Source organism: Micropterus salmoides, unplaced genomic scaffold (genome assembly GCF_014851395.1).
Source record: "Micropterus salmoides isolate LMB-PRFRI ecotype aquatic unplaced genomic scaffold, ASM1485139v1 Ms_hic_scaffold_9, whole genome shotgun sequence".
In the NCBI taxonomy this organism is placed as follows: domain Eukaryota; kingdom Metazoa; phylum Chordata; class Actinopteri; order Centrarchiformes; family Centrarchidae; genus Micropterus; species Micropterus salmoides.
The window spans coordinates 2,496,520-2,565,947 of NW_024044681.1; the positions used below are offsets into that span (position 1 = coordinate 2,496,520).

Here is a 69,428-nt window from a genome sequence, read left to right on the forward strand (position 1 = left end):
GAAAATATTCACATTTAATAAGCTGGAATCAGAATTTTGACGTTTTATCTTCAATGGAAAAAAAGACACAAAGCAACTAGCAAAATAACTGAAGATTAAAGTAACAGTTGGAACCTAGTGTGATTAATCAGTTGTTAGATCCAATAACTTGTAAAAAATGTCGTCTTAACCCAAAAGATATTCTGTTTACTGTCACAGAGGACAAAATAAACAAGAAAATTGTGAAAATTAGGGCTTCAACTAATGATTATTTTCATAATTGATTAATCTGTCCATTTTTTTCTCAATTAATGAATTAGTCGTTAGGTCCAGAAAATGGGATAAAGTGTTGATCTGTGTTCCTCCAACGTCTTGTTTTGTCCACGACCCAAATATATTCAGTTTGCTGTCACAGAGGAGGAAAGACACCAGAAAACATTCACATTTAAGAAGCTGCAATCAGAGAATTTGAATCTTTTTTGTCTTTTATAAAAGGACTGAAAACAATTAATTGATTATCAAAATAGTTGGTAATTAATTTTATAGTTGACAACTATCAGGTCTGTGACAACAAAAGGGGGCTGTGCAACAGACTTGATATTATTGTAGGGCCACGCTGCCCGACTCTACTTCCCACTGAGGTTTGTGAAGTGAACACTACGTGACTAAAGCCCTGGGTAAGGTGCAGAGATTCAACCTACACCAGTGCTGACTCACTCACATAGTTTCTGTTGGTCGCCTCACCTGGATACCACAGCTGACCTCACCACAGCTGCAACTAATGATTATTTTGATTAATCTGCAGATTACATTTCTCGCTTCGTTGTACTGAACCGCAGTTTGATTTGGGTACAAAATCCTCCATGTACTGCAGCCAGTTTTTGGTTATTTGTGTTATGAAATGTAGCATAGCAGGGGCAGTAGAGATGAGAGCTCTCAGGATATTTCGCCTCAGGGGTTTTTGCTTCTTTCTCACCAGATGAGAGAAATCTGCCTGACAGCAGCAGAGAGGAGTGAACCTGCCTGGAAGGAGGAAAGCTAACCCACGGATGGCCTGCCAGTCTGTCGCTGCAGTCATGGACGAGCAGGCCCTGCTGGGGCTCAACCCGAACGCCGATGCCCGCTACAGGCAGAGGGTAACACACTGTTTGCACACAAATGGGGACCAAATGAAGGGTTAATCCTGCCATGGATCGTGTAGAGTTTAGGCCTTTCTCACAGTTTAGACTACAGAGACAATCTGCAGTAAAATAAAGTACTCAATGTTTTTTTGCCTGCCGTGTCTCACCTTAATTATTCAAATTGTTGATGCAGAGATTTGTAAACTGGTAGTGATTCTCTGCACCGTCTTTAGCACCGCTGCGGGAGAGGTGATAGATTAACGAGCAGGACAGCTTTGTGGCAGTATTAGAAAGCTGTGTTGATGGTTTAATATTGGTGTCTGTGGTTCCTCAGGCCATGGTATACTTTGAGCAGCTGAAGGAGTCTCAGGATGCCTGGGAGGTTTGTGCAGAGGCCCTCGCTAAAGGAATTTACAAGTGAGTTTCACGTCCACAGCTCTGATGCAGGATGAGTTGCTCCTCTTACAGCTGCTGATGGATCGATTCAGACGCGTGTGAACATGATTCAATCTGTTTGTTATTCCAGTGACGACCATGTGAAGTTCTTCTGCTTCCAAGTTCTGGAACATCAGATTAAGTTCAGGTGAGGAGGAGGCGGCGGCGGCAGCGGCTCTGTTTGATGATCCTCTCTGTAGAAATGTGGGTTAGTTTCATCTGAACGACCTGAGATCTGTTGTTTGTGTTGCAGACACGCTGGTCTGAGTGCAGCTCAGCAGCAGCTCATCAGAGAGACTCTGATGAAGTGGCTCCAGTGTCAGGTACTGCACCGCATCATGTACTTCAGTTTACAAGTACTTAGCTGAGTATTTCTGTCTTGTGATATTTTATACTTCAACTCCAGAAAACACGTGGTCGGCTTATAATAAAGTCATGATGTCTATGAAGTTAAAATTAGCTCCACCTCAGCCAACTACATGTAAATGCACCAGAATGAACAATCCAATAAAATGTAATTCATTATTAATTTAATTTAGATTTAATAGATGTCATGGACTTTTATTTGTGTCAAGCATCTCAACACTGTTCAAAAGACAAAGAAAACCCAATGTGAAATAAAGGTAATAAGAACATAATAATGTGTAATATTGAGACAAGTAAAAGTATGTAAAGGGTACAAACGGGCTTAAAGTTGAAATAAAACTATCTGATTTGCTGTGTGGTTTTTAAACAATATGTGAGAGGACGAGTTAAAATATAAAATATATACAACTATGAGCCGATTGGTTAAACAAACTCACGGGACATTTTTCTGCATAATGAGTATTTTTACTTTTTAAACTTTTACGTACGTTTTGCTGATAGTAATTCAACTGAGGTAAAAGTTTGAATGCAGAATTTTTACTTGTAATGTGAGCTGAGAAAAACTGTATAATCTGATCAACACTGAAGCGCTAACGTCTCGCACGTTTATTTATTTAAATATTAAAAAGTAGCCGCTGTGTATTTTATCAAATAAATACAGTATACACATACACTTATACAATAAAAATACTTCTTCTAAAACTCTAAGCAAGATAACCGGATAATAATAAATCACACTTAGTAAGTCGGACAGAAGAGATAGAAAAATAAATAATTTACATTATCCCACATTAAATTTGTGATTTAAAAAAAATATACGTATTTCATAGAAAGTCACAAAAAGTATTAAAAAAACAGAATAAAAACTACATGTATGTTGCTGTGAGTGCTGACAGGTTTTTTGTCCCTGCTCCTTGCCTGCAGCTGATGAATGCCCACCCTGAGAAGCCATTCATCAGGAACAAGGCGGCTCAGGTGTTCGCCCTCACCTTCGTCATGGAGTATCTGACTCTGTGGCCCAAGTTCTTCTTCGACATCCTGTCGCTAGTGGGTTTGAACCCTCACGGCGTTGACATATACCTGAGGACGCTCATGGCCATCGACGCTGAGGTGGTGGACCGAGACATCCTCCACTCCCCTGAGGTAAGACTATGGGTAAGAAGCGCTCTTCCTCCTCACAGGCTTCCTGCTGATCCTGGAGTTTATTCGTGAAATTAAAGAGTGTGTTTGACGCAAGAAAATGAAAAAATGATTCACGATTGGACACTTTTGAATCCATACCTGTTGAATTGAGCTACTTTTTCTCCAAAAATATCCGGAACAAGGAGCTAAAAGGTCCTTCAGCCCACTGTTGTGTGTGTTTCCAACGCGGTCTAAAGACAAGTGAAGGTCAAGCAAACGAACCAGCTCACATAAGTTATTACTCAAGACATCATTATTTAGAAACGTCACTATCCACGAGCAAAATGTTTATATGAACATCAGATTTGGTTGGAATATAATGAAAATAATAGGCTGGACCACTAAAAATAACTTGTTTTGTGCGAGTATAATCAAGAAACACAAGAAGTCTATAACAAGTTTAATAACAAACTGGATAAAGTAGGGATGCACCGAAATTAAAATTCTTGTCCGAAACCGAAAATAATGAAAACACAGAACAAGTACATTCACATTGTTTCCATTTATTTAGGCTTTTTTTAACCACAAATTAAATAGTCAGAATGAGCTTTTTCGTCAGTGTTTCCCACAGGATGTGGAGAGACTATGGTGGGTAAAGTAGATTACATGTGTCTATTTACTGTTAATGGACACATTCAGTCAAATCGCTCTGGGACCTTTCAGTGGATTTACCATAAAGGCTTGAATACGTGCGCACTCCAAATTTAGGTGCGGTTAGCCACAGATGGAGTGGATGTGCTGGGAGACAGAACGGGGCTCCTCCAGCGCCGACGGACATTAAAACACTTCCAGACGACATTAGCAGCATCTCAGCTCGCCGCTCTCATGTCCTAAGTGTTTTTATTTACATGTTGTAATCAGCTGTTTGTTTAGGAGAAACCTCCTGACTGAAGAACGCAGCTTTGCATGCTGAAGTTCCCCGTTTCAGTCATGTTCAGCTGTCCTGCTGAAACCAGAAAAAGAGACGTTAAATGATAAAATCTTAACTGAACAATCAAAGAAAGTAAAAAGCTGCACTGGTGAGATGATAAGTGATGAGAGAGGAAGACAGGAAAAGGAAGTAAAACCCACAAAGTGATGACAGAGATGAATGTGCAGTGATGAAAATGGTTTTGCAGGAAGGAAAGTAAAGAATGATCGATGAAAACTTGTGTGGCCGTTTCTGTCCAAATCTGAGTGTTGTTGTTCATAAAAGTGGCGATCGATGATTTTTGTCCGTTGATTAATTGGCAGAAGTTAAAGACACTAATCTGAGAATCAGTATTTGATTACTTGTCAGTTTTCTGAGCTGAGGGTTAATGGTGTCGACTCTGTCCTTCAGGAGACCCGTAGAAACACCTTAATCAAAGACGGCATGCGGGAGCAGTGCATCCCCCACCTGGTGGAGTCCTGGTTCCAGATCCTGCAGACGTACCAGCACTCCCACCCGGAGCTCACCTGTCAGTGTCTGGAGGTGGTGGGAGCCTTCGTGTCCTGGATCGACCTCAACCTCATCGCCAACGACCGGTCAGTCACCTCACGCACAAGTTTCATTAAAGATTATCTTAAAAGATTTATGTTCATAGATGCACAAAAGCATTATTGACCAATTTAGAAACTCTAGTTTGTCTGTACTAACAAGTAGCGGCAAACTCTGGCTCTCACCACTGAAGCCAGTGCTGAAGTAACGTAAACCTGCATTCTCTCTAACAGCCAGCAGGGGGCGACTCCTGCTTCCTGGTCTCTGTTCCTCTAAATGGGACCATAATTTACTAAATGAACATCATGCTGTGCTGAAGAAGACTTGAAACTAGCGACTGAGACCAGAAACTCATCAGGAAAGTGTTTACTGAGGGAATAAATCAGCTGACAAGTAGAAACATTTTCTCAGAGACTTCTTTCTGCAGCCGCTGGAGTCGCCCCCTGCTGGCCGCTGGAGAGAACGCAGGTTTAATGCTCTTCCAACATGGCTTCATTTCTCAGAGCCAGACATTCCTGCTTGGGTGAAGCGGTGCACAAAAAATGCACAATATAAATAAATAACAGCTGACTGCAGGAAGTTACCGCAGCACTTTGATATTCTGACTTTTCTGTGGTTCTCTTGTGTTTCCAGCTTTGTGAACCTGCTGCTGAGCCAGATGTCGGTGGAGGAGCTCAGAGAGGAGGCCTGTGACTGCCTGTTTGAAATCGTCAACAAAGGAATGGACCCCGTGGATAAAACCAAGCTGGTGGAGTCGCTGTGCCAAGTTCTGCAGTCTGCTGGGTTCTTCAACGTGGAACAGGTTCGAGTCAAAGAACTTAAGGAATTCCTTAAGTTTGTTAAACTGTTGCACAAAAGATGAATAAATGATAATAATAATAATCTATTTTTTGGCCAGTTTTCACATTTATTTTGTTTCTCAGAATCTGATTTATTGCCAAGTTGTTTTTGCACAGACAAGGAACTTGCATGCAATTTTACATGTGTAATAAAAGAATCAGATCTGATAGGTTGTGCAAACATTAATGAGGGGGGGGGGGATCTCCTGGATGGACCTCTTCACTTCTTAAAATAATTTTCAAAGTAATTTCCTCCCACGTTTGTGGTTTCCTGGTTGCTGTTATTTGTACAGCAGTACAGTCTTTTCCTCCTCTGACTGACTGAATTAGTTTTTCTTTCTTCGTTTCTTTCCAACTTTGCGGGGTGAAAACAGTTTAAGTAGTTTCTCCGTCCTTACAGTAACATTTTAAAGCTGTAAAATCTCTTTCAATGTAGAAAACACCTTAACTAAGGAAACCTTTTAAGGAATTTTTTGAGATTGAGACTTTATGTCTTACTTCAGGAAAAACTTAGAAAGCTAAATTGTGTCACGCCACAAGAAAAGATCTGATTGTTGAAAAGCAGAATCTCAGATGAGGACGTGTCACCTGTTTATACCCAGAGGCCACGAGGTCGCATGCTTTTCCTGCTTCTCCTCACTTCCTGGATGGCTTTTTGTTTTTACTTCCCTCTTCCTGTCCCGCCAGGAGGAGGACGTGGACTTCCTGGCCAAGTTCTCGCGGCTGGTGAACGGGATGGGTCAGAGTCTGGTGCTGAGCTGGACCAAACTGGCCAAGACCGGCAATGTGAAGGACACGGCCGAGGCGCTGCAGGCCGTGGAGTCCAAGGTGCCGCTGCTGCTGCAGCTTCTGGTGCACGAGGACGACGACATCTCGGCCAACGTCGTCGGCTTCTGCTACGAATACCTGCACGTGCTCAAACAGGTGAGCTCCGCCTGGACCAATCAGAGTCCAGGAGGTTAGGAGGCATTTAAAGACTCCTCCTGGGCAAGGAAGTCCTGGAATATTATGGGATTTTAGAGACCTGGGGTGTCGATACATTGATTAAAAGAATAAAATAAATTCTGTTCTGATAATCGATGAATGATTAAAGATTTCTTCATTGTAGTTTCTCTTTCTTGTGATTGTAAATAAAACATCTTGGGTTGGCAAAACAAACTACAGGGTCCGTTGAGTAGCTGTTCTGGAGACACACAGCCTTCCTCAGCAGATGTGAGTTCGTATGGATGGAAATGTAGATGTTAATACGTTGTGGCTGTTATTTCTGTGTTGGTTGACAGTTGAGATTACAAAGTGTTCACCAGGTTTGTTTAGTAACTGGAGCTTTTGATTGTATCACATATAAATATCTTTAGGTCTGGGGGAGTTGTTTCATATACTTCATGATAACGTCTCAGCGATAAGTCGAATTGATGTATTTTCTTTTGCTTCTGCAGCTTCCCCAACTGACAGACCAGCAGAAGACGAACATAGAGGTGAGTCTCTGACCGTAAACGATGAAATCAAAGATCAAATACACAAGGATTGAAAAACGCTGACGCTCTGCCTGCCTTTCCACCACAGGCCATCATGCTCGCTGTCATGAAGAAGCTGACGTACGACGACGAGTACAACTTTGAAAACGAGGTGAGTTAGTTTTTTTTTTTTATTTGCCGCTGACTGTCGTCGTCGTCGTCTGTGACGCTCTTAAGGAACGTGAAACCGCAGCAGACGCTCTGGTTGTGTTTGTCAGGGCGAGGACGAGGCCATGTTTGTGGAGTACAGGAAGCAGCTGAAGATGCTGCTGGATCGTCTGGCGCAGGTGTCTCCTGAGCTGCTGCTGGAGGCCGTGCGACGGGTCTTCACCAACACCATGCAGTAAGAGCTCGCTCTCGCTCACTCACTCATTTCTTTAGAGAAATAATAAAACATCGGCGCCGTCTTTGTGTTTCAGGAGCTGGCAGACGGCGCCGTTCATGGAGGTGGAGGTGGCCATCAGGCTGCTGTACATGATGGGCGAGGCCCTGCCAGCATCTCACGGCGCTCATTTCACCGGAGACACGGCGAAGACGAGCGCCCTGCAGGACATGATGAGGACGGTGGGTCACATGACTCTAAATGATGAATGTTCCGTTCAGCTGTTTCCTGTGTTTTCGCCACTCTGAAACTGTTTTCTCTCTGAATCCTCAGCTGGTGTCCTGCGGCGTCAGCAGCTACCAGCACAGCTCCGTGTCTCTGGAGTTCTTCGAGACGGTCGTTCGATACGATAAATTCTTCATCGTGGAGCCTCAGCACATCCCAAACGTTCTGGTGAGTGACTTTGTTTTTAGCAGGTTATGAAAAGAAAAGTGCGGATGAGGTTTGTTTTGTGCTCCGTGTGACCCGTGTTGTGTTCGGTGCCAGATGGCGTTTCTGGACCAGAGAGGACTGAGACACAACAGCCCAAAGGTCCGCAGCAGGGTGGCCTACCTCTTCTCCAGATTCGTCAAAACATTACAGTGAGTCCAGCTGCAGTCATTTACCACCAGGTGGACAAAATAACAGAAACACCTCAACACTGATCACAGCAAAAACCAAGCAAGAAGAGCTTCACCAAGTTTTATTAAAGGTGGGGTACGTTACTGTAATAGCCGCCACTGCCAGAAATGATGCACTCGTCAGGAGAGAACGGCGTTAAGAAACGTTTGATGTTCTGTAGAACCTCTGATAAATGTGCAGAAACACGGGAGTTCAAAAGTTGAGAGACTTGATTTATTATTTATTTTAGCCAGTGGCGTAAAGAAACTTTATATGTTTGTTAAAAACATTATTATTAATATTATCATCCATCTTGGGTTAATGAAACTAGTTGCGGGGGGGCCAAGGTGTAGTGAGTAAACACTAAGAAAAAGAAATTAATAAAGAATTAAAATGATGAAATAATGAAATGTGTATCGTATTTGTATTGACAGCAGGTTACTTTAGGTAATTTCCCACCTTAGTTTAGTGTTTATTTACTGCTTGAATCTGCTCTTCTCCCCACACTCGCACACCTAGCCTGCACCTCTGGTCTCACATGCACCGCATGTGGATTGAAAACCGAAAGTAACGTTATTGAGTGACATCTGCAGTGATGCGTTCACTGTCGCTCCGTAATATATAATTTCCTGTTTGTCTGTTAACTTAATATCAGATGGCATCTCTCTCTGTGTTTCTATGCTAAAGTGGGTTGCCAGGTACGGTCACAGGTGCAAATATACCTGGCCAACCCGCCCAAGTAAAGTATTTGTCGATAACACTGTATTTAAAGCTTGTGCAAGCTTTAGGCCTGTATTTTGTAAATATTACACCTTCGACCAAATTTATTGTCTTCCAACTGTGTGGGGGGGGGGAAATGTGGGGAAAAACCGAGCCGTGTATTTGGTGTATGGACACAGCCCTATAACACAGAGATTATAATATATATATTATATATATAATAATGTTTCTGGCTGTTTCTAGTTATAGTCGCAGGTAAAAGTCTGTGAACCCTTTGGAATGAGATCTGATCTTCCTCTAAGTCACAACATACTTTTTCCATCCTGCGTTGTGATTCTTACTCAGAGTGTTCAATAAAGACATCAAAACATATTATTGTTTGTGTGGTTTTAGTTTAATTTCTGACTGTGTGTTGACTTCGCTGAACCTCTGTGTCAACAGTAAACACATGAATGCCTTTGTGGAGGACATCCTGACCCGGATCCAGGACCTGCTTGAACTGGCTCCTCCTGTAAGTATCAGCACGTCATCCCTCTCAGAGTTAACAGCGTGTCTCCGTCAGCCCTCAACACTGATGCGGTTTCCTTCTGTCCAGGAGAACGGCTTCCCGGCGCTGCTGACCAGCGACGACCAGCTGTTCATGTTCGAGACGGCGGGCATTCTGATCGTGAACGGAGACAGCCCCGTAGAGAGGAAGCAGGCGCTGATGAGGAGCCTGCTGCTGCCGCTGCTGGACGCCTTCCGCCTGCTGCTCGCCAAACTGCCGCAGGAGACGGAGGAGGAGCGGAAGGCCGTCCTCGCAGACTGCCTGAGCCACGCTGTCGGGTTCGCCAGGTGAGGATCCAACCTGCCGTCACGTTTTAATGAGTCGCTCAGAGACGGGTTTTTTTTATTTTTTTAGATTGTGGCTTTTTATTTTCTTTGTTTCAACATTTCAAGCTCGCCAGCGGGAGTCTTTACATGAATCAGGCAAAACAAAAGAAATTAGCTGAACGTCACGTCTTCTTTCTCTGTTTGCAGTCGGACCAGCAAGGCGTTCAGCAACAAGCAGACGGTGAAGCAGTGCGGCTGTACGGAGGTCTACCGAGACTGCCTGCAGACCTTCCTGCCTGCGCTGAGCTGCCCTGTCCAGCGGGGGGTGCTGCGCAGCTCGGTCCGCTCCTTCCTGCACCGAATGATCATCTGCTTGGAGGAGGAGGTGCTGCCCTTCATCCCCGCCGCCTCTGAACACATGCTGAAGGACTGCGAGGCCAAAGATCTGCAGGAGTTCATCCCGCTCATCAGCCAGATCACCGCCAAGTTCAAGGTACGCGGGGAAAAACTGCAGACTGGTTAGGTGTTTGGGACATGTCCGCTAAAATCACACGTTTAGAAACTGGCAGCTCTTCTTCGGGGTGATTAACGAGCTTTTTTCTGCCACGGCAGCGGCAGGTGTCTCCCTTCCTGCAGCAGGTCTTCATGCCGCTGGTGCTCGCCATCTTCGAGGTGCTGGCCAGGCCGGCGGAGGAGAACGACCAGGCGGCCGCTCTGGAGAAACAGATGCTGAGGAGGAGCTACTTCACCTTCATCCAGACCATCACAGGCAGCGGGATGAACGAGGTCATGGCCAACCAGGGTGAGTCGCTAACGGATAGCAGAACTTCTCGTTTCTGTTTAGAAAATATTTTTAATGTTAAGACGAAATTCAAGGCAGTAACCTGATGATGCTGTTGACAAACACATCAGCACGTGAATAAAGAGAATAACTCAGGAGTGACTCCTGTAAACCAGATAAAACAGTCAGTCTGGGAGCTTTTGAGATTTAGTTTAGGGCTGCAGCTAATGATTATTTTAGTAAGACATATTGTCAGCAACATTTCAACAAAAGCAGGGCGTGGTTTCAACAAACAATTAGAAATAAACAAAGATACTCGGCCCCTTGGGAAGAGTTATGCTTAATAAGTTCAGCTCTTTGCACAATCAAGGAGGGAGAAAACAAAACGTCCAGCAGGAGCTCACTCGGCAGCAAACGTTAATCAAAGTAATGCAGTTCAAACCAAAATCGTTCCACTCAGCCGCCTCTAAATTCTTACAGTAGTACCTGCGGTCAGTCAGTCGATGAACTCGCCTGTGAGTCAGGCACGTTACGTTTTCCTCCGTGGTGATCTCCACATCTTAGCCCCGCTTGCACCAACGCCTAACTTGACTTTACGCCTGTTTAAACTATGAATTACGCTGATCGCCGGACTTGCGACCAGACACGCCGATAAATTCTTTCGCATTCTTGTAGCTAAGACCACAGACGGAGATTGATTTGACTGATACCTGAAATGATGAAGAGTTGTAGGCAAACCTTCCTGCTGGAGCACAGCTGAAGTTATTTGTTCTTGTTTTCAGGAGCGGAGAACATCGAGCGAGTTGTGTTCACCATCATCCAGGGAGCCGTGGACTTCCCCGACCCCGTCGCTCAGAAAACCTGCTTCATCATCCTCTCCAAGCTGGTGGAGCTGTGGGGTGAGAAGAGAAGTCTTTATTACTTATTACATCGTTTTTCCTTCAGCGTTTCTCTCTCTTTAAGTTCTGTCTTCTGATCAAACCTGCAGGAGGGAAAGACGGCATGGTGGGTTTCCCCGACTTCATCTACAAACACATCGTTCCTGCGTGTTTCCTGGCTCCTCTCAAACCGACCTTTGACCTCTCGGACGCTCAGACGGTCCTGGTAGGTCTCTCCACCAGACTCCATTCTGCAAACAGGAGATTTTGACTCATTCATTAACAGAAGTTAAGCAGCGCTCCTCTTTGTTTTTCAGACGCTGTCAGAGTGCGCCGTCACGCTGAAAATGATTCATCTCAAAAGGGTAAAAAGAAATTTTACACAATGAAGCTTTTAAATAATCCTCAAATTCAATAAATGAAAGAATTTCTGTCCCTTGGTTCGTTGTAAGTAACGTTTTCTTTCAGGGGCCGGAGTTTATCCAGTTCTTGCAGCAGGAGTATTTGCCCTCACTTCAGGTGTCACCGGAAATCTCACAGGTAAGACGCCAGTAAACACCAGATCAGTGCTAATGTAGCTGGCTTCCCAAGCCGGCGTCACTACAGGCTGGTAGAGCAAACTGTTCTAAATGTCCACGGCCTTTTTAGTCATCGTTGCGTCCTCAAAATGCCTGATTTTGCAGCAGCTTTTCTAAAATATTGCGATGAACGTTTTTTGATGTTCTTGGGTGTTTTTTTTTTTTTTGTGATGAAATTGGGGGAATAAGTGAAAACTGCCACGGTAGATGTGATGTTTTTAGAATCGTAGTTGAATCATTAAACAGTCCCTCCAGGACTTGGCGAGCCTGACCCTGCATATTTAACCTCTTAACATTCCAACCAATTCAGGTCCTGGCGGCAGCTTTCGGTCTGTGCACACAGCTGCTATGTTAACTTCGTACTCATATGATCCACTGTTTGAAAGCTAAAATCCTCGTGATTCCACCAATCAGGTCACCACAGCGGGTCCAATCAGCGCCTCTCTCAGACCAACCAGTACAATCAAACTTTACGCGACTCACCTATGAAGCCTCACAGTAACTTCATCCACCGATCATTATGATTATTCCATCAGTAAATCCTCAGGGACTGCTGTTTCATATCCGCCGGCAGACGCGGCTCGTGTGTCATTATAACCGGAATAACTCTGATTTGAATGTAAACGACTACGATAGCTTGTATTCAAATTAGCCGCTTAACTCTGACCTTTCGACTGACAGCTAATCAGACCCAATAGGAGCTCACGTGTCCCTTTCACAGCCTACAGCAGCCAATGAGAGCCCGCGCTGTAAGGAAGGGCCGGCCCCTGTTATTTCCTGGGTGGGCCGAGCCAATTGCAAGCAACCAGTCGATGACTGGCGCTTCCTGTAGCCAATAATATTCTGAAAATAACGATATCCAGCTTTAAGTAGGAAGTTCATGATCTACCAGCAAAAAACCACGTCTGCGTGGAGCTGCCAGCTGATCCGGAGCGACGCAGCAGCCGCCTGCCGCCGAGGGGCGGGGCTTATTTAGAAAAAATACACTAAGACAGACACTCAGAAAAACCTGTGGAAAACAGTCATTTTTCATGGTATTGGTATGAAATTTAAACTTGGACTGGGTAAGGCTTAATGCCGTGGGCCCCACAGTGAATTCTAGCTAATAAGTCCCAGCTGTAGTCTGCATGCATTTGTTGGCAAGCATTTTCAAGTGGAAATGAAAAATATATTAGTTTTAGTGTGTTTTAAACTTATATTAATCTATTCCAGTAGCTCTTGCACTCATTCTGACTTTTGGGTCAGACTCTCCAGAGTGTTTCTTTCAGAGAAACCCAAAACCAGGCAGAGACTCCAGATGGTTCAAGAACCACATTCAGTTTACTTTGGATCTGCCTTGAAGAGGCGTTTTACAGGAATGAGGTTAAACCAGCTGACCTTGATTCTTTCCTGCAGCTGACCAGGATGCAGCAGCCTGCGTCTCGCCCGACGTCCTCCACGTGTTTCTAACATTTTCTCTGTATGTTTTGCGGCGGTAAAGTGTTGGACCACAACACTGCACGCTCTGCGGAACAGTCTCCCCGCTTTGGTGAAGAAGATCTGGATCCAGGTGTTCTCGGTCCTTCGCTGTTATTGTCGTAGGTAAATGTGAGACGTTGGTATCGCACACGTCTGCTGCGTCTTCTAAACAGGGAAGTGAGTTTGCTGACGTTGGACAACGTGCAGAATTCACAGGGATTTGTTGAATTTGTGTTCATAGTTGCGATCGTGACATCGCTGTAAAAAGCGTTGACCTGACTTGTTCTACGAGTGGGAGGCTACCTCAGTGTTTTCGGACTGTTGGTCAGGTACCTGAAGGCGTCTCTCTGGGGTCTGGGTGTGTTGGTGACAGTTTCTTATGTTCTGCGTTACAGGAGCTTTGCCAAGTGGTTCAGCAGCCAGACGTCAAAGTCCTGAAAAACTACATTAAGGTACGAGTGTATTTATTACAACGGGTTTCAAAAGTGGCTGTGGGGGCTGTATTGGCTCAATTAAGGAGTGCCGCGACCATCCAGGAATTGAGCAAACTAAACAAGTCCACTAACGGGGGGTGATGGCGGGGGGGGGAGTCCCCTGCATTAGAATCAATAAGGCGGTTTGGTTCTCAGCTTGTGTATCTGCTGTATTGACCACCTGGTAATACTCTTCCTTCCTTCCTTCACGTCTGTGCAGGCGTTCTTTCAGCGAGCCAAGCTGTAGGAAATGAAAACTGGAAGTTCACGGGGACTGAAAGGACACTTCACAGGAAGTGGTCGTGCACGCCACTTCACAACAAAACAAATGGAACTTAGCATAGGAGCTGCTTTTTGCACTTAAAAAGTGAATGCGTTACAAAGCCCAGTCTCTCCAAGTCGGGACAGAAGGTCGGTGGACGGACACAACAGCCGCCGCCGAGACGAGCTGTCCACGAGGACTCGACGTGGGACGTAAAGGAGCTCGACTGATGATCAGAAATGGAGTTAAGTGAAGAACTTTTGTGGAAAGTCGTGTGATGGGAAATGGCTTTTTGAAGTAAACACAGATCTGTGGGAGAGGACACGACCTGCCTGAGGAAACATTTGGTAATTATCCCTTAAACGATCTGAACATGTCTGTTAGGATTTGTGAAACGATAGCTTTATTCTAGTCAAACCTTCACATTAGAAACCACATTTCAAAACAAGCTAGATTTGAGTTTGTTTGTTTTTTTTGGGGGGGGGGTTGTTGCTGCCACAGAATTGACAAAAAGGGCTGAATTGTATTATTTTTATTCAAAATGTGGCACTGATTTATTTTTTTCCTTATGTGTGGAGGAATAGATGGTTGATTTTAAGTTTGAAGTGAAACGTTAAGTGCTTACAGCCCGGCTCGGCTTTATATTTTCCTGAATTCTCAATTTAAAAGCAGATATTATCTCAACCACTCTTTTATATTTGTTACCTGATGGGATGTAGATAATCCAGTTTTGGCCCTCTTATGATAAAATTAAAAGATAATAATCCATGGAATATTTTTGTTTCCTAAAAACATGACCAATATGTTGGGCTGTTTTTAATTTCAGATGGAAATGAACAGAAAATAGAGGAACAAAATGTAAATAAGAGAATAAGATGTTAAAAAATGTAAATAAGTTCCTAGGTTAAGTTTAAAAAGAATCTTCATTCCCATCTGGAAACTAAATATGGAAGCCCATCTCTGCCAGAAAATTGAAACAAAAGATTAAAAGTTAGATACGATTTAAAAATACTCCATAAAAAGTCAGAATTATGAGTTTCTAGGTTCAAAATTATGACTTGGTAGCTCACTAATTTGGACCTTTTTTAAATCTCATAATTGTGACTTCTAAAGTCAAAATTCTCTGTTAAAATCTCATTATTTTGACATTCCAGTATTTTTTATTTGATTTATAATATTTTTGACTGACACTCATAATTATGACTTAAAGTTTAACTTAAAATTCCAAGTCTCAAAATTGCAATTTAGCATTAAATCTTTTTTGATTTGATCTTGAAATCTAATTTTGAATAAAATCCTAATTTTAATGACTTGCTATGAGTATATTTATTTATCTTTTTTTCCTTCGTATTTTTCACTTAGCAAATCTCATAAGTTTGACTCTGTATCTCTTAAAATTAATTGATCTCAGAATGTTTTAGTAAACGGTCAAAATTTTCAGTTACTATCTCATAATTTGACCTTTGAAAAATAATTGTGACACAAAATTCAATATTTTACTGTCTCATACTGTTGACTTTCATTTATATTTTTAGGATCTCAAAATGTTGACTTGTCAGAATTGAGACGTAAGTCAAATATTATGATTTTTTTTAATGTACTAAATCTCTCATAAATTTGACTTAATTAGATTAATTTTAATTTCAGTGCGGAGAAGCACAACGGACTACCTAACATTTAATCTATTTGTTTTTTCCTTTCTTGGCAGTAATGAGCTTCCAGAGTAATACATAAACTCGTTTATAGGAATAATTCATGTACAGCTCATGTAAAAAAACAACAATGTGCTTGTGTACAGAAGCAGCTCAATGAATTTTACATTGACGCATTTGTGACAATTCAGGATGATCGACTTAATTGATTATGCAACGCTTTACTGTGAGCAATACTGTGAAGGAGCTGTCAAACAGTATCAAACCCAATCAGTGTAAGATGATGAGAAGTGTAAACATTGTGTCTGACTATTTTTGCTGATGTAAAAACACAAATTCACATTTAAACCAAGACTCTGTACAGATATTTCAGATGTTCTTTAACACTTTGGATCTTGTGTCGACCCACATTGTTCTGTTTGACTGTACATCTATCTCAGTTACTGTTTCCACTGTTGAAATCAATTTGTGATGTTCAGTGCATTCCTTTTAATTTGGTTTATCTGATTAACAGTTTTTCTTTGGGCTTTAAAGTTCTTATTTCCCAGAAACCTCCCAGAAAAAAGTGCCTGAAACTTGAGTGTTGGCGCTCAATTAAATGTGGTCATGCAGGCATTTAAATAAAGCTAGTTTAAAGTCTTAAAGGTGGTGGTCTATGTTTTTCTCATTGTCAACAAATCCCACAAATGTCAGTCAATCTCTAAGTAGTCCTTATGGCCTATTGGTTCCAAATATTTAATAAACTCACAAAAATATAGTTCATTTCATTTAAAAAGCCTCAAACAGGAGGAAATTGTGCTTTTTGGGGACTATTTTTACAAGTGGATGAGTACACATTTGGATTAGCACAGTATTTGTAAGCAGGATCAGTTCATTGTTGGTTTGTCTCTGTACATGGGATTTCTTGACAAGAAGGAATTAATGGAATATCACCAAAACGTATCCTTCCAACATATTTAATAATAATAGACCTCTTAAATGCAACACGTCAGGATGAAATTGGTTTGTGTGCGTCCTCTTTAATGGATTTCTATGTGCAAGATTATGGAGCATCAATTTTAAAAGGGAACCAAATTCGGACATTGACATGATATTTTTTTTTCCATGCATAATAATTAAGTTAACTTTAATATTGAGCTTGTAAACAGTAGTTTGACTAAATAACTTAAAGATCCACTTACTAGCTAAAACTCAATGTAACAAAATTGCTTCAAAACCTTATAATTTGAATATTTATGAAATGTGGTTGTTAGCGGTCTCCCGGGGTCAGAAGACTAGATCGATGTTAATTACATCTCTACATAGATCGGTTTAGCTTAGCACAAACACTGGAAGCAGTGGGAAAGTGCTAGCCAAGTTCCATCAAAGGATTAAAATTCACCTTCAAACAATTCCAAAGCTGTCGTGATTTAAATGTTATAATTTGGTTAGCGAAGAAGCTAAGTTTGCTTAGCGTTGCTGGTCAACAGATACTAAAGAGCTCCAATGCTAACTGCTAATGTTACCACAATGTCTTTTTACATTTCTGTTTCTTATCCTTTTCAACTAAATATGTACATATGTTGATGGAGCTAGGCTAGCAGTTTAACAAGCTTTCCGGTCTTTGTAGATGTCATATACCAGGGTTTGTTTAGCCTAGCTTAGCACAAACATCTAGCATAACATTAGGTTAATAGTTGAACGATTCAGGAAATGTGCGTAACAACATCTGGCTATAAACACCTAACACCATGTGTCTACCAATATTTTCTGCTAAGCTTGGCTAAAAAACTGCACTGTAATCTACAACAACTAGCTAACTAACAGCTTGCTTAATGTTGACTCACTGTTTGTAGCAACAAAACAACCAGATACTGTCTATCTGTTAGCTGTTTTGTGGATTCAGGGTTAGTAGTTTGTCCCTGCTGGACTTTTCTCTGTACTGTAGACCAGACATTTCTATTTAACCCCACAGCTATCGGCTCCTAAATCACACCGTCTTGTCTTTACATTTCTATTTATGTGAATCGGACAGCTTTAGAGGGTGGATTTGTTTTTGATGGAGCTAGGCTAACAGTTTCCCACTTCTTCCAGTCTTTGTGCTACAACAGCTAGCTACACACAAAAAGCTTAATGTTGGAGATTGCTGTACAGTAACTATCCATAAGTCATGATATTTCACTGTCTAGTGGTTTCACCCTGCTTTGTGCTAAGCTAGGCTAAACACGTCCACGATCCATCTCTGTATGAGATGAAACTGATTTCCATCTTGTCTCTGAACATAAAGGCAACGTGAAGAATTCTTCTCATGTTCTGAGTCAGGATGTGCTTAGCTTAGCTTAGCTTAGCATAATGACTGGAAGCAGGGAGAAACAGCTAGCCTAGCTCTGTCTAAAGTTCAAAATACACATATGAACACCTGTAAAGCTCACTGATTAACATGCAAAAAATGTAAAAACCACGATTTGTGGTTTTAGGTGGACTTCAGGCCCTCAATAAGTATATTTCCCCTCAAATATTTAAGTATAATTTTTAGGTTTTGCCTGCTAACACTAAAATCTGCACTTAATTCACCTGTAAATGTAATTTACACGAACCAAGTGAAATCACCTTGACTGGTAAATCAAGTTCCTCATCATACTGTTGTAATATTCACGCAGACACTAGAAGCCATTTTTCTTCAGTAAACCCACTAAAGTACAATGAGCTGTTTTAAAAGGAACTGACATAAAAATGAAGACAGAATATTTTTAAAACGCATGACCACTTGAAAATCAGTTTCATATGTTTATTGATGATTATTAAGGTTGTTGCAGCCTGCTTTTACTTTCTTCAGCAGAGAGGTTTGCTCATATAAAAACAAACTTGCCAAATGAATCAATTTGTTCTGACGGTGAAATGTGTTGATTTATTTTTTTGATATGGCGATAAACTTTCTGTTAGAACCAATAAAGTGTTTACTTATCATGAGAACTTCCTGCTGTGTTTATTGCTTCACAGCCAAACAGAAGTGTGTTTATGGCCATGTGGAATAAAGGCACATCAACAACAGCGAAGTGATGTCACATGGTTACCATCAAATCTCTGGAACGGTCCTCTGCTGAAAACCAGCTGTACAGTTTACAGATTTTAACAACCTATTTGGTTGCTTAGGTATGCGGACGTGTTGCTCAGAGGGAAACATTGTACTTCACTACAGTTTCCTGAAAGCTTTAGTTACTTTGCAGATTCAGATTTTACATCAGATATAATCCTTGTTTAAAGCTTTTCGTCTTCTGACCACAAAAACAGCGTCTAGCCGTGTCTCCTCGTCATGTTTCAGATGTCTCGAGTTGTTTTCAGTTCCTCCAAAGATAAAAGTCCAAAAACTGGAAAAAAAAAACTGATTCTTCTTCTTTCCTCTCATTAATCATCTCATGACCCCTCAGATTTATCTGGTGACCCTAAATCACATTAAATTCAGTTTTAAGTGATCACCTTTATTTGGATCACAGAACACAAACAATTTTCTTTCAGGTTTGAAATCTTATTTTCAATCAAATTTTTTCTCTCTGCTCAGATGCATTTTCTTTAACATAAATTCATTCCAAAACAAAATCAAAATAATAGGAAGAATATCTATCTGCTTTTCACGATTCCAGTACACGAGCTGGTTGTGTTTTTAACATAATGAGTTCTTTTGTTTGGTGCAAATTGTCTTTAGAAGTCGAGTCGTGCTGCTTCAGCCTTTAATCACAGCGATGGGTCTCAGTTTGATTGCCTTCTTACTGATTCCAGCGTCGTGACACGTGTTGACGACGTCTGTCACGTTTTTGTACGATTCAGGAGCCTGAAAACAAAACAAAAATAACTGAGATGACGCCAGTAATAATTCTTGATTGGCTATATACAGAAGATCTTTAGTGCAAAAAAGATTTAGATTGAAAATAAACAGAAACTCAGAATCTTTAAAACTCGCCTCCTCCATGACCAGTTTGGGTGAAGCCACCCGGATGGCGATGCCCTTGTCGGCCAGTTTGTCCAGGACGTCCTGGAAGTCCAGGTTCCTGCGGGACTTGGCTCGAGACAGAGCGCGACCCTGAAACAACAAACAGAAAATAAATGAATGTGCTGAAAAAAACAACCGGAGTTCAGATCAGCTGGCGAGTTCTTTGGTCAAATGTTTGCTAAAATAATTTATTTTCTTTGTGCAGCACTTTGTAAACCTGGTTTATAAAATAGATAAATTAAAGCATCAATGCTACGCTGATCAATTTATTAAATACAAAGTTGGGGATAATTTACTTTGTCAAGTAACAAAAAAACAACTGTATCAAACTCTCGTACGAAATGAGAGTACGAGAGTAGTAAATGTGATTCTAACTGTAACACGAAGCGAGCGTTCGGTGCAGCGCGTTGACATACAATGTCAATATAAACATGCGATTTCCTGTCAGGTGGACACGCCGTCCTCGACACGAAGGGATTCGAGCAAGTTGAAACTTTTTTTTAGAAAACAACCTCAATAAATGAAGCCACTGTTTAAGTTTTTTGATTTTCAGTTTCAGACACTAAAACATCAGCTACATTATGTAACTCTGGTTTATTCTGGACCCCAGAGACGTAACATCTGGGCATTAAAACAGCTGTTTTGTGAAGGTGTTGAACATCATGCAGGCTGATAAAGACTCGTACCGCTCCGTGACAGGTGGTGCCGAATGTTTCCGTCATGCCTTGTTCTGTCCCCGTCAGGACGTAGCTGCAGGTTCCCATCGTCCCTCCGATCAGCACCGGCTGACCCGTCAGCTGGAAAACAACAACAAACCACGAGTCAGCACTTAAATCCTCGTGAAATAATGAAACCGCCTGAGGAGGTCGTACCTGGTAGTCTACGGGGATGAGGGGGTGGTGAGGGGGGAAAGCTCGAGTGGATCCTTTGCGGTGGACCAGCAGAGTCCTCTGCTTCCCGTCCACCATGTGCTCCTCAACTTTGGCGATGTTGTGAGAAACGTCGTAGATGACGTGCATGTCCAGGTCGTCCGGCGTGGTGCCGAACACCTTAGAGAAGGCCTGAAGGAAAACGTTAAAGAGGTCAGTTAGATTTGAGACAAACTGCTGCTGCTGCCTAGGACGTTTTCCTGGGTCTGTGTAACAGTATTATTATAGTAGGTTAATAGTTTTATTCGTAGTATAATAGTCTTAGTAGTATATTAGTAATAAAATAGTATTATACTAGTATAATATAGTATAAATAGTAAAAAGTATTAGTAGTATAATAGTATTATAAACAGCATGATAGTATACTTAAACAGTATTATTATAGTAGTATAGTATTATAGTATAAATTATTATAGAATCATAGTATAATATTATCATAGTATTATTATTATTAGTATTATAGCAGTATAGTATTATAATTAGTAGTAGTAGTAGTAGTATAGTACTATTAGTAGTATAGTATTAGTATAGTATTATAATTTGTAGTAGTAGTATAGTACTATAGTAGTATAGTATTATAATTAGTAGTAGTAGTAGTATAGTACTATAGTAGTATTATTAGTAGTATAGTATTATAATTTGTAGTAGTAGTATAGTACTATAGTAGTATAGTATTATAATTAGTAGTAGTAGTATAGTACTATAGTAGTATTATTAGTAGTATAGTATTATAATTAGTAGTAGTAGTATAGTACTATTATTAGTAGTGTAGTATTATTATAGTATTCTATAGTAAAATCGCGCCACATCTTACAGGAATACAGAGTTCGCCTGCATGTAGAAACTGTGACCTTGTTCATCTTCATCGTCCTGCAGCTCACAGACTCTGCAGGTCACTGATTATTAAGAATTAAAGATTTGTTTCTTTTCTCCTCTAATTGGAGCAAATTACTTCGTGTTCCTTCATCATTTCTCTCTGGTGTTTAACGTCTCAGCATCACCCCTGAGGACGGAGCCTGAGGACGGAGCCGCAGCTGCGCCTACCTGTCTGGTGAGGAAGGTCATGGACGAGCGGTTGACCCAGGCGTAGTTCCCCGCGGCCGCCATCCCCTTCAGGTAGTCCTGTCCTTCCTGTGACATGATGCGAGCGCACGCCAGCTGCCGGTCGTTCACCGTGATCTTGTCTCTTTTCATCGCCTTCTCCATGGCAACCAGAGCGTCTGTCAACAACATTTGCGCCACTTTAACAGCGTGTGGATTCATTCATTCATGTCTGCAGACTTTTCTTTTGGAAGACACTTAAACCAGGACTGTTCTGATCTTTCTGCTTTAGTTCTGTCTTTTTTTACATTAACATTAAACTGAATTATCACTAAAGATTTGTAAATTCTTCCAGGCGCCTGTAACATCTTTCTTCTGTTTTGGGCTCCTGGCAGCTTCATACTTTGTTAAACTGACTAAACGAGAAGACGTCAGACGTAAAGCTGAGTCTGTGCAGGATAGAAAGACACCGGGCATGCTGGGTAAAGACAGACTGTCCTCCGGGTGTGCGTCGAGCTGAGCGTCCTACCTGTGGCGACCTGGTGTCCGAGGCCTCTGCTGCCGCTGTGGATCATCACGCACACCTGACCTTTGTGGTCGATGCCCATCTTCTTGGCGGCGTAGTCGTTGTAGATCTCATCCACCACCTGGATCTCGGCGTAGTGGTTTCCTGCTCCCAGAGTCCCCAGCTTCAACACACACACACACCATCGCATTAGAAAAGATTGACGGGATTCCCATAACGAGCGGAAACATGGCTGGTAGCAACCTGCCCACTTGAAACACATTCTTTTAAGACCTCACTTCATTTTTCCCAGTGGTTTTGTTTCCACTTCACAACCTCCACTCCAACGTCAGCTTCGAACGAAACCACGCTGATGGGAATCAGCTTTATTATTCATGAAATATAACGAGTGAGAACCAAACCAGGCTGTTGAGAATCAGGTTAGAATCTGTTAAACCTATTTTGAGGGTTTAAAAATCCACAAATCTCAGATAAAACTGTCCACATGCAGACAGAACGTGTCCTAAAGAAAGGAAGACTCTGCACCACAGTAAGCTGGAAATACCTTCTGTGTTTTTCTCTGTACAAATCAAGCTCGCAGGTGTGATCATGTGATCTCCTGGTAGGAGGAGCCTGATGAAGAAACGTTAAATAAAACCTTCGGTGAGCCTCTCCCTCCATTGTTGCAGGGTTTTGTCCTGAAGCTGAGGTCAGTGTGCAGAACAAACAGACTGAAGGCTGCGAGTCACTGAGTAAATAATCGCAGGAGCGGCAGCAACCACAGAACCAGTGCACGCCTGAATAGTTCATTACAGGAAATTATAAAGATTTATAGCTGGAAAATAAAATAATAATAACTATCACTGTATAATTTTCCTCAATAACAATAGGACAATGTCTCTGGCAGTGCCGTCATGAATTGCAGACTTAATTAGAAGACAAGATTAGCAGGTCCTTCAAGGTGTGAAAACAGGCGTGGGCTCCGGGGCTGCTGGGATACCTGCGGCAGGCCTCGCTTCTTGGCCTTGGAGGACACTTTGTTGGGGTCGGCCTGCAGCATCCTGCCGTACTCCTCGCAGTGCTCCTTGTCCTCGGCCCAGGCGTAGCCCTCCCTCAGGGACCAGTCCACCCCCATCTCCAGAGCCTCCTCCAGGTCCCTGAACACACACAGGTGACACAGGTAAACAGGTGGAGCAGGTCAGGGTCTAGACTCTAGTCCTGGAGGATCGCCTCCTTACTTGGCCCCCATGGGGATGACTCCCTTGGACCCGACCCCCACTGGGATGTGGTCGAACAGCGACTGGGCCAGCTGCTCCTTCACCGGCTGAACGTCTCCCTCGTCCAGGTTCGTCCTCAGCAGGCGGACGCCGCAGTTTATGTCGAAACCAACGCCGCCTGCAGGAACAGAGACTCAGCAGGTGAACATTCAGACGATAGGGATTTTACATTATCACAGATTATACATCACGATCAGACCTTTACTTTATTTATTCAGGACCTCTGAGTAAAGCTTCTGTTTTGCAGGAACGTCCTGATCAACGCCTGAGCGGTAGGGTCGGGTATCAAGAACAGGTACCAGATTTCCAAGACCAGTGGCCTCATTAAGACCCGTGCGTTTGGATTCTGCTTCTCGGTTTCTAACTTTCTGCAGCCCATCAAAGTGTCTCTGATCTGCCAGGAGCTGCTACGCCGACCTAACGTCACCTCATGTGTTACGTCAACAAAGCCTGAACAAGAGATTCCTTCTGGTTCCGCTCCAAAGTTTGGTTTAGCTTCACTAAGAAACTGCAGCAGCTGCAGTCAGGAGGTTTGGTGCGAGGGAGGAAGCGGCTCCGACATGACGAAGCGTTTCCTTCAACGCGGGATTGAACCGACGACCTCCTGGACACCGGCTCGTTTGTAGGAGAGAAATAAAATGATGCAGATAATAACGAGCAGCGCTGTTATGTTTCCTCTTTAAGTCAGAACCTCACCTGGAGACACCACGGCGTCAGGGTCGTTCATGTCAAAGGCCGCCATGTTTCCGATCGCAAATCCATATCCAGAGTGAACGTCCGGGAGACCGATGGACCTCTGTGGAACCATTTAACACAGCGTCAACAGGAAGCGTTCAGCACGTTTTCACTGTCAAACCTCTCAGAGAGGGTTTGTAAAAAGCGTCCGATGGCGTTACTCACGTGTACGATCCCAGGCAGCGCCGCCACGTTCCCGATTTGTTTCATAGCGGGAAGGAATCCGCCCACACCTGAGGAATAAAACCAATCACAGGAGAGGTCAGCATACAGGTGTGGAGATGATGATGTCATGGGTTAAAAGAGCTGAGGTGAACGGCGGCTGACCTCCTCCCCGGGAGGCGTTCCGAAGCTCCTCAAAAATCAGCTTCTCCAGAGAGTCGTTCACATAGAAGGTTCCTTCGACCTGAGAGCAGAAACAAACTGTTTAAACGTTCACGTAGACGCTGCTGACTGATGAACCGCCAATAAAATGCCGCGAGAAACGATCCCGACAACATCTCTTTTCAGAGGTTAATCCACGTCGAGCTGCATTTCCTGGGTCAAACGCAAGAAGAAGCAAAACCGCTTCCTTCACACGTCACTCAGGTTCTCACGTGAATGTTTGATCAGGGCCGGATTACCGAGTGGACAAAGACCCCCAGGTACGTATTCATTCATTCATTTAATTGCCGTCATTATTTTATTTTTGTTCTCACATATTGCAAATATGATTAATTAAATACAATAATTTGTCTAATTAAATTACTACCCCCCCCCCCCAGATTAAGGTGAGAACACTTTAAAAAAAAAGTAGTATTTCCTTCTTAAATATGTGCTGATTTGCATATAACACAAATCCATTTTCCATCACATTAAGAGTCAGATTATTTTTTTTGTTGTCGTCACAGAACGGTTTATCAAAATATTGTTTTTTCATGGATTTATTCAAAATATACAGAGCTGCATGACTTGGACAATTATTGTGGACTATAATGCGATTGGATTATTGTGCAGCCCTAAGAATCTACCACTTTGAAGTTCAAACTGAAAACCTACTTTACTCCAGCCTCTCCCAGAATTCATGTTGGCACCTTTTCAAATCTTCCTAATCTGAAGTTTTATCTTCTTCATTCATTCATTATTGCTGTTTTTACTCTTTTGTATTTGATCCTGTGTATTTTTTGGAAAGTGGATTGGATCCATCCTCCATTGTGATTTTGCACCGTAAATTAAATATGATTTGATTCGATTTCCACATATTTTAAAGATAAAATGCCAGATAAAATAAAAATGACAATATTTAAAAAAAATAAAAAACACATTATAAACATCTTAACCTCAGACAGAGACTGTGAAATTGTGTGTTCATCCTGTTTGCTGTTGCATGCTGGGGCAGCGGACTCTGACAGACTCCATTAAGCTGCTGAACAATGTGAAATAGAGCTGTGTGCAATAAATATGTGAGCACTTCAGCACTTTACTTGTGATCCCGGTGCAACAGGGCAACGTGCAATAAACATATGAACACCTTAGAATATGCACTTTACACAAACTGCGGTGCAACAACCACACTGGCACTGTGTTGTCAACAATGTCCTTTTTCTTCTGTGTTTATATTTTCTTCTTGTGAAGTACAACATGAACACATCTCTTATGGATATATAGCCAACATTGGGCTCTAGAAAACAAACTTTCAAACAACAAATGATTCAATGTGAACAGTTGAAAAGAAACGAAATGGTTAAACTCAAACTTGGAAAATGCTAATAAAAATACAATACATAAAATACACAAATAATAACGTTTGTTTATATATATATAAAAAAAAATCAAGACTGATAATAGTTGCAAAATAACTTGAAATCTGAAAATTGATAGATAAAAGCAAAATCATAATTATGGTCTGTGGCGTCTCGCCTTAATACAGACAGATGGAAATAATTCAAACACATTAAAGCACATTATCTAACTTGTGCAACAACCAGGCTTCATTTAAGAGCACTCCTGATACTCAGCGGTGGACAGTAACTACATTTACTCAAATACTGAATTAAGTACTTGAGTATTTTCTTTTTCTACTCCACCACATCTCAGAGGGAGAGACTGTCACACTGAAATTTAACTATTCTGATGATCGTTTTAATATTAAGTTTGTCATGTCATATTGAGCATTTAAATGAGTAAATTAAACTATATTTTCTATTATTTACTTACACTACAACATATCTCGTTCTCTATGCAGATATTATTTTCATAAATCTTGAATAACTAAAAGTTTGTTTATATTAAGTTATCAGGGTTTTAATATCTCAATCTCGGGTTTTAATTAGGGTGAAAAAAACAACACAGACTTTAGGATGTCTGGTTAACCATTCTGTAGAATATAACTTTATAACTTTATAAATGTTTACACATCAGTATAATTTACCCTTTAATTGGTCGGCTGACATTTTATTGCTAATAGTTGCATCACTGAGCTACGTCAGCAGGTTTTATCTTTGTTTTACGGCAGATATCAGATGAGGTGACTGAGTTTTATGACTACATGATGTTTTTAACTATCCTGTTTTCTTCAGGGAGTTCCTGCCTGGTTAAAGTCTAAATAGCCAACATGCGCTAACTGACTGCAATGCTAACTGAAAAGCTAACCAGTTAGCCACGCTAACAGCTGAAAGTGTGTCCAGTCTCACCTGCATGTTGGGAACAAAACCCTTTTTAATCCTCCAGCAGTTGCTGTTGAGCTTCTCCAGGTACTGAAGCTCGTCGTTGTAACTCCGACTCATCGTTGATTCTTGATTTCGCAGAGTTTAACGCGCAGACTGTGTTTAAAACGCTGCGTTTCACCGGCTGTCTAAACGCAGAGTGCTGCCGCAGACACAGCGCTACGGAATCCCGCACAGCGATTTGACAGCAAAACGCGATTGTTAATATGGCATGACTCATGAAAATTTTAAAGATAAAAAAACAAATATGTCGTCTGTGTGACTCGTTTCATACAACTGCAGAGCTCTAATTAACTAGTCCAATTAAAGAAGTAACTGCTGTTAAAAAGCTTATATTGTGTTCGTTAATCGGCGTGTTGGCAAGAAAACTAAACCTCCCTCTTGTCGTAGTTGTAGTCAAATAGTTAGTGAAGCCGGATGTTTGGCGACTGGCCTTCAAAACAAAAGCATACGTAAAAATACTTTTAATTGAACACGTACAGAACAATCGATGCTTGTCACACAGTAGAACATGATATGTTATGTATCTTATCTCAACAGACATTTGCTTAGTTGTTTTTTTCCAGATATATATATATATAGTTGTGTATTTTGTTTTGTTTTATTTTCATTTTATATGTTACCTTATTCTAACATACATAATATATGTATGATTGTATATTTTGTTTTTTTATTATATATGTAACCATTTTCTAATATGCATTTAATTATCTGGTAAATTCAGTGTGTGAAGGGACTAGTTCAGATTAAAAACCTATTTGCCTATTCGTTAGTTACTAGTAACTATTCCAAAAGGTACTGGTAACCTTTTCATTACTTGTCATTACTAGTAAGAATTACAATTTTACTAGTATCTTTTGGAACAGTTACTAGTGTTAAATGAATATGTACTAGTATCTAAATAATAGATACTAGTAAATGGAATTAGTTCCTAGTAACTGATGAAAAGGTGATATTTGAACTGCAGAGCCCCGTAGATTTCAATGGCAAAATGTGCAATTAGTTACTAGTAACTAAAAAATACTTACTAGTAACAAGAAATTAAATGCTATTGTTACAATCATTGTTATAACTGCTACCAGTAAAACAAAAGAATAGTCACCAGTAACTAATGGAATAATTACCAGTAACTAATAAAATAACTAGCAGGTTTTAAGTAATAAAGGAATAAAAACGGCTTAATAAATGTACAATTTGTTACTAGTAACTAAAAAAGTACTAGTATCTTGTGAATTGTTACTAGTAAAACGGGAATAGTTACTAATAGCTTTTAATCAATAACTACATATTGGACTGATATATTTTAAGACCTTTTATCCTACTTTATTTTTTTCTTTTAAAATCTTATTTATGTGTCTCTTCATATCATCTTTATATTTTTTCTTAATGCGGTGTTATGTAGTATGTAAAGAATATTGCCTTGGGTGAACATGTTTAGGTATTCATAAAGGTTCCAAACAGAAAAGAGCAATGAAATCTACTCTAATGAAGGTTTAGGGCCTTTCTGAAAGAGCTATTTTAAAAGTAGCATAAAAATGGGGCTCGGTATTTAGTTTACTTTGGTTTTTATTTTGAAAATCTTTTCATCTCTCAAACAGGAAGTTGCCGTGATTAGCTCTGCTAGCTTCACGCCTGCGCTGTCTAGTAGCAGCTGAACTGTTTACAGTGCGACATTTCTGCAAAGTGTCTTAAAACGACCTGGATATTTTTACTTTCAACACTTTAACTTATCATGTAAGTGTTGTTTTCTGTCTTTGAAGCTCTGACTGCTTTTAAATCTCCTAAACCAACCGAAGGTAACGTGAACCAGCAGGTTTTAACTGTAACGCAGCAACTTGTTAAAACGTCAGCTAACGTTCAGAAACGAAAACGAAACATTTCATTTCTGATGAAATAATAAGTCAGATTTTATGTTCTTAACTTGTGCTGTATTTCTCCAGTCTGCTTCTGTCTTGTTTTATATATTGGGCTGTAATATTTGGCTAATGTGTTGACGGTTTTGTTGGTTCTAACGTTAGTTAACAGTAATTATAAGTAAATTTAATGTGAATTTAGTGCGAAATTACACAAAATACAGTCTGGTGTCAGGCCAAAACAAAGCTGCAGTTCTCCCAACAAGTAAAAACATCGATAATGACTCGTCAAAAAACGTCGGTGTACCAGGGTCTGGTTCATGACAACATACTTTGTGAATTTGCAGCAGCAGTTTGGGGAAAATCTGCTCCTGTTTGACCACGACATTACTCTAAATCTATTATTTTAATCGTAGAAAATGTTTAGAGATGTTTTACTTGCATCAGGATCTGCATCACACAGCGTTGGGCAGGCAATAGTAGTAGATAAACATACAAAGATGCTCTGTCATCTCTCCACCAAACTCCACTAAGTTTCCATCACATTTTAGGGGCTCAGTTGTTGCACTAGCCTACTAAAAAATACGTTAGGAATGAAATGAGAGAAGAAGTATGTTGACTACAACAAACACAGTTACAAAACAACACAGTAACTCATAAACCTGTCTGGTACAATAACTAACTTATAGTATAATTTAAGCTGTAAACCAGTCTTTTGTTTAACTACATCATCGTATGTGTCAGTAAACGTGAGGACGGTTACGGCTGCTCTGTTTGATTGTTCTCGTTAAGTCTGTCCATGTTCATTCATTTGTCGTCCACAGCATGAAGCTGCGAGTTCGGATCAACCGGCAGACCAGCAGGGTGGAGTTACTGGGAGAAGAGCCCAGTTTGACAGAGCTCATTGATCACATCAAGGGGACCGTTTTGCCTTCTCACGGACTCGGGTCAGAACCAGCCCTGAGACGGGACCCACATACTTTATTATAAGCTGTTTCTTATCAAGAAGTTTTCAGACACACAGTGTAAAATAAAACAATGTTCGCACTGAACTATTTTCACTGGTTTGTTTCACTGATATAATTTATAACCCAGACGTCAGTTGCAGGTCAGATGTTTCCCTGACGTCAGGCGGTGTTTTCTGTTTCTCCCTCAGAGCAGACGCAGAGTTCAGATTGTCTCTGAACGGCTCGGAGTTTCTGTCGGACACCGGTCAGACTCTGTCGTCCTGCGGCATCGTGTCCGGAGATTTGATCTGCGTCGTCCTGCCCGAATCTGAAGCCGCCAGCTCCGCCAACACGACAGCCTGCAGAACAGAGAACCAGCAGAACCAGCAGAACCAGCAGAACCAGAGGCAACAGCAGAACCAACAGAACCAGCAGAACCAGAGGCAACAGCAGAACCAACAGACCCGACAGACCACTGCCACGACGTCCAGCCAGGTGAGTGGAACCAGTTCATCTGGTGAAAACATACAAAGGTAGAAGAAGTACTCAGATCTTTACCTTGCAAAAACAGTAATACTCCAGTGTAGAAATACACAAAAGTGGAAGTTTTATTATTGAAAAATATACATAAAGTACCAAAAGTAAAAGTAGTACTTATGCAAAATCATAGATATTATTGGATTATATTTATTGATGTATTCATGTGTTCATCCCTTTAATGCTGAAAAGAAAAACATTTTAAATGTAGTGGAGTAGAAGAATAAAGTGGCAGCAAATGGAAATACTAAATAGTACCTCAACATTTTACCTGAGTAAACATTGTTCCTTAGAAATCGGATCACTCGTCACCTTCAGCTGACTAATTTAATAATTGGAGATAAATTAGATCAACGTTAACAAGAAGCAGACTAAATGAAACATGACTCTGTGTTTTTATACAAAAAGTTGTGTTTGTCCTTCAGGGAGAATAGAAGTTTAAAGTATTCTGACACTGTAACATGGCCTCCAGTTTTATTTACTTTTCTAATGAACAAAGTGAAAGAGGTTTGTTGGTGAAGCGTTCAGGTGAATAATTTGATAGAAGAAAGAAATTCGGCCTGAATCTGTCGGGACTCGTCGCGTTTTATGAGAAGAAACCTGAAGTTCAAACAGCTGTCAGTGAAGCTCGGCGTGTTTAATGCCGAGTCAGTCCTCAGATTACAGCCGACTCGGCAGCAAACGTGTCTGAGTTTGCAGCGTCCCTGTGAAGATCAGCTCCTTCACAGCTTGTTCACCATGTTGCAGGCAGACCCAGGCTACTTGCTGAAGCAGTCATTGCTCAGTGTGGAGGATCCTGACAGTAGAGATGCAACGATTAATCGATCAGTTGGTTGAAAGAAAATTAATCTGCAACTGTTTTATTAATCGTTTCACTCATTTTTTTAAAGCAAAATGAGAAAATGTTTCTGGCTTCTTCTTCTTAAATGTGAAGATTCGTCGATAATGAAAATAGACTTTGGCTGCAGCCCTACCTAACAGTCTTTAACGGTCTCTGCGATGAACAGCCCAGCAGCAGCCCTGCAGCACCCGCGGAGGCTGAGACCGGTGAGATGTTGGACTCTGGACCTTCGGTGTCCAGCTGGGAGCCGATGCTGTGCGGCGAGGCAGAGGAGGGTCAGGCTCCCCTCTCTCTGGAGCTCCTCTACCACTCCGCCCAAACCGCCAGTCCCAGCGACGCCATCGTGGTGGCCGGGAACCTGCTGATGCTGGAGACCGGGTTTGTTCCTCAGGTGAGACCGCAGAGGTTACTACAGAACGGTGTGGGCTGAAGTCAGGCAGGTGACGGTGAAATACTCCGTGTGTGTGTTCAGGGCTGCGAGCTGAAGCCAGGTGAGATGCCTGCAGGGTGGAGGTCTGCAGGTGGAGTCTACAAACTGCAGTACACTCATCCTCTGTGTGAAAACAGCCTCGCCATGGTGGTAGGCGTGTGCATGGGCCCCGTGCTCGTCATCAACGGTGAGTTTGTTAACCTTATTTCACGATCCCGCTGTGTGATCGGACTTTTAAACCGAAAGGTTTCTTCTTCCTGCAGCGACTCTGAAGGTGAACGAAACGGTCGACACGGTCCGCAAACTGTGTCTGAATCCATCCAGCTACGTGACCGACGCCTGGCCAGGTAGAGAGCTCTGATTGGTCGAAATGACACCAGCCCAGCGTCGGAGCGTCTGTGAATAACTCTGGTGTAAATGTTTCTGTCGTTCAGGAGAAAGTGCAGCGGCTGCTTTCAAAGACCTGAACAAGCTGTCCAGGACCTTCAAAGACCAGCTGGCGTACCCGCTGATCGCTGCCGCCAGAGAAGGTACGGACTCAGGAGGAAGGAAGGAGGGAGGGAAGGAGGGCAGGAAGGAAGGAAGGAAGGAGGGCAGGGGCGGGAAGGAAGGAGGGCAGGGGGGCGGGAAGGAAGGAGGGCAGGAAGGAGGGAGGGAAGGAGGGCAGGAAGGAGGGCAGGAAGGAAGGAAGGAGGGCAGGAAGGAAGGAAGGAGGGCAGGGGGCGGGAAGGAAGGAGGGCAGGGAGGAAGGAAGGAGGGCAGGAAGGAAGGAAGGAGGGCAGGGGGCGGGAAGGAAGGAGTGCAGGAAGGAAGGAAAGAAGGAAAGAAGAAAGGAAGAGGGGGCAGGGGGAAAAGGAAGGAAGGAAGGAGGGCAGGAAAGAAGGAAGGAAGAAAGGAAGGAGGGCAGGAAGGAAGGAAGGAAGGAGGGAAGGAAGGAAGGAGGGCAGGAAGGAAGGAGGGAAGGAAGGAGGGCACGAGGGCAGGAAAGAAGGAGGGAAGGAAAGAAGAAAGGAAGAGGGGGCAGGGGGGAAAGAAAGGAAGGAAGGAAGGAAGGAGGGTAGGAAAGAAGGAGGGAAGGAAGGAAGGAAGGAGAGCAGGAAAGAAGGAGGGAAGGAAGGAAGGAAGGAAGGAAGGAAGGAAGGAGGGCAGGAAAGAAGGAGGGAAGGAAGGAAGGAAGGAGAGCAGGAAAGAAGGAGGGAAGGAAGGAAGGAAGGAGGGCAGGAAAGAAGGAGGGAAGGAAGGAAGGAAGGAGGGCAGGAAAGAAGGAGGGAAGGAAAGAAGAAATGAAGCTGTGGCAGGGGGAAAAGGAAGGAAGGAAGGAGGGCAGGAAAGAAGGAGGGAAGAAAAGAAGGAAGAAAGGAAGGAGGGCAGGAAGGAAGAAAGGAAGGAGGGCACGAGGGCAGGAAAGAAGGAGGGCAGGAAAGAAGAAAGGAAGAGGGGGCAGGGGGAAAGAAAGGAAGGAAGGAAGGAAGGAAGGAGGGTAGGAAAGAAGGAGGGAAGGAAGGAAGGAAGGAGAGCAGGAAAGAAGGAGGGAAGGAAGGAAGGAAGGAAGGAAGGAGGGCAGGAAAGAAGGAGGGAAGGAGAGCAGGAAAGAAGGAGGGAAGGAAGGAAGGAAGGAGGGCAGGAAAGAAGGAGGGAAGGAAGGAAGGAAGGAGGGCAGGAAAGAAGGAAGGAAGGAAGGAAGGAGGGAAGGAAAGAAGAAAGGAAGGAAGTAAGGAGGGAAGGAAAGAAGGATGGAAGGAAGGAGGGCAGTAAGGAAGGAAGGAAGGAAGGAAGGAGGGCAGGAAAGAAGGATGGAAGGAAGGAGGGCAGTAAGGAAGGAAGGAAGGAAGGAAGGAGGGCAGGAAAGAAGGATGGAAGGAAGGAGGGCAGTAAGGAAGGAAGGAAGGAAGGAAGGAGGGCAGGAAAGAAGGAGGGAAGGAAGGAAGGAAGGAGGGCAGGAAAGAAGGAAGGAAGGAAGGAAGGAGGGAAGGAAAGAAGAAAGGAAGGAAGTAAGGAGGGAAGGAAAGAAGGAGGGAAGTACAAGAACCTCAACATTGTAATGAAGTACATTACTTGTTTGCGACATTCCTTTATGAAGATAGTATGATAACCAGCTGATGACTCTGTGAGCGTGAAAGCTGTAATGACCTGGGGGGGGGGGGCTGGAGCACTGACCTCAGCGCTGACGTCTCTGCGGTGTTTGCAGCGATGGCTCTGCCGGTGGCGTTCGGTCTGGCTGCTCTTCCTCCGGAGCTCCTCCTCCGAGTCGTCCGCCTGCTGGACGTCGTCTCTGTGGTCCGACTGTCTTCGGTCTGCAGACGCTTCAACGTCGCCACCGACGACTCGACGCTGTGGAGACACCTGTACCGCCGAGACTTCAGAGGTGAGACCTCAGGGAGACGTGCGGGATGAAAACGCGTATCTCCCAGATAATCGATACCTTAACAAACCCGTCTGTGTTCAGATTCAGATCCCAGCAGAGCCAGAGACACGGACTGGAAGGAGGTGAGCATAATATATCACATAAATAACCTCAAATTCTGAACACCCATAATGTTATTTTGCATGTTTTAAAAACAATTGCCAGAAAATTCTAATGTTTTGAAAATGGAGTCGTTATTTTACCTGGTGCGAAATTTTAAAAAAATTTAATTTGCAATGTTTTGGCCACATCTTGTTTTTTTAAAACAATATAAAAACATGCAGAGCACAACCTCGCCTGAGCCTTTTATCATCATCAGCAGCAGCATCATCTTCCTCTAACTGCTCCGTGTCACTTGTATCTATAATCAGGAGATCTTCAATGCTGTACTTTTTTGCCATTTAAAAAATACAAACCAAACACAATTTACTGTGTATTTCTCCTCTGAAATGGTCAATTCTTATTTAAATTCAGTGACCAAAAAGACAATTATTATGAAGTGAGTCTCAATACAGCAGGAAAACACAATATAGGCTACAAACTTCCTCAATTTCTGCCTTTAATTAGTTTGCTTAAATAATTAAAAGAGTGAATGGGGCTTAATGGAATGTATAATGCAATAAAATTATGATTTACACATGTATAAATAAATGACCTTATTTATTTCCTGTATCTAATTTGATTCGCATATTCAACACAATTTTACTATAAAATAAGTTATTAAATATTGAGTAACTATACATTACTTCAATCCAGTAGATATTCATATTGAAGTATCCAAAACATTTTCAAAGTTTTTCTTTATGTTCTTCTCCTTCAAAATTGGTAAAAGTTTCCTTGCAGCTCACCGATTGAAAATTTCTGCCCCCTGGTGGATCATCCGTGCATTATCTGATTCTTTACATCAGGTTTTTGGGGGAAAGAATTATCACACTGATGACGCAGAAGTCTCTAAAACTCATGAATCATATATGATTCACTTTGCGTTACACAGTTAAGAGTTTTTATTACCTTTTAATCACAGAAACATAATTTTAAATAAACAATAAATCACAGTCCACTTATTTGTTGAAACTTCCTGAAACATTCACACATTTTACAGTGAGAAAGATTTTAATCAATAAACGGCCAAAACAATTAATCCACTGCAAAAAATGTCCTGCTCATTAACTGATCAGCTGACTAATCGTTCAGTTTTATAGAAATGTTTTCTCCTTTTACTGAATTTGGGCAGAGCTGCACAGCTCTGACTGTTACTCTTTATTTTATTTCACACCTTCTGACTTTCTTTCTGCCTCCAGCTTTACAGACGGTCCTTTAAGATCCGCTTGGAGATGCGACGCGAGTCTTGCCGCCACTTCCTCCCTCCTTTCCACCGAACCCCCCGGGACATCTTCAACCCCGTCCCCGTCCCCCTGCACCCCCCGCTGCCCGGGATCATCGGGGGGGAGTACGACCAAAGACCGAACCTCCCCCACGGCCTCCTCCCCCGCCCTCGCTTCGACCCCATCGGGCCACTGCATGATCCCGAGGGGCGACTTATGGGGAACTTCCGCAGAGTCGGACCGATGAGAGGTCGACCTGCAGACGTCCGACGAGGTTTCATCTGATCACGTGTTCTTTTACTGCAACAATAAAACACACGGATCCGAACGACACGAGTGTTTGTTTGTGGAAAAGTGTTGTTGAAAGCAGAGAGAGGAAGCCGGTGTGTTTTTATTACATGTGATGTGAACTCAAGAACGATGGAAACTGGAGAGAAAAATCTGATCTAGCTTTAGTTCTAACTTCAGTTTGCATCACGCAGGAACCTCCGGGTCTGAAAGGTGAAGCTCCTTAAAGCTGCGTCCTCTCCAGCAGCCAGCAGGGGGCGACTTAAACCTGCGTCCTCTCCAGCAGCCAGCAGGGGGCGACTTAAACCTGCGTCCTCTCTAGCAGCCAGCAGGGGGCGACTTAAACCTGCGTCCTCTCCAGCAGCCAGCAGGGGGCGACTTAAACCTGCGTCCTCTCCAACAGCCAGCAGGGGGCGACTTAAACCTGCGTCCTCTCCAACAGCCAGCAGGGGGCGACTCCAGCGGCTGCAGAAAGAAGTGTGATTGTATAGAAGTCTCTGAGAAAATGTTTCTACTTGTCAGCTGATTTATTCCCTCAGTAAACACTTTCCTGATGAGTTTCTGGTCTCAGTCGCTAGTTTCAAGTCTTCTTCAACACAGCATGATGTTCATTTAGTAAATTATGGTCCCATTTAGAGGAACAGAGACCAGGAAGCAGGGGATAATAGTAGGTAACTAATTTGTTTTTGCTTTTTGCAGCCCATTCAAACACACAGTATGTAAATTCTGCCGTCTCGGACATCAAAACAATTGAAAAGAGGTAGTTTGATGGCGTCGTGAAGTAGCGTGAGATCTTGGGAGCTGCTTCTCCCGGTTAGGTTTCCTTAAATGTCGCTCAGGAGGTTTTTACCAGGAGCAGAGTGATCCGCTGAGGTTTCCTCCTCCTCCTGTGATTAAAAACGATGAAAACACTGAATAAATGATCTGATGATAAAAAATCTGTGTTTCTCTGATGCTGCTACTTTTTTTTACTTAAAAGAAAATTTAGCCTTTGTATTTCATAATTTTGACTTGTTATCTTATAATTCATGATGAAAATAGGAAGAGATGCTCATGATGTGTCAAAAAGAATAATTATAAGTAATATGCGGTAATGAAACTCTGTTTTTCTTTTTAGCACCACAGCTTAAAATGACAGTTTTAACTAAAATGTGATGAAAAGTTAAAAATTGTGTTTCCTCATTAACTACAACTGCTTGAATTAAAATAATCTTCCAAACACACACATACATACATACATACATATATATATGTATGTATATTATTTATTTATACACACGATCATTCACCTTCTTTAACAGTAACTCTGTTGCTGAGAGATGAAAGTGAAAACTGTTTCACCAAGTCTGTCTGGGCCTGCAGTCAGAGAACAAAAGGATGAAACATGTGCTCAACTTGTAAGTTTGGTAAGAAGCAGCTCTGAGCTCATTCTTACTTCATCTCCCGACTGAATCAGGAAATGGTTTCAGTTTCTTTGCTGTGGGTGGATGGAAACTGATTGAGAATCTCCAATCAGAGAACAACAGGATGTGGTATGAAGCAGTCATAAGATCTTTAACTTGTCCCACCTCCCATCCAACACTTAAACTGGAATCTTATTGTTGTCACACTTCGACTTCCAGGCTGTTTATTGTCTCAGTCTGAATCAGGCGTGGTTTCCTCTGCATCTCTCTCTCAGCGGTGAGTACAAACTGACAAACATGAGAACAGACTGCTGCTCTTTTATTCATGTGTATCTGATCAGACAGCAACTCAAGTACTGAAGTATAAATCAGAGGTATTAGTATTTGAGTATTTTCATCCCACTTTGTAGTTCTACTCCACATCTCAGAGGTTCGTGAACACAGAAATGTCTTCAGTGCAAACTCTGATGACATGCCGTTGGCCTTACAAAGTCTTTTTACTACGCGAGTTTTAGAATATACGGTATATCTAGTAGCTATTCATACAACTTACAAGCTCGTCCTCCTCAGTTTGTCCTACTCCTCCTCTTGTGACCTTTGTCCTCTTCCTCTTAAAATACTGCAGGATGCTCGTCTCTGTGTGAACATTTTGACTACTTTTAAATTGTGGACACGTAGCAGAGACACAAACACCTCAGGACGCAAGTTTTTAAGGCCACTTTTAACTGGTTCAAGGAAGAGGGACCAAATCTCCCCAACACTGGCTGCTCTTCACTGCTTACCAGTCAAAGAGTCGTTTTTAAGGTGTTATGTGGACTGGCTCCATCTTATATTTCAAAACTCCTCATGTTTTATCACAGACCCCTCAGATCATCAAACTAATCCCTCTTAGCCATCTACCCTTGAGTATAAGATCGTCCCCCACCATCGACACTTTTGTCTCGTCTTAAAACGCATTTTTATTCTTTGGTATTTGAATCTGTTTAGGAGCACTTGGGCTCATGTTTTTTATTTTTTTATTTTATTTAACTATCTTGTTTTTCTATCTTATTGCTGGATGCTGTAGCAGACCTCGGCTACGTAAAATTTTAATACAGTTATGAAAATTAATATTTCCGGGAATATTAATTTTATACCTCGAAATTAGGAGCACCACCTAAAGATTTGCTTGTCCGCCCAAGGCTTTAGGTCCTTGAGTATAGCCTGAGAATTATACCGAGTTCGGTTAATTCATTAGTTGTTATTCTGAAATCGTAAAGTCAATCAGTCAGTCTCAGATCTGAGCGTAAGTTCTGTGTATAGGGACTCTAGATTCTGAATAACACACACACATACATCGCTGTGCTCAAAGTGAATTTATTAACTAACAGAAGAGGGTAAAATTGTGGGTATATGTGGTGATATTACAGGGATAACAGTTAATATGACAACAAGGAGGTACTAAAACAGGGTAGCTTATGTAAGGTTCGATTGAGTTTTAGTTTATTGTAGAGGGAGAGAATTCTACGAGTATGAGGGAACAAATGACCGAAATTGGATTGCAGATTTAATTTGTCTAATCTAAGGGTTATTAACTGTGGATGGAGCCCATAGATCACCAACGAGTCACAGAGTGTTGTTTGTTTTGGCCTAACGTTGCCGCAGGTCCCGACTGCCGGTTGGCTCGGGAAGTCGGTTCTGGCCCGACCCCAGTGGCGTTTTCGAGTTGGGTTGAAACCGGTGGATTGGGTCCGGAGTCCTCTTGTGGGAAGCGTTTGCAGCAACGGGCTGTCAGCCAAGGCTTTTGCTCTGATCTCAGTTCGTTTGGTGTCGCTATAGGGCCACTCAGGGTTCTGTCGTCAGAGCCGTGGTTTCATTTATTCAAGGCCATAAATGAAGGCTTCTGAGTTTCTGGTCCAAAGTTGCTCACAACGGTCGGATGAGGTTGCAACAACAAAATCAAATAAACTCACACATTCACCGTAGGTTCATGAGGCCTCGGGAATATCGGCTATTTAATGTTGCTGAGGTTAAACAGGCAGCTCCAAACAGAATAAAGAAAATCAAATCTCCCGCTGAGAAATTTGGAATTCAGGGTCGTAGCTTTCTCAGCTCGTCTGAAGGAGATTTAAGTCCGAAACAAAAATCGAAATTTCAAAAGTAAAGGAAGTTAAGAGAACGTATACGTTTAGTTTCAAGAAAGTTTAAACGAGGAGTTTTGAAGAGGCAAGAAGAAGCTAGAACAAAAGACCGCAGGTCCTTTTTATTGATCCCGCTAGGTAGTGACGTCAGTATTGGGGATGGTCTCCCAAACGTCGCTAAGGTGTTAACTTTTGGGATAAAGAAATATACGTTGCGCGTATTTCCCTTTGATCTCTCTCTCCACAATATCGACATTTGGAAAAATACTTAGTTCTAAACATTCGAATAAAGACAGTTAAAACAAGGCTAAACACTATGGAAAAAGGGTTATAATGGTCATATAAAACGTAACAAAGCTTGATTACATGTCCTCAGTATACTTGCTGGTTACTGGTTTTAACTCATGAGACAATTTAGATGTAAGCATGACAGTAAAATTTCGTTTATGCAATTACATGGTGATAGTTAGGCCTACTTAACAATTCTGTCAGTGTCAGCCGAGTTTTAAACACTTGCGTGTTATACCTTTCTTGTCCCCTTGGTGGCGCTCGGGTCACACAAGAAAACAGTAGACATTCTACTTTAACTGAGAAGCTGGTGATGCCTACGAGCGTTTCCATGGATAATTCAGTAAGAAATTGTATATGAAACATTTAACTAAAGCATTAGTTAGCATTGAATAGACAGTGATTATTAGGGAGTAACGGGGATGAATTAAAACAACACAGAAAGAGGTTAGAAACTAGTTCAAGATTACTTTCTTATGGGTCTGCTAGTCTTCAAACATCACTAAAGGATAACAACAGGGTTATTACTTACTAAACTCAGAGGCAAACACCGCTGCTCACTTAGCATGGTTATTATTTAAACAGAATAAACACAGTTATACTGGAACCTTGCTTGGTTCGAGTAACAGGGGTTTTTATGGTCTTTCTTCTCTGCATTCCTGGCTTATCGCACAGGTTATCAGAGAATGAAATGGTGGTTTATGGCTCAGCCGTTCTGTGGAGAGAAAAGAGTCAGATTGAGGCTGGAGGTGACCTGCTGGAGGGAGAAGGGGTCAGATCGCCCCTTTCCTGTCCTGTGGACTGTCTTTAGTGACACCTTTACGGCTAGAAAGGTTCACTAAGGCTATTTTAATACACAATCCTTAAGCGATTCATTGTCTGATTGAGTCTCTTTCGGTCCTTACCAACACCAGGCGATGTCTCTGGGTTTTACATGTGAAAAAGGTCAACTCTCGGGGAGGGAAACTTCCCTCCCTCTTTTGAAACCATCTGACCTTCTTTGAAGTGCGTCTGGTTGAGTTCACAACAATGCCATTAATTGGCCTGTTTAAATTGATCTGGTTTTAATTTTTATGTCTTCTACTGTATAACTTTGTTCAGCACTTTTCAACTTGTGTTTAAATGTGCTTTATAAATAAACTTGACTTGACTGAAGACTCTCAATATATGTAAACTTCTCAATTGCCTGAACTGCTGATTATATTTTAATTTTACTTAAATTTTATTTTGTTTATATATTTTGTTTTTGTCTAACCCTGGTCCTTGTTTTAGAATTGCAATGAAGATTAAAAAAAAGCAAAACTGGCCGTTACGGGGGGAGTTTCAAGGCATCTTACGCAAGATTAGGAAGTTTAGACCGTTTTTAACAGTGTATATAAAAATTTGCCGACACATCTGGAACTATCACAACTGATTTTCCACCAGTGTTGACACTGAGGCTTTTTACTTTGGATGACAGAGTGACCATCAGTACTGAGGATTTCCTGTTTGGAGATGATAAGAATGACTTCTGTCTTGTTGCTGTTCAAATGTGTTTATTAGGATAAGATGGAAGAGGAGGACAGAGCAGAGTCTGCAGGATCCAGCTGTCTGTCTATGAAGAGTGACTGGTCCAAAGGAGGAATTCCTCCAGACTTCAGTCCTGAACCTGGACCCTCAGACACAAAGTAAGAAACTGTTTTTACTGTAAACTGAAGACAAAATGTTGTGCTAAAAGAACTGTTTCTGAACTTTATTCCCTCCCCCTCTCTGGTCTGAAAACCTCCAGTGTTTGATGGAAGTGTAAACACTGACACACTCCCAGTCTGCTGTGACCACTAGTTGTATGTCTAACTGAGCTAATTAGATAAGGGTAGCTAGTTAGCTGCGGTTAGTGGTTGCTTTAGCAACAAGTAATGCTTTCTGTTGATCAGCAACCTGCATAAATAACAAATAGAGCTGAGGCAGAGCAGCCGGGGGACATGAGGGAATCATTGGTGCCGTCTTCCTCTTAGTATCTCTGCAGCTGTCAGTCACCTAGAGGAGCTGGAATCTGATCTAAGAGGACCAATACAAACTTTAAAGCTCCTAATGATCCACAGCAGCAGCAGTTTGTGTGTTTAGAGCTTCCTGAATGGCTTCATCAGAGAATATATCAAGGATTCATGTGATCTGAATAAAAACATCTTGGTGTTTGCAGAGTTCAGTCCAACAGACAGAGAGCAGAGTCTGCAGGATCCAGCTGTCTGTCTATGAAGAGTGACTGGTCCAAAGGAGGAAATCCTCCAGACTTCAGTCCTGAACCTGGACCCTCAGACACACGATCCAGCTGTCTGTCTATGAAGAGTGACTGTCCAAAGGAGGAATTCCTCCAGACTTCAGTCCTGAACCTGGACCCTCAGACACAAAGTAAGAAACAGTTTTTACTGTAAACTGACCTGATGGAAGATGATGCATTGAAGACAAAATGTTGTGCTAAAAGAACTGTTAGTGCAGATACTGTTTCAAACTAAGATGGATCTGATTTTATTTCTGGAGCAAAACACCTGAACCTCCATTTCAGATATATAAAATTATTTTTTATACGAGTTATATTCATATTGCTTGAAATAAACAGTTTCATAGTAGCTTTTTTCACTTATTTGGTGAGTTTTGTGCAAAAGAAATTAAAGGTCTGTCCCAAATAAAGGCCGGGTCAATTTAGTGTTGTTACTTTCAGAAAATAACAACACTAATTTGACCCGGCCTTTTAGTGTAGGGCTCCAACTAACAATTATTTTCATGATTAATCAACTAATTATTTTAGTCCATAAAATATCAAGAAATTGTGAAAAATGCTCTTCAGTTTTCCAGAGACCAAAGTGATGTCTCCAAATTGCTTCTTTTTCCAACCAACAGTCCACGACCCAAAGACTCGTCATTTAATATCATAATGACAAAACAGCAGCAATTCTTCACATATAAAGAGGTGGTATTCTGCTTTTTGGCTTTCCCCTCTCCTATATCGAGTTATATTCCTTTTTTGTGCATGTAACAGGTTTGCAAATTGAAAAAGCCCAAAGTCCAGCCCAAAGGGAGTTCCCATCTCCCACAGAAAACTCTGCTCTGAACTGCCTGAAAACAGCTCGTTTGTAGTCATCCCTGTGATGTCACAGGGATGAAAGCTAATGCTGCGTTCCAGGCAACCCGTAACTGGGAAATTTCCGACTTCCAACTAGAAAAACCATCCTGCAACGCCACCTAAAGTCGAATTTCCTACTTAAATATGTACCCCGACTTCACGAGTAGCCGCTGAATTACGTCACAAAACAATGTCAGCGCCCATGGAAGCACACACTGTAAATGGTACACCATAAACTAAAAGGCTACAAAACGTATTTTTGCATGTATTTAAATTAGCAAGTTTGCATTAAAACTGCTATCCTTTTAATTAACACCTAAAACACTGTTGAGGGTGCAAGTGTGTGTACACAATGTCATGGTCAGCCATGGTTTTCGTTCACTTTTGGCGTCATGCACCACCATGCACCTGGAACGCTTTTAGGTTGGAAGTCAGATATTTCAACGTGGAAATTTCCCAGTTCCTAGCAGTCTGGAATGCAGTATAAATGCACCTCTTATAATGCGACATTCACACTAAATTTATTCCATGCAACGCTCTCCTTGCGGGGGTTTTATCGCTGGACAACTGCTTAGTGTTCACACACAACGCAATAACGCAAATAAACACAACTCGTCATTACTACAGCTGTATGAACCCAAAGTAAACATTTTGCTGTGATTAAACAGCAATAAACGGATCAAACTGATGCTGAAATAACCACAATATGATGCAGATTTGTTAAACATATGAATTCATGCTTTGTCAGGTCTGTCAGCAGGACAACAACTTCTAAAATGTTTGTTTTCTGAATGGAGTTCAGATCGATCAGGGCTATGCTATGCTAACCAGTACACAGTAAAGTACAACGATAGCTGGAATAAAGTTACAGACAAATTTTTTCTGAACTCACCAGGTAGTTCAACCTCCTCGCTTTCTTTTCTCCCAGCAAGGTCCAGTTTTGCCCGGTTTTTATGTAAATATGAAGTAGTGCCAAACGACGCTAACAACACTGGAACTGGATGTGCACGGAAGCTAGCTGCTGAGAATGTCGAGCGAAGATAAATCAACATAAAGTAAAAAACTAATTTAATAAAAGCAGTTTACTCCAAGCTCCTCCCGCGAGCAAATGGCGTAGCTGTCAGAGCAGAATCCAGTCCGACTACGGGTGTTTATTTGTCCAAAAGCGGCTCTACGCGTCTTTGCGTTGACTTTGAATGTAAACTCACTGCCCCGAACGCTCGCTTCGCTTTTGGTCTGAAAGCACCATAACGCTCGCCAAGCGGCTACTCCGACATGCCCTCAAAAACCCTGAGCTGCAGCACACACCTTCCAAACACTAGCTACCCTCCAGGCAGTCAGTGGAAATAAAGTTGTTCCTGTGATGTAGAGACAGAGCTCAGTTAAAACTTTATGGATGAAAGATACTTTTGTTACAGATTAATAACTCACCACTCTGAAACTCTCGCTCCAGTCCATGTTGCCAAGCTGGTCGGCAACATGTACAGCTGAACCGAAGCTGTTTACCGGCTTCTCGCTTCTGATTGGCTGGTAGTCCATAACTAGGAACTGAGCATGTGCAACTCCCAACAAAGATCATTTAGAGACAAGATGTATCACTCCATAGCTAAAACGAAGCCTTCAACACAGGCTGAAAAGAGGAGCTGCAGCAATGTGCAGTATGACAAAAACGGAGGGAGAGTATGTACTGTTCAGAGATTTAATAATGTCAACTGGGGCAAAAAACTGACAGGCTGGTGAATTGGCCTGCAGAGATTGAAAAAAAAAAAAAAAAAAAAAAGCAGGATAGCAGCCCAAGGAGCAAACAGATCTAGTAGGGAGTATGCAAGAATCAGAATCCAAAGAAAACAAAGTCCAATAACAGACTGCAGTCAAGCCAGCCTGCACTTCGAAAACGACAGTCAAGCCAGCCCTTGCGCTGTTTTGCAATTTGTGTTTTTTCTAGGCATTACAGTAACATCATGTCGCAGCACATTTACATAGTGCAATTGGTGTATCAGAAACGATTGAATAAATAATTGCTTAAGACAACACAAGTATCTAAAGAAAGTATAACATTTTCACAGAAAGCTTACTAAATTCAGCCAAGATTCAAACTGATGTTAAAAGAAAACCTCCTTTTTTCATGAACTCATTTCACTTCACAATGATAGCAGATCACCTCAGGGTGTCCCTCTTTCAATATCAGAGAGATTGGATGTAGGTGTTAATAGTTACAGGCCTTAAAAATGTCTAATGTTGTCACTGAATTTGTCCATTTTTGATTGATGTAAAAAGAAAACCTCCACTAACTCAATTCACTTCACAGTGATAACAGACCATCTCAGGGTGACCCTTGGTGAAGATCTGAACTACACTATGTTGTAAAAGTTTTAGGCAGTACACATTTACACAAGATGGTTTATGAAATCCTATTTTTAATCCATGGGGTTTAATAAGGAGTTGGCCCACCCCTTGTAGATATAACAGCTTTGGCTCTTCTGGGAAGGCTGTCCACAAGGTTTAGGAGTGTGTTTATGGCAATTTTTGACCATTCTTCTGTAATCCCATTTGTGAAGTCAGTCAAAGATGTTGGACGAGAAGGCCTGGCTCGCAGTCTCGCTCTAATTCATCCAAAGGTGTTCTGTGGGTTGAGGTCAGGACTCAGTCAGGTTCTCCACACCAAACTCGCTCATCCATGTCCTTTTTAAAAGAAAACCTGCAGTTTCCACCAACTCATTTCACTTCCCAGAAATAGCAGACCACTGTAGAGCATCCCTCAGTCCATATCAGAGCTTTCGGTTTTAGGGTAAAGAAATTAAAGCCCTATAAAATGTCAGGTGTATTGTTTTTATCTGCGATTCGCCTGTTACTCAAGCTGCCTCACCAAGCTCCGTGTGTTCTTGCATCTTTAATGAACAAAGTGTTTCAAAGTTTTGCACATTCTTTCAGAGCCAAAGCCAACACCTGTCTGATTCCAACACCAACAATCTGGTCGATCACTTCAATCATATCTGCTTGTCGTCACTAAATATTACTGCTCCTCTAAAGGTTAGGCCTACGTCTAAAGCTAGTAAGCAACCCTGGATAAATGACAGCATTCGCAGCCTAAAAAGGGAATGAAGGAAAGCAGAGCGCAGATGGAAAAAATCCAGTCTCCAAGTCCATTACCTCAGTCTGAAGGATTTATTAATTAACTACAATAACATGGTTAAGGATGCGAGAACACACTATTTTTCTGAACTCATTACTACACATAAACACAATCCCAGGTTTCTGTTTAAGACTGTGGATCAGCTGGTAAACCCAACCCCTCCTTGTGCTTCAGCTGGAAGTAATGATGACTGTGAACTGTTTTTATCTTATTTTACCAATAAGGTGGTGTCAATCAGAGCCTCTATTACCCCCGCGGCCTCTTACTCAGAGGTCCCTCACCAGCAACAAGAGAGTTTTAACCAGTTTTATCCCATCGACTTGTCTGAGCTTTTAAAAACAGTATCACAAATGAGAGTGTCCTCCAGCCCACTTGATGTAATACCTACAAAGTTTTTACTGAAAGTAATAGATTCTGTTGGGGCCCATTTGATCTCTGTTTTCAACAGCTCTCTATCTACTGGTTGTGTCCCTGATTATTTTAAAACGGCTTGCGTGAACCCACTTTTAAAGAAACCTGGTTTAGATCCCTCCCTCCCACATAATTTTAGACCAATTTATTGCAAAGATTCTAGAAAGAATTGTGTCTAAACAGCTGCTCACTGTACTGGAAAATAACAAATTATTTGAAAAGTTTCAGTCTGGTTTTAGGAAGTACCACAGCACTGAGACTGCCCTGCTTAAAGTCACCAATGACCTTTTAATGTCTGCTGATGAAGGCATGTGCTCAGTCCTGGTACTCCTGGACCTTAGCGCTGCTTTTGACACCAATGATCACAACATCATGTTAGACAGACTGAGGCACTGGGTGGGGATCTCTGGTACTGCTCTAGAATGGTTTTCATCCTACCTGTCAAATAGGAAGTTTTGCGTGTCTGTAAACAACTATGTCTCCTCATTCTGTCCAGTTAAATATGGTGTGCCTCAGGGGTCGGTCTTAGGACCCATTTTGTTTTCCTTGTATCTGCTTCCCCTTGGACATATTATCCATAAACATGGCATTTCTTTTCATATTTATGCTGATGACACACAAATATACTTGCCCGTCAGATCCACAGACCCTGGAATGCTGAGTTCACTTAACAACTGCCTTTGTGAAGTTAAAAAATGGATGTCAAATAATTTCCTCCAGCTGAACTCAGACAAAACAGAAATCCTGGTCATCGGGTCCCAGCAGATGGCAAAACAAATACTGCCATCTGCTGGTTCCCTAGTAAATCATATTAAGCCTGTGGCAAAGAACCTTGGTGTTTGGTTTGATAGTAATTTAAATTTCGAGCAGCACACCACAAAGCTTGTTCAATCATGTTTTTATCAACTTAGAAATATAGCAAAAATTCGATCTATGTTAACTTTTAAGGACACCAAGACCATTTTACACGCCTTCATCTCATCACGCCTGGATTATTGCAACAGCCTTTTCACCTGTTTAACCCAAAAATCTATTGATCGACTCCAGACTGTCCAGAACTCAGCTGCCAGGCTTTTAACCAGAACAAAGAAATATGACCACATTACTCCTATTTTAGCTTCATTACACTGGCTCCCAGTATGTTTTAGAATTGACTTTAAAATTCTATTGATCACTTTTAAAGCTCTTCATGGCCTCTCGCCTTGTTATATTTCTGACCTTTCAGTCCCATACGCACCAGCACGTACCTTGAGATCCTCGGGCAGAGGTCTGCTGTCTGTTCCAGAGTCTCGACTGAAAACTAAAGGGGACAGAGCGTTTGCTGTCAGGGCCCCGAGGCTCTGGAACAGCCTGCCCGAGGAAATCAGGTCGGCTGAGTCAGTGAACTCTTTTAAGTCCCTTCTTAAAACATACTTTTATAGGAGAGCCTTTCCCGATTTTATTTGACTTTATTTTATCCCTTTTATTTATTATGCAGTGTCCCTACTGCAGACTAACCCTTCAGCAGACGATGGAGTGGCAGGGCCCATTAGTAGAGGGCTCTGCCTGTGCTTATAGAACTAGTTACCACACCGTGACCTTCATGCTTTGTCACACAGGCTCTGCATCTGGTGGGGGCTGTGCAAGTTTAATGAACCAGTTTTCTTTTTACATCGATTTGAATCTTGGCAAATTCAGTGAAAATATTAAACATTTTCAAGGTCTGTAATTTCAAAATACTACATCATCTCTCTGACATTGACAGAGGGAAACCCTGAGTTGGTATGCTATCACTGTGAAGTTAAATGAGTTTGTGAAAACAGTTTTCTTTTAGTTTGAATCTTGGATGAATTTAGTAAGCTTTCTGTGAAAATGTCATACTTTCTTTAGATACTTGTGTTGTCTTAAGCATTTATTTATTTATTTATTCAATTACTTCTGCCACACCAAAAGCACTATGTTCAGAAGAAGCTCATTTTTATTTTGAAATGTGCTGCGACATGATGTTACCGTAATGCCTAGAAAAAACATGCATCGCAAAACAGCGTGAGGGCTGGCTTGACTGTTGTTTTCAAAGTGGAGGCTGGCTTGACTGCAGTAAAAACAGGCAGTCCAACAGCACAAGGAAATATACAGTCCATGAGGAAACTAACACGAGGGATAGGGCTTGAACGGCAGACAAAATCCACTGAAATCCACTCTGTTTGCGCTTTCATGCCGGTTCATGCAGAGGGTCCGCCACATTGAGTGCCATCCGAAACCAAAGAGGGCAGAGTGGTAGTGGGTTGTTAAATTGTGTTTAATTAAAAAGGCTCTTGTCTGATAGACAATACAACTGCTGATATTATTGAATCGTATTCATCTCGTGAAAATCTTGCCAAAATAAAATGGCCTACATTAAAGGACAAAATAGAACATGGCATAACTAGACACACAGGGGGATCACGTAACAAGCAACAAAGGCATTAAAAAAAAATAGTTAAGTCTTCATACAACTGTTTTAAATTCTTCACACTATATAATGCTTCAATATAATATTTGATTTATATTGAAATGTTGCATTTGTGAATGTAATATTTTTCATATAAGATAAATATAGCCATTCTTTGCATAAAAGAATGTAATATAATTTTATTTGTTGTGATGTCTAAAGTCATGTTCTTAAAGAAATATTCGACACAAACACAAAATTAATGACAAATGCTTTCAGTTTCAATATTGCAAAAAAACAAACTTTTCCTCAACATCAATCCTGAATCTTAATACAAATGTTTATTTGATACACGTATTATAGCAGTGAGTAGGCCTAGGCTTCAGCGGTAACGTCAGATCCTATTGACGCTGGGGGGGGGAGGGTAGTTCATCCGAAAGTTGGCCGCTATATGTTTACCCTACGTGGGTACGATTTGGCTGTGAGGGTGACTCCAGAGTTCACTCTGTGTCGGAGTGGAAGTAGTGAGGGTCTAGTTTCGGAAGGGCCCTAAATACAGTGAGCACAAGATAATGAGACACAGGTGAACTTAATCAGGGAGGAGCAAACAATCACACAAGGGGGAAGTGAAGTGAACCGAAACCAGATGAGAGGAAAATACCAAAGTAAAACAGGAAACACAAAGACACAAGAGGAAGCAGTTAACAAAATAAAACAGGAAATAATAACCCTCAAAGCCAAAACCATGACAACATGTCTTCACAGAGAGAGGAAGAGGAGTCATGTTTCTGTGGAGGAGCAGCCGTCCTGCTGTGCTTTGTGTCAGGACGTCCTGAAGGATCCAGTCTCTACCAGCTGTGGACACTGGTTCTGCAGACGGTGCATCACCTCATACTGGGACCAGTCTGCTTCATCAGGACACTCCTCCTGTCCCCAGTGTGGAGAAAGATCCAGAACCAGAGCTGGACTGCAGACAGCCAGTCAGAGCAGATCTGTACAAAGTAAGACTGTCCATCTGTCTGCTGATGTCCTCATGTCTGAAAACAGGATTCTTGGCTTTCTTTGCCTCGCAGCATTTAAAATGTTGCTGTCTCAGCCAATCAGAAACATTTTCAATAGGATTCAGTTTTCTTACTGGTTGTTTTTATGTTGGTGCTAATGAATAATTCCCACTAATGATTCTTTCTTCTGTGACAGTGGATGGCAGTCTGCAGGAGGTTTTAGATGAACATAAGATCAGTCTGAGGAGGAGATGTGAACGTGTGACTGAAGGAAGTGATGAAACAGGAAGTGGAACCCTCCTCAACAGGATCTACACTGAGCTCTACATCACAGAGGGACAGAGTGAAGAGGTTAATACCCAGCATGAGGTGAGGCAGCTTGAGACAGCTTCCAAGAAGAAGACCCTCCATGACACTCCAATCAGGTGCCAGGACATCTTTAAAGCCTTACCTGGCCAACAGAGAGCCATCAGAGTGGTTCTGACCAACGGCGTCGCTGGTGTTGGAAAAACCTTCTCGGTGCAGAAGTTCACTCTGGACTGGGCAGAGGGCTCGGAAAACCAAGATGTCGGTCTGCTGGTTCTGCTCTCGTTCAGGGAGCTGAACTTGATCAAAGATGAGCGGCACAGTCTCCTCACGCTGCTCCATGTTTTCCATCCAACATTACAGAAGGTCCCAGCGGAGAAGCTCGCCATCTGGAAACTGTTGTTCATCTTTGACGGCCTGGATGAAAGCAGACTTTCATTGGATTTCCACAACAGTGAGGTTGTGTCTGATGTCACACAGAAGTCATCAGTCAACCTGCTGCTGACAAACCTCATCGAGGGGAATCTGCTTCCCTCGGCTCTCGTCTGGATAACTTCCCGACCTGCAGCGGCCAATCAGATCCCTCCTTCGTGTGTCGGCAGGGTAACGGAAGTACGAGGCTTCACTGACGCCCAGAAGGAGGAGTACTTCAGGAGGAGAGTCAGTGATGAAGAGCTGTCCAGCAGAATCATCTCACACATCAAGACCTCCAGGAGCCTCCACATCATGTGTCTAATCCCAGTCTTCTGCTGGATCACTGCTACAGTTCTGGAGCACATGTTGACTACAGAGCAGAGAGGAGAGCTGCCCAAGACCCTGACTGACCTGTACTCACACTTCCTGCTGGTTCAGATAAAGAGGAAGAAGCAGAAGTACGATGAGGGACATGAGACGAGTCCACAGGAGCTGACGGAGGCTGACAGGGAGGTTCTTCTGAAGCTGGGGAGGCTGGCGTTTGAACAGCTGGAGAAAGGAAACATCATGTTCTACCAAGAAGACCTGGAGCAGTGTGGTCTTGATGTCACAGAGGCCTCGGTGTACTCAGGAGTTTGTACAGAGATCTTCAAAAGAGAGAGTGTGATCTTCCAGAAAACAGTCTACTGCTTTGTTCATCTGAGCGTTCAGGAGTTTCTGGCTGCAGTCTACATGTTCCACTGTTACACCTGCAGGAACAAAAAGGGACTGGAGGACTTCCTGTGGAAAGACTGGAAATACCTCACAAAACACAGTGAAAAACACAGGGACTCAAAACCTACAGACTGTCTATACAACACTTACCACCAATCCCTTCTGGATAGTCGGGATAGTGACAGTGAGGATGAGCATGACCCAAGCCTGGAGGACCTCCTGAGGAGTTCCATGAAGAAATCTCTCGAAAGTAAAAATGGCCACCTGGACTTGTTTGTTCGCTTCCTTCATGGCCTCTCTCTGGAGTCCCACCAGAGACTCTTAGGAGGCCTGCTGGGTCGGACAGACAACAGTCCAGAAATCATCCAGAGAGCCATCAACAACCTGAAGGAGATGAACATGAACTGGATCTCTCCTGACAGAAGCATCAACATCTTCCACTGTCTGACGGAGATGAACGACCACTCAGTACATCAGGAGATCCAAGAGTTCCTGAAGTCACAGAACAGATCAGAGAAGAGACTCTCAGAGATCCACTGCTCAGCTCTGGCCTACATGCTGCAGATGTCAGAGGAGGTTCTGGATGAGTTGGACCTGCAGAAGTACAACACATCAGAGGAGGGACGACGGAGACTGATTGCAGCTGTGAGAAACTGCAGAAAGGCTCTGTAAGTCCAAATGTACCATTATCAACACTGTAAAGCGACGTAAAGCTGAAGCATCAGTATTACAGTAAAGATACATGCTCACATCTGCACAAAACTTTACATGCTTGATAACTGTCCCGCTGAACAGATCTACATGCCAATATTCATTTATAATCGTATCACCAAGTGCTCTAGAGCGCCACAAAGGGGACACAGGAAGTGACGGATAACACCTTCATGCAGCTGAGTTGCAGCTGCTCAATTTAATGTGCTTTGTGATGCAAAATGCACAGAGTCTATTTTTAGAATAATGTGTCAGATTTTATTATATTTTTAAGTTTTATATTCTCTGTCATCACAGACTTTCCTTTTGTGGACTCTCAAAAACTCAGTGTGAAGTCGTGGCTGCAGCTCTGAAGTCCAACCCCTCCCATCTGAGAGAGCTGGACCTGAGTGACAACGACCTGCAGGATTCAGGAGTGAAGCTGCTGTCTGCTGGACTGGAGAGTCCAAACTGTAGACTGAAGACTCTGAGGTCAATTCATGTGTTCTGCTCTTGTCCATCTACCAAATTTAAATCCATAACAGAAGTTTTAAATTTTCTTCAGTTCTCTTGTGTTCTGAGTTTGTCTGAGCACAAATCACAACAGCTCTGAATTTAGTCTGAACTTAAACTGGATTCATGTTGATCCAGTTCTAAAGATGACTGAGGATGAAGCTCACAGTCAGTCAGCTGTGTCTTGATGGAGATGACTGTGGTGATGATGCTTTGAAATGAGCATCAGAACTGCTGGGACAGGTGTTAAAGAGCTCTGCACTGCACTTAAAGTCTTATTCATTTCATAAAGTCTTTTTATTTTGGAATTCTATAGAAAACATCTGTCTTAGTAAGTCACACGATTGTTCTGAATTAGAAGAAACAGAGGAGAATGAAAGTAACAAAAGTACCAACATGTCTGACTTGATCATTAATCCAGACTGGCTTGAGATCAGCAGCATGTTATTGATCTGTGTTGACATGAATAGGTGTATGAATGTTGTGCTGACATTTGGACAGTGTTGACAATTTCTGCGTCCTCATGAACTGGCGCTGAAGTCAAAAGTGAGGTCAGAAAAGGGTTACACAAACACACATGAAAAGGGACATTTGATTTATTTTTCTTCTCCCGTTATGCGGATAGTTCAAGAACCAGTACGCATTAACGCGATGATTTTTTTATTACTACCTGTAAGTTGATTACTGAAGTTATCAACAGTAATGCGTTACATTACTGCGTTACAGACAAAAGTAATCTGATTACAGTAACGCGTTACTTTGTAATGCACAATAACACAATGACAAAGTCTGTCTACTCATTTTAGGGAAAAGATTTGACATAGTAATGTTGATCTACACATTTAAAATCTGAACACATCTGATTGGATTAGAAATGGATTTTTATCTCCATCATTTATTCTTTATTCAGATTGGAGAGCTGCAGTTTGTCAGAGATCAGCTGTGCTTCTCTGGCCTCAGCTCTGAAATCCAACCCCTCCCATCTGAGAGAGCTGGACCTGAGTGACAACAGGCTGCAGGATTCAGGAGTGAAGCTGCTGTGTGGTTTTCTGGAGAGTCCACACTGCAGACTGGAGACTCTGAGGTCAGACACCAGTTTTTCCTTCTGTGCTGAGATTAATATGATGTGAATGTTGTGGTGACACTAAAGTGCAGATATAAGGCTGATATTATACTGATCCACACTTAGGATCTTAATGCTAAAGTCTCTCTTCTTCTTCAGTGGTTTAGTCCATTGACTTTGGCAGAGCAATGTTGAGCTCCACATTTAAAATCTTAATATAACAAGAAAAGTCTCCACTGGATAATTCACTGAACCTCTTAAACTCCTGATTTTCAGCTTCTTGTTATGATTAGGTCTTGCCTCCTTCTATTTCCTAGTGTTCCCCTTCGAGGGAACTCGAACTGCGTCGGTTGACGACACTATGGGAACGCCTCTGGGCGTGGCAGGGCTGAAATCTTGAATGAAACTACTCCAATCCTATTGCCGTTGCTAGAACGGTAGCGTGTGACGGTGTAACTGAAGGCGTACCGGACACATTAGCTTTTTCTCTTCAGCAGGCACTCTGGCATGTTTGAGACTACAAAGAAGTACAACCACACAAAGGTGAATGTGGCTGCCATGGCAGCGTTCCACACCCCTCTGAGGGATGGGCCTCTGGGGAGGCTTCCACTGGTCGTGCGCTTCCTCCGTGGAGCCCGGAGGATGAGACCTGTGACTCGTTCTACTATTACTACTACTGGCAGTGGTTCTCGAAGCGCTGGCTGAGGCCCCCTTCGAACCCCTGGAGTCAGCTGAGGCCAAGCACCTGACCCTTAAGATGGCCTTTCTCCTCGCTATCACCTCTCTGAGGAGGGTGGGGGATCTCCAGGCACTTTAGGTTTCTCCTCAATGCCTGGAGTTTGCCCCAGGGAGGGTCAGAGCCATCCTGCACCACTGTTCGGGCTATGTCCCTAAGGTTCCGTCCAGGTTGGCAGGGTCTATGGTGCTGCAGGCGTTTGATCCCCCACCTCATGTGACGGCGGAGGACGGGAGACTTCATCTACTCTGCCCGGTCAGAGCGCTGAGTATTTACACTCTGAGGTCCTCCCGGTGGAGGAAAGCAGAACAGTTGCTGGTGTGTTTCGGGTCCCCCAAGGCTGGGCTCCCCGCTTCCAAACACACGATCAGCAACTGGATCGTTCAGACTATTTCCCTGGCCTATCAGGTGCGCAGGTTACCTTCACCTATGGCCGTAAGGGCACACTCTACTCGGGGCATGGCGGCCTCTAGGGCCCTCCTCGCAGGGGCTTCACTCCAGGATTTGTGTGAGCCAGCTGGCTGGGCCACTCCTAACACTTTCATCCGGTTTTACAGTCTGGACCTTCCTTCTGCACCCGGCGCCCGTGCACTCCTTAGTCGTGCCTACGGGTAACTGCATGCTGGGGGGCAGGCGGAGGCTTCGGCGTGGCATAGTGGGTATTCTCGTTCCCATAGTGTCGTCACCGACGCAGTTAGAGTTCCCTCGAAGGGGAACGTCTCGGGTTACGTATGTAACCCTTGTTCCCGAGAAGGGGAACGAGACACTGCGTCGGTCCGCCACACCTCACCCCGCCTGGAGTGCCTTGCTTCATAGCAAAGAGCTAATGTGTCCTGTGTGCCGGCGTGCTTATATACGCCTCCAGTTACGCCATCACACGCTACCGTTCTAGCAACGGCAATAGGATTGGAGTAGTTTCAGTCATGATTTCAGCCATGATTTCAGCCCTGCCACTGCCCGCCTGCCTACCTGAACTCTGCGTGTCAGACTGCCACGCCACCCTGAACAGAACTAAAGGACGCCATTACCAAGCCCCACACTGTCTGGAGATCCCCGCTTCGTCTACAACCTTTCGCTCCCTTCCCTGCTTCATTTTATAATAAATCTGATTGTGTGTTTGTCGTCTAACTTGTGTCCGCCTCTGAATCCTCCACTAAACCTTAACACTTCTGTTCCATATCATGTTTTAAAGAAATGAGAATAAAACTACATCAATTCAATGAAGAAATAATAATCTCCATTTCAACTATCAGACAATAACAAATATATTCAGTATTTGTTTTTTCCAACATTGTTCTGACGCTATATGATGCTTATATGACTGAATAGTTTAAAGTGAAGAAGCTTTGATTTGATGACTCCACTATTCCTAAAAGAAATATTGTAGATGTCTTTTGTTCACATTTGCCCAAAGTCCATCCTGACATATTTGGTATCTTTGGAAACTCTTTGATCTTGAGTGGAATCTTAAATCAGTTTCTGTGGCTTTTTCTTTGTGTTTGGCTGCACAACATGAGTTTGTATAGATGGAGCCACTGGTGGAGCTGCAGAGTTTAAGAGCTGAAGTCACTACGTCTTTATTGAAGTAGCAGCACGTTGTCATTAATATTAATGAGAGCTCTTTTTACCTTTTTGTATTTTACTGTTTGAACCTGCATCCTGTTGGGTTCAGGTGTTTGGAGTTTCCTTTTTCTAAACTTCTACATTCTAAAACTTCTTCAGCTCTGAACAGATTAAACACTGAATGATTTCAAGCAGGAACATTGTCTTCTAAAGTTACATCATTTATTCTTTATTCAGATTGTGGCGCTGCAATTTGTCAAAGATCAGCTGTGCTTCTCTGGCCAAGTCCAACCCCTCCCATCTGAGAGAGCTGGACCTGAGTAACAACAAGCTGCAGGATTCAGGAGTGAAGCTGCTGTGTGGTTTTCTGGAGAGTTCACACTGCAGACTGGAGACTCTGAGGTCAGTTCACTGACTTTCTGTTACTATTGTAGATCTGATATGTTTAATTAACAATTGAAGCTAATTTCTGTTCATACATAACTTCCATCCATAAAGTTGTAAATGTCCTTTTGTTCATATTTTCATGTTTCTTGTACTAAATTTAGTCTGCAGTCACAAAGACTTGTGTCTGAAAGAAACTGTAGAAAATGTCCACTGTTAGTCGTTAAAGTAAATTAATATCTCAAATTTTTGGTAAATGGTCACATCTGTATACAGAATATCCTCTGAACTAATATTTGTTTTAAACTGATCAAGTTTACTTGTTGAAGTAGAAATATTTCATTTAATGTTCATCTGATTGGATTAGAAATGGATTTTTGACAAAGTCCCTCTACTCATTTTAGGGAAAAGCTCATTGATTTGACATAGTAATGTTGAGCTCCACATTTAAAACCTAAACACATCTGATTGGATTAGAAATTGATTTTTATCTCCATCATTTATTCTTTATTCAGATTGAGAGACTGCAGGTTGTCAGTGATCAGCTGTGCTTCTCTGGCCTCAGCTCTGAAGTCCAACCCCTCCCATCTGAGAGAGCTGGAGCTGAGATACAACAACCTTCAGGATTCAGGAGTGAAGCTGCTGTCTGATCTGAAGGAGAGTCCACACTGCAGACTGGAGACTCTGAGGTCAGTAGAGGGTTGGAGTCAGTCCATGCTGGTCTCAGCAGTATTGTACTAAACACAGTTAGTATCAAAGCAGAGATCCAGTATTTCCTGTAAACCTCCAATTTTCTCAGCGGCTGCTTTCCTCAGTGAAGCTGTGAGAGGAGAATGGTGACAGGCTTCAGGATTGGACAGAAAGACACAGAACAGGCAGTGATCATGTGTTTGAGTTGATGTGAAGTGACTGTTGTTGTTGTGTTCATGTCTCCAGGAAATAAAGCTGGATTCCAGCAGACAGCATCACAAGATGTATAGAGACAGTGGTCCTCATTCATCAAACTGTCGGACCATCAAATCTGATCTCAAATTGTTTGTTCTCTCATTTCAACACTAAACTACTGATCAGTTCATCTTTGTCACAGCTCCGAGATCAGTCTGACTGAAGCCTGCAATCACTGGCTCTTATTTCAGAGAACCATTACATTACATTTAGTAACCTTGTGGTCTTTCTACAGACCAGAAACCTCTGCTGAAGTCCAGTAACCACAGCTGATCAGTCTTTGTAGGGCCTTTAAAGGTAATATGTAATGTGAGGTATCCGGGTCGGATTCAGCGCTGTGCACGCTCCCGAGCCTCTCTTGTACGACAGCGACAACATGGCAGCTAACGACATGCAGTCCACTAACACCATCAAACAACTGGCTCACAACGAAACACAGGCTCCAGTGTAAGGATACAAAACAACAATAAAGTTTTATGTGCTGAAGCCCATCAGACCAAACAGGTTCAGATGATGTCGAGTAAGAACAAAGTGAGCGTTAGTAAAGCTGGAGAAACACAGAGAAAGTAATGTTAGCTCGCCGGCTACCGCCGAGCAGTTGCTAATGTTATCCGGTGCAAAGTCACTTTCCATATTACTTCAACAACTAACACGACCCATGTTACTATCCTGTGTAAAAAATCATTATTAGTCTATCAGAATACGCTACCCCTGAAATTATGTTATAATATAATCAAAAAACAGAACATGTCATAATACTGTGACAGTTATACCTTTATGGGATTGAAAAAGGGAACACATAAGGTAGCATTTTTCGATAGGGCAGAGCGACTCGATAGACTCTGCTGTCGATTTGCGCTACGGTAGCATTTTTCGACAAGGCAGCATAGATCGTCAGAACACCGGCATGCTGGTGTTCCTGTGTTTATTGCAGGATTTCTGTATGAAAGCAGTTGTGTTTCGTATTATGCTCGCTCATGAGTTCAAGCAAGCACGCGTACGAGAACATACCTGGTTGCAATCTTAGAACCACACCGCTAGTGGACGGTGGAAACTACATAATGCCCCTTTAACATCATATATATATCTGTCCGTGTGTCTTTAGTTTGGTCCAAATGTTTTTAGAACAGACTCCATATTAACAGATTTGTCCTGTAATATTTCCAAAGTAGATGAAATATTCAAATGTGACTGAGCCGCTTGTTTTTAACAGCTTTGAGCCCTAACAGCAGTAAATCCATCATTACAGTGAGCAGTGAATATCTCTGTCTCTGCAGTCATGATGCGTTCAGGGACTCTCAGCACTTTATTTCCACTGTGTACTTGAGTGAAACCTGCAGAGTAAACAGAGCTGATGCCCAAAGTAATGGGATACGAATGCATCCAGATGGAGAGGGAGAGAGGAGCTCAGTGCATCATGGGAAGTCTCCCAGCAGTCTAGGCCAAAGGGAGTCTCTGTAAACTCTGATTTATGACTTCTGCTGTCTGTCTTCTTCTCTCATCAGCTGGGGGTGGTCTCTGTAAGAGTGTGAGGGATCAGAAAGGTGGAGGTGTTGAGAGAGGATCAGCTGTGTCCTGATGATCCAGAGAGGTTGAAGCAGCAGCATCAGCTTGCGTGTGGAGAGGCTCTGACTGGGCCATGTTACTGGGAGGTAGAGTGGAGAGGAGAGCTTCATCCAGCAGTGACTGACAGAGGAATCCCAACAGTGCTGCAGTCTGAACTGCTCTGAGATCAGCTCCACTGTCAGACACAAAGTCAAGTCCACCATCCTCCCTGTGTGTTCCTCTGGATGTGACAGAGTATCATCAGTGGATCTGGACTGCTCTGCTGCTGCTCTGTCCTTCTACACAGTCTCTGCAGACACACTGAGACTCCTCTACTCCTTCTGCTGCACACTCAGCCACCTCCTCCACCTGGACCTCCACCTGGACCTGATTCTGTCTGTTTAATTCATTGAGATGTTCTGAACCCAAAGACCTCTGCAGATTAGTTCTGTTTGACAACAGAACTGCAGATTAACACTTATTTAAATCGACTTTTCTGCTTTGCTTTCTGTTGCAGCTCCACCTTGTGGATTGATGGAGAATTGCAGTTAATTTCCATGATATATTTCCAACACATTTTGAAAACATTATAAAAATGGCTGATAATATATAAATGAATAAACAGAAAATATAACAAATAAAATAATCTTGAATAATATATATAAACATTATTATTTGTCTATTTTATACCAAGTCCGTCAACTGCAGATCCCCTAATTTATCTTTGTTAACATCGACCTTCGAAGTTCGACCGGTCTTTTTAAAACTCTCCATATTGAATCATATATTGTTTTAAGCTTGTTTTCTAGAGCACAATGTTAGCTGGTCCAAATATGGCCAATATCTATAGAAATGTGTTCATGTGACAAACAGTCATTTTATGCTCAGTGTGTTGTTGCTTTAAAACAGCCGTTTTCTCACAATGACACGTTTCCTGTACGCCAAGTAATTTTTCTTACAGCAAAATATCTTTTATAATTCTCATTTTATCTGTGAATATGTAGAATAAAAGGCTCCGTCCCACAGATGAGTGGTGTTACAGCCGACTGTCGATCAAGGGAAAACAAGCCATGAGAGGCTGAACATGGAGAAAACTGATGAGACTCCACCACATTTCTAACAATCTATTTATTTTCTATTTCAACGACAACAACAGTTCCACTTAACAGCTGTTTCCATACGTCTGTGCAAAGAAAAGGCCAGAGCACAAGACAAGTCAACATGCACCATTAAAGATCTAAAATGACCCTACCCCCATGATCACTGCAGCCAGGTGAGGTGAACAGGTGAGTGCACCTGCTTCTAACTGCGTCCTACACACCCACATACACACCCACCACCCAAGTGCCAATCAAGTGTGCAAATACAAATCAAGGACATGAAGATGCAAAAACTTCCAACTGTGGCTCCTACAGGTGGTTTATTTTGAATAAATCCATGTAAAAACTATATTTTGATAAAGCGTTCTGTAAATGTCTGAACATTTGGTTTATTATCACAATAAAACAACAAAAATCCATCTGACTCTTATCAATGTGCTGGAAAATGGATTTGTGTGATAAGGCTTAGTACCTCATTTGCATATTATTAAATCAGTTTGTTTTTACTTTTAAACAAGTCAAAACTCTGCCTATAAATCTTTTCACCAATATATTTGATTTTTAATGTGTCTGCTGCATCAACGGCATCAAAAGTGATTCAGTGGAACTCAATATTGGTGCAGAACGTCCACTGGAGTGGACAGATGTATTTTCAGTCAAGAAATACATAATTTAAATCTGGATAAAAGTTTTTCTAACATCCTGTTTAGTTGGAAATTAGTTTTTTAGTTTTCTGAGACTAAAATGATTTGACAGTTATTGCTGAGGTACTTGGTGAGTCTACACTTCCCTCCCATATTTTGAATTTCAAAATGACAGATGTAAAATGTGACATCGTATGTGATGTGACATGGTGCTACAACTTAAATCGCTCCAATGGCTTCCAAATATCTGTCCTCTGTAGTGGACGTCATGCATGAAAGGGATAAAACATCAAAAACATAAAGAATTGTAATTCAAAAAAAGCTTCTCTTCCAGTTTCCTTTCATCTTGTAAAGTTTCATTGTGATGTGAGTAAAGTTTGACTGTGGCGTCTCACCTGAACAGGTGAAGGTGTGTTCAGGTGTGTTCAGGTTGCTTCTGCTGACAACAAGTGGTCAAATGAATTATTGCATCTTTAAAGGAGCAAATTCAGCCTTTTACCCCATAAAGTCTCACTTTCAGTCAGAATTCCACCTTAAACTGAACACAGGAGGTTTAAGGTGGTTTTAAGAGATGAACTGAACTAAAACAGACTCAGTGTGTTTATCATTATAATTATATATTCATAGCAAGATAACAAATATACAGTCATTATAAACACCAGCAGCTGTTTTACATTCTGCAGCAAACAAAGCATCAGCCTATAATCAGCCATCCCATTACAGTCAGTATAGTAACCCACACTCACCTCTCTTCATCCTCAAGTCTTTTTATACAACTGTTTCAACTTTTTAATGTCTGTGCTCTGTTTTAGCAGCTGCTCCAAACCATTCCACAAACTCCCCCCACAGATAGTGATGGACAGACTTTTTAGACTTGTTCTTATGTGACTTTAAGAAGAATGAGTTTGTCTGTTCCAGATATCCGACGTTATTGGTGATTCTGATTGCTCTTTTGCAATGTGCAGAACGGCTGGAGGTTGGTTTTGTAGCTGTTTCCCCATATTTCCACACAGTAACTCAGATATGGTAACATGAGTGTATTATACAGAGGATGCAGTGATTTATTGTCCAGAATATGTCTTGATTTATTCAGTTTTGCTTTGACCTGGTTTATGTGAGGTTTCCAGCAGATTTTGTGTCTACGATCACACCAAGAAATGGATTTTCATAAACTCTTTCTATGCTGATGTTGTCCATTTTCAGTTCTACCTGAGGGTTTGTTTTATGTTTCCAAATAACATGATCTTTATTTTTAATGACAATTAGTTTCCATCAAAGCAGCATTTTGATTCATTTCTGGACTGATCGCCTCTGAAAGCTGCTGTAAATTGTCACCGGAACAGAAAATATTTGTGTCCTCAGCAAATAAAATAAATGTTAGTATGTTTGATACTTTCCATATGTCATTGATGTAAATGATAAAAAGCTTTGGACCTGAGACAGATCCCTGCGCTACACCACACTTTATGTTCATGTGTGTAGATTTGTGTTCAGCAGTTTCTGAAGCAGCTGCTCAGCCAGTCCAACCCAACCCCTCTGATACCATCCCTCTCTAGTTTATGGAATAAATGTCATGATTTATGGGCTCAGATGCTTTCTTTAAAGCGTTGAAAATTCCCTCTACATGTTTCTTCTTGTCTGTGTACTTTGATTTCCTCAGTTAGCTCCATTAGTGCCAAAGATGTTGATCTGTCCAGAATCCGGATTGACTGTCAACTAGAAGCTTGTGTGTTTCCATGAAACTGCCAAGTCTTTCTGTAAAAAGCTTTTCCAGGATTTTGGAGAATTGGGGGAGAAACAGAAACAGGCCTGTGATTTGTGAAATGGTGTCTGTCCCCAGTTTTATATAATGCTATTACTTTAGCTGGTTTCATTTGATTTTGAAATTCACCGGATTGAAAAGACGAGTTTCAGATATGAGTAAATGGTTCTTCAACTTCTTCACTAACTTTTTATTATAATCATCTCAGTGTTATTCCAATCCATGGAGGATTTGCTTTCACACTTTCTTCTGTGTCTATTATCTCGTTTCTTTCCACTGCTCTAAAGAAAACAGAGCTAGGATTTCTATCCCAAAGATCAGCCTCCACCCTTCTGTTGTTTCTGGATACTTTATTATTTCTGCCAGATTTACCAAGAATTTGTTGAAACCATTTACCACATCTTCCATCTTATTTATTATCTCCTCATTTACAATATAATATTCCAGGTAACTTGCATTTTTAGTTTTAGTTCCATTTCTAATAAAACTGTTTAGAATATTCCAGAAACCTTTCATATTATTTTTATTCTCTAATATTTTATTAAGTATACTTTCTTACATCTCCTTATAATTTTGGTTAATATTCTTCTACTTTTTCTCTTTATTTTCTGCTTCTGGGGGACGATACTTAATGAATAGTCTATAAAGTCTGTTTTTCTTTCTGCAGGCATTTATTGAACCGTCAGTGATCCTTGGACTTTGTTTGCTTTAGTGTGGATTGTTTTACAGGAGAGTTTCTGTCACACAGTGATCTTTAGAAATCCATTTGAAGCTTTGTCAATATCATCTTCCTCAGAAACTATTTTTCCACTTTTGTTTCAGTAATTCTTTCTTAAAAGCATTTCTGTTTTCTGCAGTTCTTCCTCTTTTGGATTTGAGATGACTAATATCCTCAGGTTTCCTATAATTACAGTGAGAGACAATAAAACAGCTCAATGATCACTAGTGTTGTTGTATAATAGCCCACTAACTAGATAGTTTTCCATCATGCTGTCATTTGATGCTTTTTTAGATTGAATAGCGCGATGTTATAATCTCCACATATGAACAGAATCTTTTACTGTTTCTGTAAACATTTTTTCCATCCGCTCTTTAAAGATTTGGATCTTTGATCCAGGAGTTCTGTATATTCAGCTCACAACAATGTTTTTTGTCCTTTCCATCCAGATTTCTACTGTCATCCATTCCAGCAGCTCATCACCAGCTGCTGTCATGCTCTTTGGCTCGCTCCGGTCTTTCATTCAGTTTGCAGTCCATGTGGTTTGTATTTTCTCTGTCTTCTAAGGAGTCGGGCCTTTCTGGCGACGTCAGCGTTTTTCTTAGTCAGGTGTTCATTCAAATCCACATCCGGGCCCTTCAGCCGTCTTCCCTGTTTCAGCCGTTCACTTTGATGTTTCCTGTTGGCAAAACGAATGATTCTGGCTGGTTTATCCGTCTTGTTTCTCCGTGGGAGAAGGTGACAAGTCTCAATGTGGCCCCTGTCCAACTCAGTCCCCTTTGAGAGGAGGAACGCCGTCACCTGTTGCTCCACCGATGGACACGACACGCCGACAGGATCGGTCAGGATCTAATGTTAATTCATGTTCTGTGTTCTTCTCCACATCCTGAAGGTCTCACACACAGTCCAGGTTCATCCAGTGAAAGTGTTTGGAGTAAAGCAGCCGTCCTCCTGATCAATCCTGAGCTCCATCAGAGCGTCTCAATGATTTCAGAAGCTAAAAGTTGAATTCTGTTTCCTCTGAGAGTTTCCTCTGTCCTGTCATGGCAACTTTAGAACTACAGCTTTTAGTTTTGCTGCTTAAATGCACCACGATATTTGCTGTGACTTTACTGCACATGGAAACGTTTCAAATGACTGACAGCAGCCTCTCTGACCATGAAAGGAAATGGTTAAAGAAAACATTCCTACATCAATAAAAGCCAGAATAAAGAAACCAGTGGAAGAGAGAGAGATGTCCATATCCCCCCTCTGCTGTGAGTCTGCACTTCAATCAGTCAGCTGATGCTTTTTATAATGCGCCATTCATCCAGCATTAGAACAGCAATGCGCCAAGATACAAGAGCAGCTGGCTTTAAAAGGGAATGGGAGCTGTTTTAGTATGTTACAGTACTTTACAGTTATTATATCAGTAACAGGATCTTTTCAGTTACTTATTAAATTAAATTATACAAAAAAACATTCCTGTTAACTTTAGCTGAAGTTGCAGGACATTCTTTGATGCAACCCTTCTTTGTAAGGCTTAATGAACCATTTAAGCTCTAGTGTACGAGACTTTCTCTGGATCCCAGTTTGTATTTTCTATCTCAATATAACTTTTGCTAGGAAAAACTAACGTCTCCATATTCAACCCTGTTTTTAGTCATGATGTAAAATATACCAAATCAAAATACTTGATAGTAGGCCATCATCTGTGCCTCTGTGGAGGGGGATACACATGTCCAGCATGGTAGGACCAGTACGCTACTGTTACCGCGAGTCGTGTATGAAAAGTGCTGTTTAGATGCAATTCTTTATTAAATTGTTATGATAATATTTACCGTGTCAACATCGCTGGGTGCGCAAAGCAGGAGAGAGCCCAAACGCATGACACTGCGAGCAGAGATTTAGTTCCAGGGTTTATTAATCCAAAACACCAGGCATGAACAAAACTCACGTGTACAGGAAACTGGTAACATCAAACATGCAGCAACTGGTAGAACATACATCATACAACAATGACCAGACAAAGACTGAAGGAAACAATCAAGCATATATACACAGGTGAACGAGCTGGGCGGCAGCAACACAGGTGACGGATCAGGGCTAAGGAGACCGGCAGAGAGAGAGACAGGCAGAGGGATTCTGGAGGACCAGACATAACACTTACACTGAAACCAACACCAGACAGAAACAGAATTAGACAAGAACTTAGGCCGGCACAGATCCAAACATGAACAGAACTGAACATAAGGAACAGGCAACTGACTCAAGAGAAGAAACATACACAGACTAAAACCTAATCATACTGATAGCCTACAAACATAACACTATATTACTATGATTACTGTAGACCAGGGCTGTTCAATTACAGATTCAATTGGGCCGGATTTTAAAACCAAGACACAGAGATGGGCCAGACATTTTCTCACGTTGGGGTCATTAGGATTTTATTGACACACTTGTATTGGTAATCCTTATTGGTTCAGTTCTTTATCGATGCTCTTATCAGTCCCATTTATTACTAATAACTGCATGTATTATTTAAAAAAGAATTTAACATTCTTTATTAACTGAATATTGTTTCTAGAGCAGCATCACGATTTACAACAGCAAAGTCACTAAAGTCTCACTGGAAACAAATCTACATGTCAGTAAAATAAATCATATTCCTGACATCAACAACTCAGCACCTCTTCTCCTCTTCCTCCCTCTGCTTCTGCTGGTAGAGAGGAGGGCTGCTCTGTCTCCACCAGCTGGGTTTATATAATGTGCCATATTTTAAATTAAGCGTAACAGTTACTAAAGACAGACAGCTTTCAGTTTAGAGAGGGAAGGAACAACACTAGCATGTGATCAGGTGAGAACAGGCCCTACCTGTTCAACCTGAAGCTGAAAGAGTTCAGACTCCATTTTAAGTGGACACAGCAGGAGGAAAACTGAAGGCTGAGGCAGGGTGAGTGTTAATCCAACATTTACATTCTTTTCCTGTCAGAGTCTCTAAGGCAGTTTTCTCCCTGTGGACTGTAGAGGAAAGAAATGTCAGAGTCCCGGTGAGTCCCTGGTGGCTGAATCCACAGCTGATAGTCTCAGATGTGTTGCAGTTGTGGCTTCAGGATCTCTGAGCTGCTAACCAGGAAATCCGTTCAGACCACTTTGTTTATCTACCTAATGTATATTCTGTAAATATCTGCTTCTGAATGTAGTTTGTTCATCGTTCTCCTGCGCGTTAACTCACTCACAGAGTTCGGTAAAGTTGGAAATATAGGCCTATTCACAGAGTCGAACTTCCAGGATCAATCACTCGTAAGCGCAACGTGTTTAAAACACAAATGAGGCCTCCTAACTATTGGAGTTATGTAGACAACAAGCAAGTAAATTTTTTACCTAAATGAGTCGTCCTACGCAGGGACGTGCACAGGAATTTTGAAGGGCAGTTGCTCTGACCTGAAAAAAGGCACTAAACACAGTATCCAAAATGTATTAACAATATAAATGTCACCAAAATACATATGAGAAAAGAGTTCCTTATATTATTGTTTATTGTTTTTTTTAATCATTATTATTTTTTATTTTTTTTCCTTTTTTTTTTTATTTGAAATAAATAATCTAGATTGAATTGACAGATGGGGAAAACTCGCTTCTAATAAAATATTAAATAAAAAAACGCTTAGATTTCGGAAGAAAATACAATCCTTTTTTAACCTTTTGGCTTCCCGTACATTCAGTTGCGCTTCTAGCTCGTATTCACTTCTGTTGGTACGTATCACGTATGGTAACTGGGCAAAACTACGCATGATTTGTTGTAGTATGATTGCATAAAGGAAGGAAACAGGAATTCCGGTAGGGAACAGAATCGACTGACGTGCAGGCAGCGCTGCAGCAGTGCAGCCACTTAAACAGAGTTTGCCCTTCCCCTACTGACTTTCACTTTCGGTGCCCGAATGGAAGTGAATGAGGCTTTGCGATCGCGATTATTTTTTTATTTTATTTTTTTTCTCGGAAGGGCGAGTCGGAAGGGCAACTTGAGTCAGGAAAGGCAAACGGGCAGTTGCCCGGGCAACCAGAGCAACCCCCCTGTGCACGTCCCTGGTCCTACGAGCGGCACAAATAACTTTGGTCTCTACGTGCAGCCGCTCTGAGACGAGTGCGCACTGCGCAGGGACCGTCTGCAAAGTGCAACACCGAAACACATTCTGCAGAGATATTCAATAACTTCACTCAGATACAGTGTAGTGTTCCCAAAATCACCTTAACCATTAATGATATAGGAAGGAATCTCACAGGAAACTCTCTAAAACCAGATGGTTAATTGGTTAAACTTTTCTGTATGGTCAGAATTTGACCTTAACACTTGATGACTAAACTTCAGTCACTCAAAGGTACACTTTTTTATTTATTTATTTTTCTTCTGAAATTGAGCCACAAATAAAATTAATTTTAAGGTGCATATTTACAAAACGTTTTTTAAATGCAGCCTTTAGATTACTTAAACTTAGAATTTATTATTGGAGTAGTTATTTATTATCCCTTCAGTTTTATGTGAAAACTGACAGTTGTTGAGTAAAAACTTATGTTGGTACAACCAGGCTATACGTTATGGTAGGCTACTGAATGATAACACAAGTTGATGTTCCGGACCTTTTGCTTTGTGAAATTTTCTCTAACTGGACCTCTTTGAACTTTAATTAAATAGCCCTGCTGTACTGTCTCCAGACACCTCAATCAACAAGGGTCTTATGTTGATGATACTACTAGACCATTGTTCATTGAGGTGATTTTGGAGACACTAAAGCTTCTAACAGTAAAGTTATTGAATATTAAATTCCCCAAATCTACATTTCTACGAACTGAGTGTTGTAGTATCACCAGCAGGATACCGCTGATGTGTGGGGTGATTTTGTAGACATGACAACTTATCAGTGTAGATATCGAATATTAAAAATAGGCCTACCTAAAATTATGCAAAAACCTTTTTTCCAAACTAAATGTTTTAGTATAACCAGCAGTATATCATTAATGTGTAATGTGACTTTGGGAATGTGGTGTCCGAACAATAATGCTGCGATGATGTGTTGAGAAGAAATCCGCTTGACACTGTTCTTGATCATAAAGTTTATTACATCAAGGAATTCAGCATCAATTACAAGCTCTGCAGCAGCTTGGAGAGTGACCCAGCCCGATGGCCACTCTGTCTCTCTGTACATCAAACACAGCTTATATAGGACATGTTTAGGTATCTGCTAAATACCATATAAGGGCACAGTGCTGTAGGATAAGTGTAAACCTCTGTTAGACACTACTCTCTACTCCCCCTAACACTGGGTCAGAGGTCAAATTCCATAGGAGGTTCACTCTTTACACACCCATCAATCATTACTCCCCTTAAGAGTTCACTGAGCCTCTCTCCAGCTGCTAGAGTGTTATTTTAAACTGTAATGGTCAAATGCACATATGTTATACACCACAGGAACACTATACTGTATCTGAGTTATTGAATATTTCTGCAGTATGTGTTTTCGGTGTTGCACTTTGTAGACGGTCCCTGCGCACTCCTCTCACAGGTAGCATAACTACAATAGTAAAGAGGCCTCGTTTGTGTTTTCAACACGTTGCGCTTATGAGTCGAATCGGGGACTTTATATCCAAATGTACCAAACTGATTCACAGGGATCTCTCCAAACTGCTCATTAGTCCAAAGTGAGGACTATGGGAGTGATCGACTGTATCGATGGTAAAAACACTGCAGATGTCAGTAAATGGTCCAGATGTGCATGTTGTCTGCTTTGTGTCCTCATGGTGTTTAATGTGTTTGTACTTACATACAGCCTATAGGGAGACAGGCTGAGGAGTTTGTTGCCCAGCTGGAACACAGAGTGGAGACACTGTTGGCTGCACCATCCAGTACATGTAAAATGTGAGTGAACTGTGTTACTGTAGCTGTACAATATAAAGCTGGACAACATGTTTTAGACCAAAATCTAATCCTGAACACAGACAACACACCAGCTGAGCTGGAACAACAAGAACACCTGAACTGAAGTCCAGAAGATGGAAGAGGACAGAGCAGAGTCTGCAGGATCCAGCTGTCTGTCTATGAAGAGTGATGGGTCTAAAGTGGAACCTCTGAACTTCAGTACTGAACCTGGACCCTCAGACACAAAGTAAGAGAACTGCTACTAACTCATTCAGTGTTTGCTGTTTGCCAGTTGTGGAGTAACATTAGGCTTCATGAGCAAAGACATCACATTTACACTTACCTCATTCTCAATTCAATTAAATGCAAATCTGCTTTATAGGAATTTAATGTAAAACAACAATATTGCCAAAGCTACAAATTACATAAGAACAATTCATTTCATACATTTCATTAAAAAAGTAAATAAAGGAAAAATCGTGCTTGTGTTAAAAAAATAATAATAATAAATAATATAAATAATCAATAATATTAATAAAAATAAAACATAAAATAAAGTAAAAATAAAATAAATACATAAATGAGTTAAGTGTGTGTGTGTCATCACAAGGTATCTAATGATGGACTAATACATGTGATAATAAACAGAGAAAAACACCACAAATACTTGTGTACTGCACATACAGCCTATATCCCAGTACGAAAGTGGAAACACTATCATTTTAACACTATTCTAAGACCTGGTTTTAGGGGGGCTGTCCTTGCTATGTGCATATTGCATAAACAATGTCTGCATTTTTTTCTGGCCTGCATTCCTTTAATTCTACATTTGTGCCACAGACAAAGACAAATCATTGGTGCCTCCTTCCTCTTAGTATCTGTGACAGCCAGTGTAGGGCAGTAACAATATTACTTTTCCCAGTAACTAGTAGTGTAACTAATTACTTTTCTAAAACGGTAATACTATTACTAGTTACTAAGGCAAGTAATGCTGCGTTACTACGTTACTGAACGCACCATCCTTGATGTAAATCCACGACTGTGCTGCAGCTCAGCAGCTGAAGCAGCACAGCAACATGAAACAAAGGCTACAGAAAGAAACTCCGGCAGCAGCTGCCACTGATGCTTGGACTCATCAGGAGAGAGTGAGAGTGGTGTTAACGCAACGTTTTGTAAAAATACTGAATACTGCCCTTACAAACAGGCTAAATGTGCAGTAAAACTGCTGTTAAAAAGTCGGGATTTACTTGCTTTATTTTTTTTATTTCAGACGGTGATGTTAAGTAACGTTAG

At 41.8% G+C, this 69,428-nt stretch overlaps 4 protein-coding genes and 1 long non-coding RNA gene across 9 annotated transcripts in view; 4 read left to right on the forward strand and 1 right to left on the reverse strand.

Moving 5' to 3' along the window:
* The window catches only part of xpot (exportin, tRNA (nuclear export receptor for tRNAs)), an 18,688-nt gene extending 2,552 nt beyond the window's left edge, over positions 1-16,136 (forward strand). Inside the window, exons 2-26 of one of the 4 annotated variants that reach the window (XM_038709441.1) lie at positions 959-1,115; positions 1,435-1,517; positions 1,627-1,683; positions 1,789-1,858; positions 2,826-3,056; positions 4,405-4,589; positions 5,176-5,344; positions 6,069-6,305; positions 6,546-6,593; positions 6,818-6,856; positions 6,945-7,007; positions 7,114-7,238; positions 7,315-7,459; positions 7,551-7,670; positions 7,764-7,858; positions 9,039-9,108; positions 9,193-9,431; positions 9,618-9,903; positions 10,023-10,212; positions 10,974-11,090; positions 11,180-11,295; positions 11,387-11,434; positions 11,538-11,609; positions 13,501-13,557; positions 13,799-16,136. In XM_038709441.1, the coding sequence (XP_038565369.1) occupies positions 1,029-1,115; positions 1,435-1,517; positions 1,627-1,683; positions 1,789-1,858; positions 2,826-3,056; positions 4,405-4,589; positions 5,176-5,344; positions 6,069-6,305; positions 6,546-6,593; positions 6,818-6,856; positions 6,945-7,007; positions 7,114-7,238; positions 7,315-7,459; positions 7,551-7,670; positions 7,764-7,858; positions 9,039-9,108; positions 9,193-9,431; positions 9,618-9,903; positions 10,023-10,212; positions 10,974-11,090; positions 11,180-11,295; positions 11,387-11,434; positions 11,538-11,609; positions 13,501-13,557; positions 13,799-13,825 (2,976 nt within the window). In that variant the 5' untranslated portion in view covers positions 959-1,028 and the 3' untranslated portion in view covers positions 13,826-16,136. The remainder of the gene's footprint in view (positions 1-958; positions 1,116-1,434; positions 1,518-1,626; positions 1,684-1,788; positions 1,859-2,825; positions 3,057-4,404; positions 4,590-5,175; positions 5,345-6,068; positions 6,306-6,545; positions 6,594-6,817; positions 6,857-6,944; positions 7,008-7,113; positions 7,239-7,314; positions 7,460-7,550; positions 7,671-7,763; positions 7,859-9,038; positions 9,109-9,192; positions 9,432-9,617; positions 9,904-10,022; positions 10,213-10,973; positions 11,091-11,179; positions 11,296-11,386; positions 11,435-11,537; positions 11,610-13,500; positions 13,558-13,798) is intronic. The other 3 variants (XM_038709442.1, XM_038709443.1, XM_038709444.1) reach the window with 3 other exon arrangements.
* A 2,793-nt stretch (positions 16,137-18,929) lies between these two features.
* On the reverse strand, positions 18,930-26,806 carry rtcb (RNA 2',3'-cyclic phosphate and 5'-OH ligase). Its single transcript, XM_038709445.1, has 12 exons — positions 26,619-26,806; positions 24,274-24,352; positions 24,112-24,179; positions 23,908-24,007; positions 23,173-23,329; positions 22,935-23,091; positions 21,959-22,118; positions 21,433-21,608; positions 20,332-20,520; positions 20,146-20,256; positions 19,430-19,549; positions 18,930-19,300 (listed from the first exon to the last, which is right to left on the reverse strand). The coding sequence occupies exons 1-12, from the start codon at positions 26,709-26,711 to the stop codon at positions 19,193-19,195; spliced, it is 1,518 nt and encodes a 505-aa protein (XP_038565373.1). The 5' UTR covers positions 26,712-26,806; the 3' UTR covers positions 18,930-19,192.
* Positions 26,807-28,252: 1,446 nt separating this feature from the next.
* Positions 28,253-35,321, forward strand: fbxo7 (F-box protein 7). 2 transcript variants are annotated; one of them, XM_038709348.1, is made up of 10 exons: positions 28,253-28,385; positions 29,329-29,451; positions 29,661-29,946; positions 30,996-31,220; positions 31,302-31,446; positions 31,523-31,606; positions 31,694-31,789; positions 33,448-33,624; positions 33,706-33,746; positions 34,965-35,321. In XM_038709348.1, exons 2-10 carry the CDS (start codon positions 29,330-29,332, stop codon positions 35,271-35,273), a joined length of 1,485 nt encoding a protein of 494 aa, XP_038565276.1. In that variant the 5' UTR covers positions 28,253-28,385; position 29,329; the 3' UTR covers positions 35,274-35,321. The 2 variants fall into 2 exon arrangements, with proteins under 2 accessions (XP_038565276.1, XP_038565278.1); XM_038709350.1 differs by having other exon boundaries at positions 28,287-28,447.
* Positions 35,322-49,316: 13,995 nt separating this feature from the next.
* Positions 49,317-56,281, forward strand: LOC119896053 (NACHT, LRR and PYD domains-containing protein 12-like). The gene is made up of 5 exons (XM_038709533.1): positions 49,317-51,244; positions 51,585-51,758; positions 52,690-52,863; positions 55,379-55,543; positions 56,041-56,281. The coding sequence occupies exons 1-5, from the start codon at positions 49,317-49,319 to the stop codon at positions 56,264-56,266; spliced, it is 2,667 nt and encodes an 888-aa protein (XP_038565461.1). The 3' UTR covers positions 56,267-56,281.
* An 8,798-nt stretch (positions 56,282-65,079) lies between these two features.
* LOC119896069 overlaps positions 65,080-69,428 on the forward strand; it is a 5,062-nt gene continuing 713 nt past the window's right edge. Inside the window, exons 1-3 of the long non-coding RNA XR_005443158.1 lie at positions 65,080-65,174; positions 68,047-68,135; positions 68,216-68,382. This is a non-coding gene — a long non-coding RNA (uncharacterized LOC119896069). The remainder of the gene's footprint in view (positions 65,175-68,046; positions 68,136-68,215; positions 68,383-69,428) is intronic.

Excerpts from the sequence above, each read along its gene's own strand:
- rtcb (XM_038709445.1), bottom strand. The coding sequence starts at position 26,711 with ATGAGTCGGAGTTACAACGACGAGCTTCAGTACCTGGAGAAGCTCAAC. Across the intron at positions 24,353-26,618 it reads GTTTTGTTCCCAACATGCAG|GTCGAAGGAACCTTCTATGT; the intron begins GTGAGACTGGAC and ends TTCTGCTCTCAG. Across the intron at positions 21,609-21,958 it reads CGGACACCAGGTCGCCACAG|ACGCTCTGGTTGCCATGGAG; the intron begins GTAGGACGCTCA and ends TGTTGTTGACAG.
- fbxo7 (XM_038709348.1), top strand. The coding sequence starts at position 29,330 with ATGAAGCTGCGAGTTCGGATCAACCGGCAGACCAGCAGGGTGGAGTTA. Across the intron at positions 29,452-29,660 it reads TTGCCTTCTCACGGACTCGG|AGCAGACGCAGAGTTCAGAT; the intron begins GTCAGAACCAGC and ends TTTCTCCCTCAG. Across the intron at positions 33,747-34,964 it reads GAGACACGGACTGGAAGGAG|CTTTACAGACGGTCCTTTAA; the intron begins GTGAGCATAATA and ends TTCTGCCTCCAG.
- LOC119896053 (XM_038709533.1), top strand. The coding sequence starts at position 49,317 with ATGATTCTTTCTTCTGTGACAGTGGATGGCAGTCTGCAGGAGGTTTTA. Across the intron at positions 51,245-51,584 it reads AGAAACTGCAGAAAGGCTCT|ACTTTCCTTTTGTGGACTCT; the intron begins GTAAGTCCAAAT and ends CTGTCATCACAG. Across the intron at positions 55,544-56,040 it reads TGCAGACTGGAGACTCTGAG|ATTGAGAGACTGCAGGTTGT; the intron begins GTCAGTTCACTG and ends TTCTTTATTCAG.